Source organism: Watersipora subatra, chromosome 9 (assembly GCF_963576615.1).
Source record: "Watersipora subatra chromosome 9, tzWatSuba1.1, whole genome shotgun sequence".
NCBI classification, from domain to species: domain Eukaryota; kingdom Metazoa; phylum Bryozoa; class Gymnolaemata; order Cheilostomatida; family Watersiporidae; genus Watersipora; species Watersipora subatra.
Window position 1 is genome coordinate 45,860,227 of NC_088716.1, and position 72,089 is coordinate 45,932,315.

General features: G+C 34.4%; 3 protein-coding genes across 3 annotated transcripts; all 3 read right to left on the reverse strand.

Annotated features, from left to right (window-relative positions):
- Positions 1–16,300: 16,300 nt before the first annotated feature.
- Positions 16,301–25,230, reverse strand: LOC137405517 (sulfotransferase 1C2-like). Its single transcript, XM_068091816.1, has 8 exons — positions 25,093–25,230; positions 23,457–23,653; positions 23,132–23,332; positions 21,209–21,264; positions 19,524–19,703; positions 18,348–18,497; positions 17,626–17,701; positions 16,301–16,766 (listed from the first exon to the last, which is right to left on the reverse strand). The coding sequence occupies exons 2-8, from the start codon at positions 23,641–23,643 to the stop codon at positions 16,660–16,662; spliced, it is 957 nt and encodes a 318-aa protein (XP_067947917.1). The 5' UTR covers positions 23,644–23,653; positions 25,093–25,230; the 3' UTR covers positions 16,301–16,659.
- A 2,510-nt stretch (positions 25,231–27,740) lies between these two features.
- On the reverse strand, positions 27,741–42,271 carry LOC137405128 (angiopoietin-related protein 2-like). Its single transcript, XM_068091353.1, has 5 exons — positions 42,163–42,271; positions 37,565–37,783; positions 32,453–32,586; positions 29,006–29,111; positions 27,741–27,907 (listed from the first exon to the last, which is right to left on the reverse strand). The coding sequence occupies exons 1-5, from the start codon at positions 42,269–42,271 to the stop codon at positions 27,741–27,743; spliced, it is 735 nt and encodes a 244-aa protein (XP_067947454.1).
- A 4,142-nt stretch (positions 42,272–46,413) lies between these two features.
- On the reverse strand, positions 46,414–58,330 carry LOC137404709 (sulfotransferase 1C2-like). Its single transcript, XM_068090944.1, has 7 exons — positions 58,138–58,330; positions 50,426–50,626; positions 49,326–49,390; positions 48,596–48,763; positions 47,873–48,022; positions 47,298–47,373; positions 46,414–46,808 (listed from the first exon to the last, which is right to left on the reverse strand). The coding sequence occupies exons 1-7, from the start codon at positions 58,322–58,324 to the stop codon at positions 46,702–46,704; spliced, it is 954 nt and encodes a 317-aa protein (XP_067947045.1). The 5' UTR covers positions 58,325–58,330; the 3' UTR covers positions 46,414–46,701.
- Between the last annotated feature and the right edge of the window lie 13,759 nt (positions 58,331–72,089).

Sequence of the window (72,089 nt, forward strand, 5' to 3'; positions counted from 1 at the left end):
AAGTGTTGATCATTACCAACCTGCGGATATAACATAATGAGAGCTACTTATCTTAGGACCAAAGATGAAGAGAAATATCCAGATACGATACATGCAGAGTTTGAGTTTACTGCAGAAGAGTAATCTGTCCTATTATTTGAGCTGAAACTATGTGTGGTGCCACGACTTGGATAGATGTTTTTAATGAAAACTTTTTGCCGAGATGGAAATTGTTTGGTTTGTAAAAATTATATAATAAAATAATAATGTTGAAGATAATGCAAAAAAAGATTTTTAGAACATATTGAATACATCATAGCCCCATTGCCACCTGTTGCCACCTGTTGCCACCTGTTGCCACCTGTTGCCACCTGTTGCCACCTGTTGCCACCGGTTGCCACCTGTTGCCACCTGTTGCCACCTGTTGCCACCTGTTGCCACCTGTTGCCACCTGTTGCCACCTGTTGCCACCTGTGCTAAAACTTGTCTGATAGATGGGTTTATGAAATGTAATCAGAGCTGTATTGACAGGTACCTGTGCATAGCCCGACTCAATTCTATCGGACTAAATATTAAGAGTTACTCAAACAGTTTTCTGCTTCACACTACTAAGTAAAAACTGGTGAGTTCACACCACAAACCGCCAACCAGGAACAAGAATAGCTTTTTTAACCCTCTGCCAAAATCGGTGGGTTGATTGATTTCAAAAAAATTGACATTGTTTTGCGTTCACTATTTTGGTCAACTCAAAAAACCATTTGCTTCGCACTTGAATCAACTAATCGAATGTGACCAGTAAATTTTTTTCTACAAATTGCTGCTAATAATGAATAGATATCGTTAATTATACAGGACTTTTTTAGGGATGCAGATGGTTTCGCCATATATTTGAACATATTCTTTTCAAAGATGCCGCTTGCTTATTTTATTTAGTAACTAGTTTCCAGGGTGGGTTGCAACTGAGAACTTCGCTGATACAAAGGCCATGATGAAATAAATTGACTCAACAACCTAGTTACCGTAGACTAGCAGAATCGTAGTCAGTACTCAAATGTTCGCACAGCATTTAGAGGGAGTTAATATGAAAAATTTATAATTACCCTTATTTGAGGCGTTCGAAACACCTATAATAATTTATCTGTAGCTAGATTTAAAATTTTATTCTCGCAATCATGAGTAAATACAAAATAAAATCTATGCCAATAGAGTCGTGTAGGACTAGACTTTTATCGCAATAGCCGATGTGAATACGAAAGATAGAGACAGGCTATCTCACTATATACATCATTTTGGGCAAGTCTTGACACATCTTTTTTGCAGAGCATTTTAACAGCGGTAAAATCTTTTTGATTTTAATCTTGAAACATCTTAGCAATCAGGCCACCTCAAACATCAAAAACTATAGCAACTGATAGAATAATACTTATGCTTTCTGAGTGAATCAACTAAAATTTGGTGCAACTACGTCTTTAAGGTAGAACTTCAGGTGGTCCCATATTATTGCGTAGACTTTTTCAGAATGGCCAGCTGTTTGATCCTGGTGTAAAAAGACTGATCTAGTACAATGATCATAATTTATTGCAATGAAATTCAGAAAAAAATACATAGATAACTAGAATTTCCCCTGTCATACACCCACGACCAAAGTGAGATTGAAAAAAAGAAAGGGTACTGATGGTTGAGAAATGCAATATTAGCAGTCAAATGGCACTGCAGTGCAATAGGATAACTGCAATGGTAGCTGTAATGTACTGGGTGCTATTATGTATAAGAAACAGCAATAATGAAAGGAAAAGATTATATGTTTATATCTTCCCCCTGCAATAGGAGAAATGCAATATTAGAAGTAAAATGCACTGACATTATTAGAATAACCAATATTATTAATATAGTAATACAGTAATAATAAAAAACCAATGCACAATTTTGTTTACATTTCAAAGCGTCATAGCAACCAATATCAAGAAATTGTGAGATTTATTTAGATTTTTAGAAAATCTATTTAACAAAATTTTTTAGAAAAATTAATAACAGTAACATATTGCCCAACATCGGTCACTATATACTTCGATCTTGTAAATTCGAATGACTAGTCTTATAATTAAATCTTATATAATCGAATAATTATTCTTATAATTAAACATCGTAATAATCCTATAAGATTCGTTGGAAAAATATCATCGTCATTCCCTTTACTTTCACTGCTTTGGACGTCAGTTGGAATACCAAAGTATTCATTATAAGTGTCCAAAATGTCAGTTACTTTGAAATCGGCAAAAAAGAAACGTTTTCTTTTCAGTACTTCTACGTTTGTTACAGAAACCTTCGGCAATTGGACAATGCCATAGACTGATGAAAAGTGCACGTTTTTCTTGTAAAATGCGCACGACTTAATGATTCTACTCTTTGTTGCACGGCCTTATTGGCGTTTCGTTGGCCGGTCTTAATTTCGATAAAAATAAGGCTTGTCAAGTTTTAATAACAATTTTAGGCCAAATTAATCTGTCTATTTATGTATAATCCGATCAGATGGATAAGGTTTAGGATATTGTCTACAGATTTCAAAGACTTGGTAACATATTTAACTAGGTTTATATGTGTTTTGTATCGTTATTATACTTGAATGGCTTCATTGAAAAATGGTTAAATTTGTTGATGAGATTTCGGTACAAGGGTTTGCGACGGCCGTTGATGAATAATTTTCGTGAGTTGTGTGCACATGTGCATTTATCATAAAGCTCCCAAACAATCGTTTCACTCATTTTTGGTCGTGAGAAAATATGGATTTTATATGGATTTACAGTTACCGGTATATAGTAATATAGTATAAAATAAAAAGAGCACTTAGCTGTTAGTTAACAATGACAAATTTTCAAGCAGATATAGATTTTATACTTTATGAAACCAGTGTTTCATAAAGTATTAAATTTTATTAATGGTAATAAATGATAATAGACATATAATATATATAATATGTAATATATAAATGTAATATACATGTATATGATGATATAATGAAATATATAAAACAATAATAATATATATACACGCAAGCACACACCTATACTCGCTTATAATGATAGACAAAAACTTTTCTCCCCACACGCATTTGAACTGTTTTGAAGGAGTAATAAAACCCAGCAGGTCTGTAAGTTCCTTTATACCATACTCCATTCAAAGTAGACTGGTGACAGTTCTGGTACCACCATGCACCTGAAGTGATATCACACCCTATGTTTAATGACAATCAGAAGAGATGGTAGAAATGATCAAGTTTATAATGTACATGTATACCTTGACATCTTTCGTAACCTTGGTGATGAAAACATGTCAATATGTACAAATGAAAGTCAAGAGTTATATAATACCTGCCTTGGTTATTACATTATTGACATGAAATAATTATTTATGGAAGACTTCTGTTAAATACTTTGGAAACTAAGGCTAAATAAACTTTTAGGGCTTTTAAACCTGTTGTTAACCCGTGTTGAGCTATACAATACAAACAAAAAGTAAGTATAGACTTAAATGCCCTCCTTAAATGGTTTAAAAATTTTACTTGGGATTTTGTTAGGGGCAGCAGTGCTGACCTGCTGCTCTTATTTGCAAACCTTATTTGGGAGAATAAACTAAAAAATCAGGTATTTTAAACCATCCATATGACACGTCTATCAATTTTAGTGTGTATTTGCATTTATAAGTTATTTAAATCAAGAACACAGTTAGCGTATATACATGACATCGCTTCATATTGTGACACAATGTCAATATATTCTCTAGACCACTGCAATTCGCAAAACTGAAGAGCTGGCAGCATAAAAACTCATCAGAATAAAATAACGAGTATTGTAGACTGTCATGTTAGACATTCTTTATCATCAACTAATTTGCATATGTAGCCTTTTACTTTGATTTTATCAACAAATAGCATTAAGCTCAGCATTGCCTGAGATTTAATTCATTTTAGATAGCTCGCAGCAAGTACAGTCAAACATGGATAACTCGAACTTCACGGGACCGAGCAAAAGTGTTCGAATTATCAGAGCGTTCAAGTTATCAGAGCACTGCCACAAGTCCATGTATTTACTTATTTATTAGTAGATACATGTACATATACAAACTATAATATAAATCAAAAGCACAAATGGCTTGTTTCAAATTAAATGCTTCTAATGTAAAGTTTAAAACGTTTTTATCAAAAAGTATAGAGACTTTTCTATCACTTGAGATTGGTTTGTTGTTTGAGGTGATGTTATTGCCAGGACGTTTTTTTAGATTGACATTGGCAAAACTTGATCGTTGTTGAAATGCTCAAAAGAAAAGACATCTTTTTCTTTTGAGCGTTTTACCCACGATCAATTTTGCCGATTTTTCTTGAAGTGCAAAGATTACCTTTCATGCAAAGATTACCTTACTTTACCTGGCATTCGTTAAGAGCAACACTCCGAGGCAGTTCAATTAAAAGTTTTACGAGGTTTTACGGTACATTGTATATCACTCACGCTTTTTGAATGGATACTTATTGAATGTACACACGTATTCTGTGTTTAGGTCAAACGATGAATAGTTTTTTTAGCTAAGACAACGTATACGTTTAATTACAATTTTTAAGACGTTTTAAACATTCAACATTCCGACGTTGATTCAACACGGAATCAACGTCGGAAAACTATTCATCACGGGCTAGCCGGGTCACGCACTCAAAGATTTTTGCCACGCACATACAAAACAAAAACAACATGCTGTTTTCGTTTTGTATGTGCGTGGCGAAAATCCTTGAGCGCGTGACCCGGCTAGCCCATGCTATTCATCGTATAGCAGTATAAATCAAATTTAACCAAACCTTTAGAAAAGTCGTTGACAAAAATATTTTGCGATGTTGGTAATAACGACGCTTATGAATTACGAAAATATGAGGTTTACCTCTATGGCTTTGAATAAAGTGATTTTCTAAAGCGATAACAACCGTTTCGGTAGCCGTTGGGCAAAAAACAGTTCGAATTAACAGTGTTGAGTTCGAATTATCTATAGCAATTTATCATTACGTGGGAACGGACCAAAGAAACCGTTCGAATTAACCATGTGTTCGAGCTATCCGTGGGCGAGTTATCCATGTTTGACTGTATGTACATTTTCAACACAAATTGCTACACAGGTTTCACAACAACAATCCAAGAACAAGTTCATTGAAGGCAATTGTCCTTAATGCATGCGATTTCACATTCTTGATTCTAATCAAATTGGCGATTGAGAGGCTGGTTGCTAGGAGCAAGACAAGGTTTTGAAACTAAATATGTTTTGGAGACCTGGCAGAAAACACGAAACGCATGCATGAAAAGTTTGAAAGAAATTGGATATAAAAATATTTGCATATACAATGCTACCTTGATATCTTTCTGCACATCAGTTATGGTCATTGTCATACGTAGAGAAGTCTGCCCCTTTTTGATGTGTTAAAGAATACACCAGCATCCCCTGTGTAGCCAGTGACCTATAAATCCAAGGGTAAGTGTTGTAAAAAGGATATGGTTGACCTCGTAAATAAACTCCAGAATGAACAATAGCCATGCTAATAAACTGCCTGCAGCATCCTAAATCTTACAGTTTCTCTCAGTTGTCTAAATCTGTGGCAACACATTTGTATTAAATGTGAGGTTAAACTATTTTTATAGCTGTACAGGGATTTTAATGTTGTGATATACAGACTCTACCATAATCACTCTTTTACAACTGCATTATCAGAATGCATACGTTTTCCTAACGTTAACTTTTGGTCAGGCGTAGTAAAAATGATAGTACCTTTTCAGTGTTCTAATTATCAATTTATGGTCACGTAATATAAACATATCTTTTAATATTAGCATATGTCACACCGGAGTTATATGATCAGTGTAGATGTAGTTATGTTTAAAACTAGTTATTGATCAAGCTAGAACGAATGACAGTTTCACAATAAATACATCCTGCCCAAGACATCGCACTGACATAATATGTCATAACCTGCTTTATTCGTAGATAGACTAGTTTGGCTAACATATTATGTTAGCCAAACTAGTCTATCTACGAATAAAGCAGGTTTCAAATGCCTGGCCACTTTGGAGGGCCAGAAATGTTGATATTAATAAGTCCCACTTTGTCATTGTGTGTGTCTGTTAAGGTACGGCCAAGCATGCCAATTTTTTTCGTTGATTTCGACCGAAATGAACGAAAAACACAAAATTGTTTGGCCGAAATTCACAGAATTGTCAGAGCTGTGCATACATACCGAAATCATTGACGAAACGCTTCTAGTTGGCTAAACAAATTATTGGCGGGTGTGATTTTAGTAGCTTTCACGATTGGTATAGTCTAAGACATAGTCTAAGACTATTGTGTTACGACACACAATAAAAGTACCATTGCAATTCAACATAGTACATACGATGCAACTGCCTAGATTGCGCTATTGTTATTTCTTTATCGTTCGAACACCATGGCTACAAATCGTCTTTTTTTTAATAATAACAATTTCTTTCTAGCATCAAAAGTTTCGTTGTAGAAAAAGTTGCCATCTTTAGCGCAATCAAGTCAATCGCATCATATTTACTAAGGCAAATCGCGTTAGTATTTTTCTTGCGTGTTGCGTTATGTGCCTCGGACTATATAAATTGCAAAAGCTGCTAGAATCACGTTCACTAATAATTTGTTCAACCAATTAAAAGCGTTTTTTCGACGATTTCGGTGTGTATGCACAGCCCTGATAATTCTGTGAATTTCGGCCGAATAAGTCTGTGTTTTTGTTCGTTTCGTTATTTCGGTCAGAATCAATGAAAAAATTGGCACACGTGGCCTTACCTTTAAATCTGCGTAAACCTCACATTCATATGTTTCGTGCCTTCCACCAGGTAGGCAAAAATATTTGGTTTCAAAACTCTGTTTTGTTCCAGAAAACCAGCTTATTAAACCCCCATCTGATTAGAAACCCAAGAATTAAGAACATTTACCCTCAATGAATTCATGAATTGTCGTCAGGTCTTGTCGCCAAATTGTTACCACATTCACCTTGTACTACAAGAAATAGATCGATACTATATACAAGTATTCATGTCTGAAAACTAGATTCTCTATTAGTATTGATTGTGGCAAGATCCGATTGTTAACTAATAATTGGGTGACTATAATAATTATTGTCTGTATCATCTGTCTGTGTGAGTATCATCGATTTTCACCTTTATGGTCTATCTGCAGTGGGTTAATTATGTATTTAATTGAATCGGCCGCTTTCATGTTTAAATTAAAGCAGATGTTGATAGTTGTGAGAGTTAAGAAATATTTTCTTTCTTAGATTGGAGTAATTGCGGCAACTGTATAGGTGATGGTCTACTGTTTCGTCCTCATCCAGGCATGTGTGTGTTGGTGTAAATGTTAAATTGAGTTTGTATAGGTGTTATTGTAAGTTTGTGTGGCCTGTGAAGAGCTCGATTGAAATTGATATTTATCTCTTTGGTAATATAGGTGGAGTAGGTTTTTTCTCCAAATGTTTTGTTTCTAGGTCCTTTTAATAAACCAGTAGAGCAGTGCCCTGTTATCAGATGAGTTCTCCATTATTATCAGACTATATTAGATAATCGCAATGATGTTATCAATTAATATGCTACAAGCCTGTACATTTACAAGTTATGAAACTGTAATCTATCAATTCTACGAATCTATATTCAAAAACGGGACATAAATGAACCATACTTATAAGACATGCACAAACAAAAGTTAGCATTTTGAAACAAAAATATTTTCATCGTTTGCTGGAGCTGTTGTGTTTTGATTGTTGCTTTCGTTTGAAATCATTTCAATTTAGTTTGGCTTTTTAATACCTCCCACAGTGTCTGCTGACCTCAAATTTTCTTCTGCACTGCTGACGTAGTTGATATTAACATTTAAACAACTTTTAAGCAGAGCAAAACTTTTACGCCTTGCTATTTGGAAACTTTTTTGGTGAAAATAATAATAAACTTTTGGCAGCATGCGCGCTAGGAGCAGTTTTAATGCCTAAAAATAGTTTTACAGATTACATCGTAGTTGTTAATAATTTTTCATATACGTTGAAGTATCAAGACCGCGTTAAACGAGGACTACTAATAGTCTGATACAGTTACTAATTATTTCTATAGCACTGGTTTCAAAGTTTAAAAAATGTAAGCTTTTTAGTTGAAAAATGGACTTCAATCCAAACAGCGACCATGAAAGAATTAATTGTTAAATGATGTAACCGAGCAATTATTAGTGCATCTTTGTGGACACTTTTCTACTGATTTCTCGCTATTATGGGTTCATAAAGATCAAAGAATGTCAAAGTGACAGTCGATTAAAGGGTGGCGCCCTATTTCTCAGTCCTTTTCCTATAGTGGCAGTTAAATAAAGGTGCCGTTCAAATAAAGATAGCGTTCAAATAGAGGTGGTACAGTATGTGTGAGTAATCTCTCTAAGACCGAGTATGATGTTTGCTTAGCCTACTGCAAGCAGAGGCTGTGTGTGTTTTTCAAGAACATCGTTGCGCAAACAATGGCTCTGCCCTCTTAGCTGAACTTTCCTCAGTCTAGTGGCAAGGGAACCTAGATGACTGGAGACATGCAAGTTTCAGAGAGAGCAATTTATGATTGGGTTTCATTCCTGTCACAGCAAGCGCCCTTTTTTGAGAATTGAACCACAACTTGTTGTGTGCAGATCAGGTCTTTTAGACCACTAGGTCACGGCTGTATAAACTATACCAATTTTCCACAGCTTGAAAGAGTTTGAAATGTAGAAAGATTTCGTTAGGGTTAGAGCTTACTTGTTATATAGTTATACTTGAGCATGGTATCTGCATGATGTTAGCCAAGTCATTGACTGATGAGTAGCCAATCCTAATTACAGGTCAGAAAACTACTTTTAGGTGAGTGACATATGTCACTCACCTAAAAGTAGTTTTCGTGGCATTCACATATGTGAATGCCACGCCTACCTGGTTATAAGATTTGCTGGTTAGTAGAAAACAAGTTTGTACATCAGCAAGAGGCAGGAGACATAACAATAAGTATTCTTTCCATAGTATAAGGCTGCTCGCTACGAATACTGCAATATATCCAGGTAGCTTATGCCTCATCCATCATTACATAACACAATTCTAACTTGTCACGGGACCATAACTTCACTAGTGTAGCCTCTCTTGGGCTTTATCATCACTTCAGGAGCTGTCTACAAAGATTGATGTTACATTGATGTCATTCAGGTTCATTCAACTTATTCAGGGTCTACTCCAAGTCTTTCAGACTTTGAGTATAATCTGATAATGAGTGACTAGTGGATCCAAACTGTGATCTAGGATCTAAACTTTAAGGTCTAGATAAATCTAGACACACTCATGAAGTTTTGCACATATGGTTTGACTTGTTACTAGAAAGTCAAAAACATTGGAAGGTGCACCGGGAGAGTTTTTTTACTAATGATGACCAGACAGTTAAAGTTCCTGCTCTTTTGAGAAGACCAGAACTGTTTCCCAGAGTCTAAGCTGAGCTGGCAACTTAAAAATGTAATGATTCTGACTTTCTTTTAGCGACTTTTCCTAAAACAGGTAAGTATAAAGATACGCTTACCTTAGAATGTGTAGTGCGTGCGTACCTTAGTAGCGTGTGCGTGCGTGCGTGTGTGTGCGTGTGTGCGTGTGCGTGCGTGTGCGTGTGTGTGTGTGTGCGTGTGAGCACTCTCTCGAAGATCGAATATGATGTCCGCTCATCTTACTGCAAGCAGAGACTGTATGTGTTTTCAAAAGCATTTGTTGCACAAACAATGTCTCTGTGATTTTGGCTGAACATGTCTGAGTCCACTAGCATTGGAACCTCGAAAACTGGAAACATGTCCAATTGCAAAAAGCATTATAAGGTTTGGTGTAATTCCTGTCACCACTAGTAGCCTTTTTTGGTAATTGGACCTCAACTTGTTGTTTGTAGGTCAGGCGTTCTAGACCACTAGGCCTACTTAGAATATGTAATTAAGAAGTCAATACACAGGATCTCAATTAATTGTATAAGTTTTAGTTTAGGGCATGTAAACATTCATCTGTTGAACAGCTGGAACAACTTCCTACTTCTTTGAAGACTCGTAGGAAGAAACTCGCCGCTCAATACGGACCTCTAGTGAATGCTAGTTACTAAATTTTTTTATCCATTAACATCTCTTTGAAAGGACAGCTATAACACACTTTATAAAACAGTCATTCACAATAATTAACAGTATGTTGCTATCCTATTCAATTCTATCATGTCTTCCACGCAAAGCTCACCAAGTATATAACTACATGTATTTATATTATTTTAGTAAGTCTAGTGTAGTTTGTTTGCTCTCACACTGTTTAGGTACGCATTTCATATGGGAGATTATGACAATGCTACTCAATGGCTCTCCAGATTACTTCAAAACTTCAAAACTGGCTGTAATGATTGACTAAATTCCTATCAGTGACGGCTTGAAGGTTTTCCCTTCACCAAGAGTCCTAAACTCCCACTATCGAACTGATGTTCTTCCTCCAAAGTTTAAGAAAGGCAAAACTGTAGTGGGTAGGTTATCCATTGTGATTGTATGTGCTATCCTAGTTTGTATAAAATAAAATACAGTGCAAAGTGTTTTACCTAATGAAATATAATGTGATAATAACATGTCCCTTTTGATTTAATTTTAATTTTTTTTAATGTTTCAAAAAATGGTTTTACAAAATTTATAGTTTAGTTTTTAGCTAGCTAAACTTGGTCAAAGTGAACAAATCTGCTCAGGATTATTCTAATATGACTCTGAGGACTGTTGAGAAGATAATTTCATATAGCACAACTTTATTTTCGTCTTTTACTCGCAAGAAATCTTAAAATACTTGTGTCTCCCTCTATCACTTCATGCAAGGATCGATAAGCGCTTCTCTTAGTCATTCAACACCATTTATTTATGTTGCTAAAACTAGATTTGGGTGGTCCACTTTTGGTTGTGCAATGATAGGATTACCTTGTTACCTAAACTTCCAACTTTTTGTTGAACAACCAAATTGCTCGAATACCGAACCAATTTTCTGCTTTTAAATGGACCTCAATAATCTATTCTTAGACATTATACAATGTATATACTTCTGAAAAATGTGAAGAATTGACACAGCACTCAAAAGAAAATATAAATTACCAACAGTAAACTATAGAAATAAAGCTGCGAGGCTCATGCCATTTTTAAACTTCGCTATGTGTGTGCATGCGTGCGCGTGTGCATGTGCGTGTGTGCGTGCGTGTGTGTGTGTGTGTGCGTGCGTGTGTGCGTGCGTGCGTGTGTGCGTGCATGTGTGTTCGTGTGTGTGTGGGCGTGTGTACGTGTGTGGGTGTGTGTGCATTTGTGTGCGTGTGTGTGTGCGTGTGCGTGTGCGTGTGTGTGTGTTTATTTCATCAACAAGCAAACAAAAAATATACACAGATTCAAGAGATAATAATAAAGAGCAGAAAACATGTAGTCAGGTGTGTAAAAAGAGATAACCCAAAGAGATGATGATGGGGCCCATAGCGAAATGGCAAAGCCAGCAGTACGCGAGCCCGAGTCAGCAGCACAAGGCAAGATAACAACAATCACCCGATAGAGTGAAGATAGAGCCTCAGCTCCACCTTAAATTTTTTAGGGATTTTGTTTGTCTTAAAACAGTCGGCAGCGTATTCCACAGCGCAGGTGTAGCAAAATTATAGGATCCTTGACCAGCAGATGTTAGATGTTTGAGAACAGGAAGTGATAGCAATTGATGGCGAGTATGGTAATGTGATAGTGATAGAGAGCTGTCCCCAGTTTGTCTTCATTTTAATTCAAGCGTGGTTCTGATAGTCTTCCTTTTCATCTACTTATCACTGTATATTTTCTTTGGAACCAGGATTAATCAAGATCAATCATGAAAAACGTGAAATAAACTTTGTGTACAATGCACAAATTGTATACACAAGGCCTAAGTCTATCCTTGTTTGCTGAATTGAACTGGTGTGACCAATTTGCACATGCTTAGCTGTTCTCACGCCAAATATATGCACAAATTCAATAGCAGTCTATTCTCAGATTTTTCATTTGAGTTGCAAATTTTTTGAGTTCAAAGTTTTCTGAGTATCGAGGTTTTGCTTTAGTTGTAGTAGCCTAAAATATTACACTTATGTTCACAGACAAGCTTTATTTGCAGAAAGACCCTAAATATAAAGACATGAAATTAAAAGAGTTCGTACAGAGATTTCTTCATGACCAAGATCAGGCGTATGGAACGTACTTCAGCTACATGAAGTACATGTGGTCTGGGAGAGATGATGTCATTGTGCCGGCAGTCTTTTACAAAGACTTCATATTGGTAATAAGTGTGATAAGCCGAAATTACAAACTTGAAATTATACTTTTTTGCAACCCACATTAGTCCGTTCAAAGAAAACTGTTTCCTAATGAATATACTCATGATTAAGTGACGTTGCTTACAGATTTCTATACAGTCGGGTACAGACAAGGCATTCTAATCATGTATATCTTGCAATTCTAGGAGAAATATAATAGTTTTTGCCTCAATTGGGGTACAATATGATATGCAATAACTGATATGATATAACAATGACAGTGTAGAAGTATGTAGTGTTGATGCATTGCACAACACCTTGCTCTGAGATCTTTTTTAATATTTTACTGTTCAAGGCTAACCAAGTTGATAACTGATAACTGTTGATAACCATAATGTATGCTTGTTTTATGACAAACGCATTTGTTTTATGCTAAAACTATTTTTTGGCTTGTTCATAGGATGTTGAGAAAATAATTACGATGTCAATCGCATATCGCTGAGAGCGGCATGTCGAAAATAACTTCTTAATAAATATTTTTGGCGTGTTGTCACGCATACCCTAAAAGTGAATCCTAACTCAACTTTATTAGGCGATATTACAAATGCTTATAAATGATTGCTATGTTACAATAGTTGATGGTGTGAGAGCTTATAGGTGACTCTGTCATATTACAGTATCCTCTGGAAAGGAATCAAAGCTGAATGAGTTTATGGGTACAGACAGATCTCCTAAGTTTGTACAACAGATTGCTGATGCCACCAGCTTTGACACGATGAAAAAGGCAAAAACTTCAGCTGAAACTTCTGAAGAGATGATGGCTTTGGTATGTTTATAATTGAAGTATTCACAAAATGAGCACAACTGTTCGCAAGATTGGCCTTTGTAAAAACCATTTTCTCAGTTTGACCTCAAGTTACTCATTGTAGTTCCTGCATATTGTCATAAACATCTCTTAGTGGTAACATGTTTCTTATCACCATAATTGGACATGTGTTTTTCAAGTAATTTTTTTATTGTGTCTTTCAAGCTATCGGTTTTCTATATGTTAAGGGTTTTATATGTTATAACATATGTTATGTTAACATATAACATAACATATGTTATATGTTATGTTATATGTTAACCATAATATAGAAATAACATATAACATAACATATGTTATATGTTATTTCTATATTATGGTTATACTTCACATATGGCCATGCCTTTTAAAAATGACATTTACATTTAGAGGAGCACGCAAAGAGAGCACGTATCATTGCACTGATCTGTATATGTTCTGTTGCACAAAAAATATTGGAAAAGTGCACAATGAAGTAAAGATTCACACAGTAGTTGAAAACAGGGATAATTCAACTCCCAATTGTTAAATCAACGTAATTTTATTAAATTTTTTTGTCTGACATAATCTAGTATGGCAACTAGCAATTAATTTTATATTTAAAATATTTTGGGGTCATACAAACATTTGTAATTTGTTAATTCAGCTAAAAGATCAGAAACGAAAAGAAGTGACGGTTAGACTCAAGCATGTTGTTCAGAGGATATACAGGAAAGGTAACGTTTTAGACAGTTAAACACTGTATCTATAATCATTTGTAGTACAAAATATACTTTAATCTCCATATTCTTATGTTTTTTGCTGATCATGGTTGTTAATGTACCGCGTGCATTTTGTGGTTGATGCATGTTTCTTTGCATTTTCTCTATATAGTCTGAGAAAAGTCTCATGAAATCTTAGGAAGTACCCAGAAATGTGATGATTATGAGTTGCTTACTGACTTTTTTTAAGTGGAATTGGAGGATACAAGAACCACTTCACTGTAGCTGACAATGAGTTGTTTGATAAATTCTTGACTAACTGGGAATATGGGAATGGTATTGCTTTCAGATACTAATGCTCCTATGTATAACAGATCCAGCATTGACTTTTATTCGATGGTTTTTTGCAGCCTGTATGCAGGCTTTTGTAGTATAATTATGGCTGCTTGTTATGGCACTAGTTCAAAAATCAGCAAATTCAAGTATTTCTAGTTTAGTTTGAAAAAATTTACAACTTGGTTTGCTGCATTTAGACTTTTTATTAACTTTACATGTCTTGAAATGGCAATGTAATCATGTTATGCGAGTCATCGCCTTTCCAGGTTTTGCGTTAAATTTAGAGTAATCAACAAAGTCAAGTTTTATTATATAAAAGCTCAAATACAGATTTAGAAAAGCATTAAGGGTATCTGTGCTGCTATTTTCCTTTTTGTGAATACTGAATTTAACTCAGTTGGCTTTCGGGTTTTACAGTTAATGTGTTATCTGGTGAAATTCCTACTGCAGATAACCAGCCTGATTTAATCATCCGTTTTAATGTTGCAACATTTAGTTGACCACTTGTGAACTGGTCAACTAACCTACACAACCTACAAAAGTGGTTCTATGTTACCATAGACTGCACTACAGTCTGCACGGCTCTGCACTGCAGAGCCATGTTTCAGGTTGATACCGACAAAATAATTGCGCATCTTTATGTACAATAATAAATACTGCACATTACGCATTTCTTGGCTTTCTAATGGTTTGTTTATGTGTTTAAATGCACATTTCGGTTTGAAAAGTTTCCATAGAGATTATGTTATCTTGACTACAGCCATGATGTCAAATCGTATATGAATACCGGTTACTTAGTGAATAGCTGTTGGTAGGGTGGTGGAACTAAAAATGTCCTATGGGTCTAGTCTAGGTGCAAAGCATAAGGAGAAAAAAGAATACAGGAGATAAGAAAAGACGATCAGCTTAACAATAGGAACTAAGCTTCATTTTTTGTTCAACCTAATCAATATTATTACTATATCTTTATTTTGGCTTAATGTTATATTTCTTCTAATTGATGAAATAAAATACACACGCACGCACACACGCACACACGCACACACGCACACGCACACATGTTGTACAGACTATGCAGTTTTTTTCTTTCTCAGGAGCTGTTGCAATGTTTTATAACTTGAAAAAAATCAAATTCCATTTTGTACAAAAAAGTATATAAGTTGACTTGAAGCTCTTTAAACTTTGTACTATAAAACAAACAGCAGCGACTGACCTCTCTTTCTGACATACAAGTCGACAGTATTTTTGCACATAAACACAATAATAAAAAAAGCACTGTAAGACAAAACTGTAGGCCTGTCAAATTCTTCTACCCACTTTCTGCATACGTTTTTATTATCGACAATCTCATCATTATCGTGCAGAGATATTTTCAGTGGCACCATTAAATGCAAATAATAGTTTTCCATAAAAAGATATTTGGTTAGCATTCGCTCCATGATTCCAGCTATACATCTCTTCATTTCCATATTCACTCTCTTAGTTTCATGCATAAGACAGTTAGTAGCCAAGATTTTGGATGAAGCCTTAATCTGTTTCAATCCTTGTTCCGAGTTTTGTATTTTTTGGTTGATGTTAGTCAAACATTTTAAAGTTAATTATTTTTGCTCTGCTCTTTTCTGTACTTCAGAAAGCAAAGAGTTCAACTCGATTCAAACTTTGTTCAGCTTAATGAACTAAGGAGTAAAACCAAAGCTAAATTCTATAATTAACCGCCTATGGTTTTATTTTTGAATTCAGCAAAATTAAAGAAGGTATACTTAGTCCATTTTATTTAGTTAAAAACTGTTGACAAGCACTGAAATATATTGAAATTAAAGAATCAATTAATAAAGAACTGTGTATTTCATGAAATTTCAAAATAATCATGGTCATATGGCTTTTATCTGTTACAGTTCATTTAACCCCTAAGGTTATGATATAACAAAAACATGTTGTGTGGTTCTCGCTGTATGTCTTGCTGATAAGAGAACAGGATGTTTCACATAATATGTGAAACATCCTGTTATTATTACAGGACGGTAATTATTAGACATCATGCATTATTATCAAGTTCCTACAGAAGTGTAAAACTAGAAAATGGGGAGCCATGAAGCGAGTTGAAGTGGGGTTTTAAGCAAAATAAGTTTTATATTACTCGTGAACAAATGGAATATAAGGACTATTAAGAATGTTTGGGTTGAGAGTCATGTCCCCATGTATGCGATTTGGAGAAAAAAGATAACTGTAAAAACCTTTCATTACTGTCATTCTTTTGATGTAGACAATGGTAAATCTGTTATAAAATGCATCAAATAGTATTTACTCATTTAAACACTGAAATACACTAACATAGTTATATTAAAAATGTATACTGTGAGGTAATTCGTTAGATTATGCATGAGGTATAAGTATAAAAGAACAGAGTTAAAAACCTTATAAACCTGGTATGAAAGTATCTGAATAACTAAAATGCAAGCATCAGTTAATACTTGAATGGTATATCTCTGCCACCTTCCCAATTAGCCAAGAAATGGTCAAACATCTCGTTGTCAGCCACGGTGAAGTGGTTTTTCCAATCTCCGATTCCTCCTACAAATTGATATATGAATTATATACAGTTTATATATTATATATATAGTTTTTCAACATATGTACGTGTAGTAATTAAAAATAGTTTAACAACGAGATTCATTACAATTATAGTGTTCAAACAAATTGTAAAACCGCTATGATGGATTTAATTACTTGCAAACTATTAATTGGTTGATTCTGACCAGCTACTGTCGATTTATTAAAACGAACTCGATAAATGTATACCCAAATATTTTTAGGCTTTAAACACCAGCATTTGTATGACTATTTACTATAATAAGAGTCATGCCGATCCGTTCGTAGCCAGGGTTGAAGGTTGGGAAAAATCATTTACCGGACGGGATTTCAACCCACGACAATGAATGTTGCTACCTACATGTAGCATGTAATCACCTGCGCCAATCAATCATCATCTGTGTTCAAAACTTGTTTGTTCACATACTTATTCTTTGTGTTTTATTGGCACACCTTATGATTTCTCACAGCACCCCGAACTAGTAATAGTAATCTGTTCGTCTTTCTGAAGCCATGGTTGGATTGAGAAAAAAATATTACATAATACGAGAGTTGAACTTGTAATAATAATAGATAACCTTGAATTTTTGCTCAAAACTCATTATTTGTACATCATCAACAAGGCTTACTGCGATAAGATGAATCAGAAAAAATCTATTACTTAAAGGAAATCCATGCTGCACAGCCCAGGAAATTTTAGCTGTGAACTCATGACAAGCAGGTTTTCATTATTTTTATAAATTTCTACAAAAGTAATTACATGTATATAATGAGTAGGTTTTAAACCTGATATCAATCCTTTGATCAGGCTTGACAATAACAAGAGTGCAGGTAGGCTTACCTTTTCGGTATATCTGGGTATTTGTTTTGTTCATTCTCTCCACAATTTCTTTCTCATCCAAATTTTGTGCTTTTATCTGCGTAAAATAATCAAAGGATGTGTTATAACAACTGGCTAACAACTTTTGTGGAAAGAAAACTTAAATTAGGAGTTGTCTTATTATGTCTAGCTTTGTCTTTTCAAAGATCAAGCTCTGACTTTTAACAGCAATTTATGTGAAGAATAAATATAAAAGTTAAAATAACAGTAAAATTGAGCTGTGTAAACGCAATGCTAGCATATGGGTAGATCTTCCATTAGTGATGAGTAACATGTTTTAGATTTCTGTAAAACTTTGCTCCCTCCCAAATATAAACAGTTGTTTGTGTAAAGTCCATGTTGTCATTGGTACTTGAAAGCCAAAATTGCATGTGACTAGCTTGCTTTGAAAATTAATAGAATAGAATCAAGATCGTTAAAATTAACTTATCCAGCCAATTAAAGGCGCGCCGATTTTAATTCAATGGATATAATCGTTCAACATGTTTGTTTCAAAACAACACCTCAAAAATGCATTGTCAGCACACTTGCATGTAAAAAACATATTTTTCATTAGTGTGTAGCCAGGCCTTTACTAAAGCAGTTGTCATAGCGACTAGTAATTTTCAATCCTTTAAAATATTTATTGGTTTATGATAATTGAGGAAACACAGAGGAAAGGAGCCATCCTAAAGCAAACTCACCATTTTCACCATCTCTTCCGCAGCTGGACCGCCAGTTTTACCTTTCTTCATTTTACTAAAGTTGGTAGCATCAGCTATCTGTTGAACAAGCTCCGGAGATCTGTCTGTACCCATAAACTCATTTACCTTCTGGATGATTCCTACGGGGTCCTACACAACACCAAATTACACCTTTTCTATGTTTTCACACGCAAAATAGCATCAACAAATCTTCCAGTCTTTCAACATAGATGTCAATATCCACAAGCATTTTTGCATAAAAGCAGATACTAATAGCCTAGAAAACTGCAGTTATCTTCCAATACCGTCTAAAGACTCGATGATTTGGTCAAATAGCTTTTATTGCTGTTTGTGAGTCTCTGAGCAACATGAACTACATACAAGTATTTTGTAATGCCTTTTTTTATAATTTTGAGATTTTAGATATTTTAAAATTACCATATGCGTAAAATACATTTTTGTTTAAATGTACATGTAAGTATTAACATGGATGTATATTATAAAAGCAAAATATTTGCTATAACAAGAGTTGTGTCCGTCTTTGTCTTTATCTGATTCAAACATGCGACTTTCAGTATGATAGATCAATACCCCACCAGCTGCACCAATCGACCGCCTTGCCATGTTTTGGAATATTTGTGCAGTTAGTTATTACCCATGACGATCTGTCACTGCACACAGGACTATCAGAGTGCTAGTTTTCAGAACAATTTTATTCAACCTAAAATTGGCTACATGCCAAGCACTATTTGACTCATCAATATAAACAGTGACTGAGTTTGGAATTATCGACAAGCAGTACTCAGGGATTTACTAAAAATCCTTACAGGTGAATGTTTATTTTTGTTAGCATTGGTTGTTTGCCTCACTGATATAACCTCATGCAGTATAACAAGAAACTGATTTATAAAAAAATTCTATCTATCTATGTATATCTATCATAAAAGAAAAAAATATATATATGTATATATATATGTGTGTGTATGTATATATATATATATATATATATATATATATATATATATATATATATATATATATATATATATATATATATATATATATATATATATATATATATATATATATATATATATATATATATATATATATATATATATGTATATATATTATATAATATATTATATATGTATATATATAATTATATAAACTTACCAGTTTCAAGTCTTCATAGAAAATGAGAAGTACATTAGGCTCATCTCTGAGGGACCACATGTACTCAATATATTCAAAGTATCTTCCGTATGGCACATCTTTATCATCAAGAAACATGCCAAGAAACTGCTGGAAACTCATCTTTCCTATTTCTGGTTGTGCTGAACTCATTCTTCCTACCTATTCAAACAGTGAATTTTGTTATAAAACAACCATATCAACAAAGCTAATGTGTACATCGATCTTTCACCTATCATAGTTGAAGACTGGTTTACACTTCGTCACATTTTCGGGTTGTACTCCAGGTTACTATTTATTAACTATGCCACCTTAGACTAATGGCGGTGCTGAAGCAACACAGATATGTAGGAGAACATTGTGTCTGTCAAACCTTCCCATATATATCTCTGTGCATCCATGACAGTGTGTGTAATGTAGTGCTGGGCACGGGTAATAAAACTCATTGATTCGCGGGTTTATCTTCTCTTAAGTCCCAGGTAATAAAAATCTTGAGCATTTTGATCTTGCGGGTTCGGATTTCGACTTGCGAGTTTGGGCTTTAGTATACACGAATCGGTCAAGTAGAGTGGACAAAAACTCGGTCTATTGCACCCTGCGCTCTAAGCACTGTTTTACAATCCGCCTGTTAATGCTGCAAGCACAAATATCAGTCAATAGAAAATAGTAAAAAGTAACAAATAAATTAAATAGAATGATACAATGTAATTACATTGTAAATTTTAAGATGTCTGATGTTTGGAAATTTTAGACAAAACCAGTATCAACAAACCAAATACTCGAAAAACTCGAACGGAAGGGGGCAAGTCTAAATTCGTTGGCCAAGAAGTACTCCTGCCCAACACTATTGTAATGTGCACTATTTTGGCGATTTTCGGATTGCTCGATCTTAAAATGTGAAGTATAATTCGTTCCACTGCTTAAGAACTGATGATAAATTTTTTTTAAATATTTTAACTAAAATCTTGCATTATAGAAATTGCATTAGATAGGAGTATGCAGAAAGTTGAATGTATAAAATAAATTACTGTGTTTATTCGAGTATAATCAATATTAAATGTTTTAATAAATTTTATTATAAAATACTTTTTGGTTTTTCTCAGCTCAGACGCAAGATAGAAAGTAACAACTACTGCTGAAAACATGCGATTATTACCAAAAACTTATTTGCTTATTTTGGTACATCGGTAAAAGAAACTGGCAGTATAAGCACGACAGCTGACATAACTTGTCTTCTTATGATAGTCTTTTTGGTTGGTCACACACCAACTGAAACAGTTCCTGGCGCCGGAAGCTGTGACTAGCCTAATTAACTGGAGCATAAAGGTTTAAAACTGGAACAGCTACGGTCTTGTTCAGTATCGTTTGACCAAGCGCAACTAAAGCTTCCGTTTGATTGGACAATATGTCATAAGCGAACGCGATATTTGGTTTATTTCAGGGTAGCAAGCTAATTGCAAGTAACAAGTTTTTGTAGTAAGTGTACCATTATTCATGCTCAGCGTTCGCAAAGATGAATCTTGTGATGATGGAACAAGACTTAGTTATATCACCATATCATATCACGTCATATCATATTGCCATAGCACCCTAGCTTTAGTACCTTTCAATTTTTTACTGCCGCTGGGTAAAGATAGGTTATTAGTTATAAGATATCTCGTACTTACGATGTTCTTTACATGGTAGTAGTATGAAACGCATGTATCTTTTGGGTTCCTCATAACTGCAAGCACAAAGCAGAAATGGTAAAAAAGCGTGATATCGTTCAACGTCAGGCTACCCAGACTTACTATCAACTTCAAAGAAAAATTTGTTATTTGGTTGATAAGTAACCTCAATGATACATGGCCGATCTATTGTTGAGCTAATAAAGTTTGTAGGGAATAAGTAAACAATATGCCAGAGGCGGATCTAAAAGAAAGTATGGGGTGCAAAATTTGTGTAATATATCTAGGGAGGGAGGGGTGCGCAGGGCCACCCCCTTGCCTGGCCCCGCACTAGCGGAACTTTTTTAAATTTAGGCGATTCAGAATGAAAGAGAGGTGTTTTTGAGCCCAAAAAAGTGTAATCATTTGTTTGCAGCAAACAACAATTTTAGAGGTAAAAATTGACATTAAATATGATTAATTAAATTGGGGTTTTATGATGTTTATTATACTATGTATATCAAGATTACATGTAAACAGAAAGTTAATAAGCAATTGTGCAATAAAATAAAGTCAAGCTAAAATCAATCACAAAACCTCAACAGCCATTTGGTTTGGCTTTGCAGAAATAAGCCATTATTTCTGCAAACTACCATGAAAAATGTTTTGCAGTATGGTGCTCTACATTTAGTATGATGCTGCACAATGATGCTCTTATAAAACAGACATAATAGGGCATACTTTTTGGAATTGTTTTGTTGTTGAAAGAAATTATCCAAAGTTCGTTTTTAGCATTTCTTCCAAGACGTTTTGCTTTTAAAGTTGCTTGTAGTTGCTTACTCCTACTTCTTTTTAAAAAGTTGTGGTTCAATCGGAGATGTCTATTGGGACCACCTTTATTTGTTTATAAGCTAACCAAATTCAGGTCAAGGTTATTAAAACTTGATCGTTATAACAAGCCTTACTAGGCTATTTTGGTTCATTTCTTTCCAAAGCAAGTTTTCAGTGAGGTGAAATGTAATTCACTTAATTCTTGATGAATTTTAAATCTTTATTTTATTTTTTTGCCGTTTTTAGGGTAGTACATTTGTACTATATGCACCAGAGTAGACCCGCCTCGGTATGCCGTCATAATAATTCAAGTTTAAATTAAACGTATTCCTTTTTCTAATTAATATAGGAGTTGGCTGGGTCAGTCGACAGTGGATAAGAATAAGCGTTACAATGCTTCATCAAAAGTAGTAGCACAGGATCTTTATATATATGTTAGTATTTTTCAGTTACAATAACACTTGTCTTATAAAAAATATGTGTAAAATGCTAAACAATTTTATTGGCTCTGGTAGCGGAGCTTTAAGAGAGTCATTGTCGTTGGCAGCAACATTTAGGAGATAACACCATGGACGTTTATGGATACGTATATAGGATCAGGTTAATGCCTATCGTGTACCCTCAGGGTTGTGAGTAAAGAATTTGAATGCAGCCCAAGTGGGAAGAACAAACATATACTATATTGTGGATGGATAGTTGAAAACTCTGCCCTCATCACACTTGGTCATTGTCCTGATGAGGGTAGGCTAGTTTGACACCAGCCACTGAGCGCGCCATCTGAGAAGAACACTTTTTAGCGAGCCCTCCTTTCGGCTCATCCCCAAGAGGGCAGAATGCAAATAGACCAATCTTATTATGAAAAGAAAAAGTGTTTTTTATAGCAGTTTTGTCAGCCAACACATGATCTGCAGAATAGATTATTGGTAGCCATGAAACTAATAAAAAGCAATGCTTTTTGATACAAACGAATTCAAGCCAAGGGGTATAGACAAAAAATTTACAATCAAAGCATTTCTAAATCATTCACATGGTTTGAGTCTGAGCTTTTCTAAGCAAGCAACAGCAAATGAGACCTCAAAGTTTTTTGTTGAAAAAGAAAGAAATAACACTTACCTACTACAGTTTTAGCTTTTCTAAACTCAGCTGGAAGTACATCAGTTCTGTAGTGAGTGTTGAGAACTCTAGGGGAAGGAAATACTTTTGCACTTTCTTTAACAGGAAAGGCATCAATCATTAGCTCCTTTTTCGATGCGCCAATATAGTCTGCTGAGCCATTAATCAGCATTGTCATCACCTCCCATACAAAGTGAGTGCCTATAAATCAACTTTTAATATATTTGCATTCCCACATAAGCGTAAACACTTTGGCTCGTACTAACATCTTTGTGCCTTTTTAGTACAAATGCCAGTTAATTTTCAAATAGTCTGAGTTCCTTACCATTTTTAGGGTAAGTTGCAATGAGAAAGTCTGTCTCATTCCATTTGTATGAAGCCAGATCAGAGCAAACGTTCTTAAACACTTCTGGCATAAAAAAAATAGCAGGCACCTTTACTGTACCATCGTCATTGGCAAAGTACTGTCCTGTAATGGAGCCTGCCATGGGGTGCGTCAGGGTTTCTTCCATATTGGTTATTCTACAAACAAGTCCTCAAGGTGAGAGGCTATCAGGTCTGAAAGTTTCCAGCAATCCTAATCAAATAATCACCTATATAATAAGAACTCGATAACAAGGAACTTGTGAATGTACAGAGGCCTGCTGTTATTGTTCTTCATACAAACAAATATGTTGCCGATCATTTACATTAGAAATAGCAGAGAGATCAGTGAACTGTGAGACCGTTAACCTTATGATTATGTCTACACATTATCAACAGCATTTGCAAACATTATACATAGTCTTAGATGAAATCTGAAGAACAAGATTATTCTAAGTTATTCCAGAATCTAGACTATTTTAGGTTTTCATATCATACATTGTTTTATCCTTGAGCTAAGATTATAGGTTGTTATTTTAAAGGCTAATGTTTCACTAATATAAGCAGTGAAATGTTCAATATGAGCTTCTAATAGTGTTCCCAGTAGGTCTAACACTTCTGTAAAAGACTCTATGCTATTCTGGCTAATTCTGATAAATTTATTAAACACAATTAGGCTTCTGGATAGTATTTTATGCCTTTTAAAAATAGTAAATAGTTGTTAAAAAATGACCTTGAATATGTAATGACTATGAGCAATATACAACAAGATATTGTTAGCAAATAGTGAGATAGGTTGGTTAGTGTAGCCATCCAAAGCCATGCTATGTATATTTTGCATGTATAATAACAGTAAATCCTTAGCCTGCATTGAGTTGATAAACATAATATACTTGACTATAAACATTCATACATGTACATGTTGTACATGATAAGCCACTATAACAGATTACCAGTTCAAAGCCACATGGAATGCATTAATGTCAGCAGAAATCAAATGGAAGATTTGACAAGTGTTCTATTGCTGTGTGAGTTCTTTGAGCTCACACCAAGTTTTAAAAATGAGATAAAAAAATTCTGTTTTTATGCTAATGCAAAATTATGAAACACTGTTAGTTAATAGTATCTTGCTGTAGAAAGGTCACTCGTGCCATGATCTTCTTCAATTTCATAGATTAGACATTCAGGAGGTTTCTTAGGAGGCTACTGAGGTGGTTTCCCTTTGCCTGACTTAGGTATTATCTGAGAGTTGTCCCTCTTTGTACAGGAGAATTTTAGGAGTACATGCCTTTACTGATATCTTTTAGCAGGGCTCAAACCTCTCACCCGTTATTTAGCAATTCTCACTCCTACTCACAACACAACATTTGCGCTACGTAAATTTGTAAATGACCAGTTTCAACCTAGTTTCTACAGAGATCTTCAGGCTAAAATCTTCAATAGAGCACCTGCTAAGCATGTCAGCATTTCGGCATGTCCTTTTCAGCATGTCAGCTAAACATGTCTTTATCAGGACCTTTTAGAGAGATGTTCAAGCTGAAGCCTTTAACAGAGCACCTGCTAAACACGTCAGCATTTGTTTCGTTATCAGTGCTTACCTCTAGTTGTCTGGCACTCTGAATAATGAATAAGTCCTTTCTTACTATGCCCTACTCTCAAGAGTTGTGACTAGTCCACTCTAGTTACTATCAGTAGGGCACTAACGATCATTGCAGCTGTTATAAGTGAAGATCCATTATTGATATGGTTTGTTTGTGAAGTCTTCAACCAATCGGAAAGCTCGGATTATGACCTATTCAGTCACATGCATTCTTGAAAACCACTGTAATTTAGATGATAAACACCAGTGTTTCTACTTTGTTATGATGAATGCATTATGCAGTAGACAAGGCAATACAGCGCGTCACTAAAAGTCTATTTGGAATTTAAAGCCATTAAGTGGGCTACATAATTAGTATTACTTCATTGCTATTACGTTGTTATTAGACTTATGACGGAATTTACTAAAGCAAATAGTTGGACTACAGGTTTGAGTCACAGCAGTTCAAAAACAGGGACACTCTGCAAGCCACAATTAATGAGCCAAGACAGTCCTTACATAGACACTATATGGTGTTTACACCTTATCATGGACAACGTTTGCGCTCAAACCTAATGATTCACAGCATGGTAAACTTTGAGAAGATATTCAAACATAGATCATGTTTTCACTTTAGGGTAGAAACAGCTCGCTTGAAAATCTTCCATGCAATATTCATCTTAAGTGAAGTGGCATCCACTTTCCTTTTGACCTTCCCAAGCATCTGGAAGGTTATGTCGGTCGCCATTTAGCAAACTTGCTGCCATTCAAACTACTAAGCATTGAATATAATGAAGTATAAACACACATTTTGCGCATAACAAGTTACCTTGGCCTGTAAGGTAGTAGAGCTAGAACTGTGTGTATTCATAAGGGACTAAATGCTTTATATCAATAATTCTGGCTCCACAAAATGTCATGTTCTTTGAGCTAATAAGTACTAAAACCAAAACCAAAAGCATAAGCATAAGAGTAAAAAGCAGGTTTTTACTCTTATGCTTATGTTTACTCTTACCTCTTATGCTTAGGTTTTTACTCTTATTACTTATCAAAAACCAAGTTTTTGATAAGGCCGAGAGAAATAGTTTAATTTTTTATGAGCATTTTTATAAATTTAAGCAATTATTTTTGTTGCTGAAATTATATCGATAGCTTGAATATCGGTCAGAATTTGGGATGTATTCATTTCAGTATCTACTACAACATTTTTATCTTCTCTTTTAATAAAGAGCCATAGAATTCTTTCCCTGCTCATAAGCCAAGGATGGAGAAATAGTAACCCGTATTCAATGTTTAATAAGATAGCCTCAATTATGTAGGTTAGCTTCATTTGCGTCAAAGGAAATGCCCGTTTGACTGTTAGTGTCAAATATTTCCAACATATTGACCCTTCATTGGTAGCTTGAGTACACGAGAAATATACTTGGCACTTCTACGACTCCAGACTGGTCGTTTGCTGCATCATTTGATGCATAAAATCACCAAAAAACTTTTAAATTTTTCCCAAATAATGGCTCATTTTTCAAAGTATGTCTTTTTACCAGGAACATTTGGTGATACAATACAGAAACATAAAAATCTCTGAAGACTTTGAGCTACTTCGAGTTGTTGATAGTTTGAACCCTGGTGGTAAATTTACTTCAATATAATTTCCCTTTAACAAAACAAAACAATTGTTATTACTTTTGAAAAAAAACAAGTTTTCATTGACATGTATCTACATGTACATTGATAGTGATAAGCAGCTGCTATAGGTTAACTGCTACGTTCAGCGGTTTGTTGGATGTGACCTTAATTTGGCTTTGGCACGGCCCTCAACAAAGATTTCAAAACTTTGGCCGCATGCAATCTTTTCTGACCGCTTGGAAATCTGTATATAGTTAGGTTTTTAAAGGAAATATCAACTCCTGCGAAGGATGGTTCAGTAAATAAACCACTAAGCTACAGCCTTGGTTCGGACTTGAAAGTATTATTACTCGGTACCATATATTTATGAAAATTTCAGAAATTGCTCAACTACTCGATTTATTTGCAGTCTCTATTTTTCAATTTAAGTAGTTTTGTAAGCTCAAATTTAGGTAGGGCTTCAGGTCGTCCCATATTATTTGCATAGACTTTTTCAGAATTACCAGCTATGTTTGATCCTTGTGCGGAAAGGCATTGGGTGAGTACAATGATCATCATTTATTACATGGAAATTCAGAAGAAAATATAAATATAGCCTATATATATGGGGATTTTATATGAATTTATAGTATAGTACAAAAGTATACAATTTATGTATAGTACAATACAAAAATAAAGAGCATTTAGCTGTTAGTCAATAACTACAAATTTTCAAGCAAAAATAGATTTTATTCTTTATGAAACCAGTGTTTCCAATGTTAGCATATATTATTTCTATAATATATATTATATCTAGAATATATATATTTTAGGTATTACTATGTATATATTATAATTATATTACATATATAATATTATTATATATAATAATATATTATATATGATATTATATATATTATATAATTCGTAATATATATGCACATATAATATACATATAATGTATTATATATATATATATATACATGTATATATATATACATGTATATATATATATACATGTATATATATATTGTATATTCACTTATAGTGATAGTCAAAGAATTAGGGAGTTGGTTCTCTCCCTACACGCATCTCAACTGTTTTGAAAGAGTAATAAAAGCCTTTCCATGCATGCCACACAATTCCCTGGCCATGAGCAGGATTGTAGTTTCCTTCATACCATACTCCATTCAAATTAGACTGGTGACAGTTCTGGTACCACCATGCGCCTGAAGTGATATCAAAAACCTATGTTTAATGACAATCAGAAGAGATGGTAGAAATGATCAATTTTATATATAATGCACATGTATACCTTGACATCTTTTGTAACCGTGGTGATGAAAACATGTCAATATGTACAAATGAAAGACAAGAGCAATATAATATCTGCTTTGCTTATTACATTATTCCCTGAAATAATTTTTTATCAAAAAATTTTGTAAAATACTTTAGAAACCAAAGGTAAATAAACTTTTAGCGCTTTTAAACTTGTTGTAAACCTGTGTTGATTTATACAATACAAACCAAAAATATGTCTGGACTAAACTGCCCTTTTTGAATGGTTTAAAAACTTTAATTGTGCTCTTGTTAGGGGTAACAGTGCTAACCTGCTGATCTTATCGGAGGACTATTGACTGGATAAACCAATAAATCAGTTATTTTAAGCCATCCATATGACACGTCTATCAATTTTAATGTGCATTTGCATAAGTTATTTAAATCAAGAACACAGTTAGTGTATATACATGACACCGCTCCATATTTTGACACATTGTCAAAATATTCTCTAGATGACCGCAATTTACAAAAATGAAGAACTGGCAGCACACAAAGTCATCAGAATAAAATAACGAACATTGTAGGTTGTCATGTTAGACATTCTTTATCATCAGCTGATTTGCATATGCAGCCTTTTACTTTGAATTTATCAACAAATAGCATTAAGTCCAGCATCGTTTGGAAGTTCTTCTATTTTCAATCAGATGGCTCGCAGGACGTGTGCAAATTTATAACACAAACTGTTACATAATTCTGACGATAACAATCCATAAACACTTTTATTGAGGGCAGCTGCATGCGGTTGCATATTTTTTAGTTTCTAATCAGATTGGTGCTTAAGAGGTTAGTTCTTAAAAACAAAACAAACTTTGAAACTAAATATGTTTTAGGGACCTGACAGAAAACAGGAAGCGCATGCATGTAAAGTTTGAATGAAATTGGATAAAAAATGTGGAAGTGAATAGTGTTTACGCACACTAACAGACAGACACATGCAACAACAAAGTGGGATTTATTATCAAAAATATTGTCTTATACAATGCTACCTTGATATCTTTTTGAACATAGGTTATGATCATTGTCATATGTAGAGAAGTCTGCTCCAACGTGATGTGTTAAAGAATCACCAGCATCCCCTGTGTAGCCAGTGACCTATAAATACAAGGGTAAGTGTTGTAAAAAGGATATGATTTACCTCGTAAATAAACTCCGGCATGAACAATGGCCCAGCTAATCAACTGCCTGCAGCATCCTAAATCTTAAAGTTTCTTTCAGTTGTCTAAACCTGTTGTAACACATTTTTATGAAATGTGAGGTTAAACAGTTTTTATAGCTGTACAGAGATTGTAATGTTGTGCTATGCAGACTCTACCATAATCACTCTTTCACAACTGCATTATCGGAACTGCATACGTTTACCTAACGTTAACTTTTGGTCAGGTGTGGTAAGAGTAATAGTACCTTTTCACTGTTCTAATTATCAATTTATTGTCAGGTAATATGAAAATATCTTTCAATAATAGCGTATCTTACGCGGGAGTTATATGATCAGAGTATAATAGTTTTTCGTCACCTAATTATTGATCATGCTAAAACGAATGACAGTTTTACAATAAATACATCTTGTCCAACACATCACATCTGATCTACACACATCTGATCTACACACATCTGATCTACACACATCCGGTCTACACACATATGGTCTACACTCATCTGATCTATATACATCTAATCTACACACATATGGTTTACACCCATCTGATCTACGCACATCTGATTTAGACAAATCTACACCCATCTGATCTACACACATCTGATTTACACAAATCTACACCCATCTGATCTACACACATCTGATCTACACACATCTACATGGTATCTGATTGAAAATGAACACAAATCCGGGCAATGCTAGGCATACTGCTGGCAATGCTAGGCATACTGCTGGCAATGCTTGGCATACTGCTAGTATCTGATACACAAGTAGCCTTTATTACTCCTGCAATACTTTGACTACATTTACATTTTTGCAGCCTCAGCGTAAATGATCGTGCAGAAAGACTGTGAAAATAAGTCTGTATTGTCTTAGTGTACATGTGCAGATGACTCCTTTGTTGCTAGTATAAAGAATACAATGAAGTTGTTTTAGTACTCCGCGATCCTCTCCTCAAATGTTCAGGATTTAACACTTATAATTTCCAAGTTGTTCTCCCATGTTGTTCCATCCTTTGCTGGTTGTACCAACACTGCCAGAGATAACAAGTAGCCGTACTGGTCACGACCAGTCTTAGGAACTTTGTATTTCATGGTCAACTGGGTAGAGATGCTTCAAAACTAACTGTTATGTTTTACTGATTTGATACTTTTACCAGATATGTTGTAATGGTAAGCCATCGGCAATAAGAAAACCTGGCAAGTCTAAATTGAGTTGAATAGCTCAACAGTTCAGAAATACCATTAAAGTATATAAATCTCAGTGTTAGTTTGTTAGTGCAGTTATAGCAATAAAGTATTAATAATGAAAAGTCTGTTGTGCACTGGATTTGAACTTGAAACAACCAGTTCTGCAGGACAGGCATTTATCCAATATACTACATTGTCCAACTGGCTATACTATGGAATAAATTGTGCACATATGTATTACACATTCCATCCTTTCATGACTTCATAATAAACATTTCAGCTAGCATTAGGCTAGAACTGTTGGCCAGAAGAAAAGTGCTTAAACTCACATGGGCAGCATAACTATTGCAATCAGTATAGAGCTGTAGTAGGCACTGCAACCAATACAGTATGAATTACATAGAAATAAACAACCACCTTCGTTTTAAAGTTAGAATGGTAGAGGTTGTATATGTTGATTAAAAGTATATTTTCTGTGCAAAAACTTTTTTATGCAATGTCATACATTCAGTAGTAATTTATTAAGAATTGAATATGATTACTAGTGAACTATTCAGTGGGAGTATGAATTCTGATAAACTACAAAGATGTTCTGTAAAGATGTTCTCAACTATAAAGATGTTTTCACTATTATTGAGTGCACAGCAATTAATATGTTATTTGTAACTAGTACCGTGACAGTCTAGTGTGTCGTGAGAGATCGTCAGGCGCAATAACTAATAGCACAACCATTCTTAATAGCAGCAAGATGGTTAATTGGCACAGTTGGCAGAGTGTTGGTTTACCAAGCTTAAAGTCATGAGTTCGAATTCCTTTGAAATCACTAAGTGTCTTACCTCTCAATTTGGCTTGACTCAGATGGATAGGTAGACACCGCTATTATTATACTGTAGTAGAAAATCAGACGCTCCAATCTGTTATTATTAAATTTCTGCCGTATTTTGATGAGTTCAGTTGATTTGTAACATTTTAACTTGTATAATAAAATGATCATTCCATTTTAGAAAATAGCTTTTTCTTAAAATTGGATATCCAAGCATAAACATAAGAAAATTGAATGAACAAACTCCAGAAAAGGAGTTGTCTGTCTCCTGCTTATAAAAGCACTCAACAGAAATATGTACAAGCATTATAGGTTAGTAGACCAAGACTAACACTAGTTTATCAATATAAATTCAACCTGCAATGTTTGTTCATTTGCTACTCTTACCACTTATACGGAGATATCGGAGAGTTTATGTGCACTTATAAAGCATATTATTTAAAAGCTAATCGCATGAGTAAATTACTCTGAATTACCACAGAGTTGTCCGCCCAACATTTTTTTGAAAATGTGTGACAGAACTGGCCACATTTTGTCATGTAAAATATGTACAAGCATTAATGGCGGGTAGAGCAGTAGTAAACTTTACTAAGACTAGTTCATCAATATAAATTTACCTGACAACTAAACTCTCATTGGAGACATGGATTTAGTGCTTGTTCATTATGGTACTCTTATTTTAGTTTGGTTTTTAAGCTTGAAAAGTGTTGTACCCTCACAGTCTAGTGCACTGAGAGATATTGTCAGGTATGCCAATATAGTACAGAGAACAAGTGTTTGTCCAATTAGCTTTATAAAATCACTAGGTAGTTGATTGGCACAGTTGTCAGAATGGTGCGGGTGTCAGATTGGGGCAGGTGTCAGATTGGCGTGGGTGTCAGATTGGCTCTAGTGTCAGATAGGTGCAGGTGTCAAGTAGGCACGGGTGTCAGAGTGGTGTGGGTGTCAGAGTGGTGTGGGTGTCAGATTGGTGTGGGTGTCAAATTGACTCTGGTGTCAGATTGGTGCAGGTGTCAGATGGTCGGTTTACCAAGGTGAACGCCATGAGTTCAAGTATTGTCGAATGCAATATTTTATCTTAACTTCCAACCGTGGCTTTGGACAGACAGACAGACACTGCTCTTACTATAGTAAAGATTTGAGTTCTGTTTATGTACAAGCGGCAACTTTTAATAAAACTATTTCTATTTTTCAGTTTTTAAAGAAATTAATCAGAGTAGTTGTATAATTTATCAGCTATCTCCACATTATAAATACTTCTTACATTCAATGTGTAGCCAGGTCCATTTTCTATAGAAAACATAGAGTAGTTGGCAGTTCTTGATTCGTTATCATGATCTTCCAAATATATACTTAGTTTCCTGTTTTGCTGAGTCAGATAGTAGATACCATCCAAACCTAAAACAGTCCAGAACCAAACAGAGAATATGTATAAGACCAAAAAGAATTGAAGTTGTTGTCTCCTTACCAATGTCATCTAGTAATCAGTTTAGTAGTCACATCTCAAAGTCTGTTTAGCCTAAATTTTTGCAGCTACATAAATTTAACTATTAGATCTCAATGTGAGTGGAATAACTTTATTTAGGGAGGAGCTGTCAAAGGTTTAGAAAATTTCAGCCAAATCATAAATTTGAGTTAGCACTTATTTTATTTATCATATTCCTGAAGTAGTGCTCATCAAGAATACCACAAGATTGGCTCAGCCTTTTTTCGTCCCTCACAAGTTTCAACAAAGCTGTGTTAAGCAATTGCAGACTTTGTGGAGTTGTACGACCCTGAGCAAAGTTTTACTGTAATTTGGTAATTGCAATATTGGTAATTACCAATACCAGTTTGCAAATAATTACCAATTACATTAATTTTTTTAAGTAATTGGTAATTTCAATCATTTTTGCAGAGCTAATATACTTTACTCACAAAATTCTTTGACATGCACTATTATTATTATTATTACTAGTACTTTGACAGTCCTGGAGACCATGAGAGGTTGTCATGAGTTATCAGTATGTGCATATTTATTCCATGAAGTGGTAAGGCGGAGGAGTAGTGTAATGGTTAGTGCACTGGTCTGTAAAATGAAAGGTCAGAGTTTAATTCATGTGGGAAGCAACCTTTTTTGCTAATGCTGTTGCCGTGGCTTCGGATCACCGAACCCAGATCATATTATAGTAAAGACTAGATGAATGCCCCGCATTGCGCTGGTATTAAAAACAGCGTCTAAACATTTGCAAGTAATGTAGTTACCTGCCACTTGCCATTAGCCTGGCACATTTCCAATGGCTAATTTGAGTAAGCTAGTATTGCTAAACTTACTAATAAGAGCCGTGAGAGCAAGCATAAAATGACGTTGTCCTATAACGCAGAACGGTATGAGTATTTTTACCCTCATAGTGACATATATCCCCCAAACCAATCTCGCATAGCTCAATGGTTCAGCATATTGTCTGAGGAATGGGAGATTCTGAGATCACATCTTCTGCGATACGGATTTTTCATTCCAAAATTTTAATAGCTATGGCTGGACAGACAGACATCTGAACAGACAGAAGACGACAAACTTTGAGATTTATATACATGCATATAGATTATTATTATGGGCAATTTAGCCCATTAAGGCCTTGCATTTACTGTGCCACCAAAGTTTGCTAGCATCCTCATATTTCCTTCGTATGTATGCTGTGATTGTTTGATAACACCTTCTTCACTATACTCTCACTCTCTGCTTATACAGTTTTCAGCATTTCTTTCCATTTCATATATTACTATTAACATTACATCCACTTTATCACAGCTTAAGCTGGTATTATTTCCTGTCATCAACCTAGTTCCCCTAAGCTGGAATGGACCTTCCCAAGAATATTAGCCAATCCTAACAGGGCTGTCTGTTGCACCAACAGGTATTTCTTCATATTTCAGTTATTCCTTTCAATGGGTATTATTATTATCATTATTATTACTATTGATTTTATTATAGTTTAACCTAATGTTGTTTTCTGTCATTGACCCAGTTCTACTAGGTTGGGATGGACAGAACCTTCCTAAGGATGTTAGCTGATCCTAACGAGGCTTTATGTTGTAACAAAGGGTACTTCTACACATCAACTTTCTGTAGAGCCATCCAATCAGCTACCCGAGGTTTGGCACCGAGAGCTCCTACTATGATGGGAATAACTCTGCTGTTTTTTTCATATCCGGGTTACCTTCAATGCTAGGTTTCTATCTTTTATGACTCATCTTTCACTCGGAAACTATTATTATTGTACAAACAAGGAAATAGTGGTCAAACTTCAGCATAAGTAATTAATTACTTCAGTATAAAACTTTGTTGTTTAGTTTTGAAAAAAATTTCAGAAATGATGCTACGCAATACTATCAGGCAATAAGTTTTACAAGAAAATCTAAAAAAAACTTAAAGACTAAACAAACAAAATCTTCAACAAACTTCATAACTGATCAGTTTTCTTAACAAATTGGAACTAAACCTAAATATTTTGAGAAAATAAAATGGCAAAACATTTCCTCCTTAACCTATTTTAGTATCTGACAACAATTCACTTCTTACTACACCAGCTTTACTTCTTACGGTTTCTGTGAATGAGGTAACTGTTGAAATACTTAGCTGGCAGCAAGCATATTAACCTATGTGCAGAACACACACTAAAACTAGCTACAATTACCACTTTTTCGCGGCTGCACAAGCCTTAATTACTACTTCAAATTTCTACTAGCATGAATTTAAAGGGGAGGCCTTAAACGGGAAGCAATAACTAAAATGGACCCATAATAATAAGAAGGTATAAAGTTATGCGAGGCACTTCATACAATAAATTGTGTCAAGATTGTTTTTATTGACATAAGACCTATCAGGATTCTTAGCAAACTATTGTGACATGTGTAAAAAAATCCACAAGCTCATTCATTGTTTGAAGCTTGAAACTGTCATTAATTTAGATGAATAATTAAACAGAATCGATGGAAACTTACTTTAGTTGTAAGAAATCAATTGTGACATGCTTGAATTTAGCAATAAGTAAACATTTCTAAAATCTAAAGCAAATAACTCATGGGCTTCGGTGAGCTTTGACATGTTATGAAAGGTAGATTTAGTTCCATACTTTGAAGATGCTATCTTCAAGAGCTGCAATTCCTTTAAATGTTCGTAGTCGTGAGGATATTTCTGTGAGATCGAAAAATTCCCGTGTAACAAAGATTATTTTACTTGTACATAATCAATACACCCAAAGCACATCGCATTTATTTTTTGTTGCCTACCAATCAGCTTGTTTGTTGCTAAAGATTTACAACACTAAAAACAAATTTTTGATCCATGTTTAGCAGTTTAGTAGTGACCACTTTTGATTACAAAATTAAAACTACATTCAATTAATCTTATTCCATTTCTCTGCTATGAATGGAACAGATAGCATTCATAAAATATGTTTTATGTGCCAGCTGGAGTATTCCTCATTCCAGTTAATTGCAGGATTAATTTAAAAAAAAGATATGCTGTAAGCAACAACTGGTTTGGGTTTTACAATTGTCAAAACCTTTTTTGCAAAAGTTGGTTATTCAGAAAAAGTACTCAACCTGCTCCCAGAAGATTTGAAATAAACTACTTTTATGCTATACCATTCCAACTCAATATAATCTATACCTCTACAACATAGCTTAGTAAAAATTATTTAAATCAAGGAATCAAAATGCAAAACTTTTCAATGGGCTGTACCTAAAGTATACCAGTGCAAAAGCCTGGCAGACCTCTAACTCTGCATGTCCTTGACAAAAGCCTTAGAAGGAAAAGCACTAAAAAGCAGAAGAGGAGAATGAAAGGAAAATAAGTAAGAGATTTTTAAGTAGAGTGAACAGTATTAGTATGTGCTTGATGTTAAAACTGTGAAGCAAATATTATCAGATTCTAAAAGGCCAGATAAAACGGGAAACAAGTACGTATGCATCTTTTGAAAAACCTATTGAAATATGAGGCACATTTATATGAGCACTTGAAATGCATACTAGGTAGGTCGCTGCCGTTTATTGAGCAGATGATCTCATAACGGTAATATTACTGCAAAGACCCGGAAGCCTGAAGATTTTAAAACTCACACAGTTCTCAGGACAGATTTGAAAACATGGTTTTTAAATTTTCACTATCTAGTTAATAGGCCTAAAAGAATTTTAATATGACATGCTTCCAAAAATAGAGCTTGATAGAGACATAAGTTTTCTGAGTTTATCCGCTTGAACTTTAAAGGTCACCAAGTGTCTCAATGCTATTCTCCTAAGTCAAGGTTTTCCGATTAGGCGTGTGAGCTGTTGTTCATTTGGGTGCAAGAATCAAATGTGAAGACAAAGAAATTGCATCTGTCATCACAACAACTCGCCCATGCAAATCCAGATTTTCATGTCTCCCATATATCAAAAATGAATAACACAATGCCAGCAATCCAGAAAATGATCTTTGCATTTTGCTTATTCACAAGCATAAGAAAACATGTTTCAATCAGATAATAGGAGAAAAAAAAAGTTGGATCATACAGCGAGTTGTTTTTTCTTTGTATTGCTGTTGTTGAGAGTAGAAATGTAAAACTTGGTAAAATGTACGTAATTCCAATAACATATTGTTTTCGTGGTCTCCAAATATGTCTGTTTTCCATTACGTTTTGAACTTTTTTTTATTACATTTAAACCAAGGGGTGTAAGGTTGCTCTCAATTGTCAAAAAGGATTAGGCGATGAAAATTAATAAGGCAGCGCTGTCCTAAATGATACATTGAACATTAACTAAAGTCACTAGTCTATTTATAGTTTGCTACAAAAGGCCTTTGAGGCTCTCCAACAATCTTGGTCATATAAAATTATTGTGACTTGATGTACTACATTTAATCAGGTTGTAGAACTCAGTTTAACAATTACATTAAAAAAACAGTATTTTTATAGTTCATCAGCTAGAAAACCTCAACTACCTTGGAGTTCTGAAGGTGGGAGAACATAACTACTAAAGCAATAAAACTACTATCAGCTATTTGTTAAACTGTCAGAGCAGTTGTGAGACTCTTATTCGAGGTTGATTTAGATGAGATTAAAAAATAATTTTCAAATTTGCATTTTGTAATGTTTTCTGTTCAACTGGGTGTTGATTCGTCTAAATTAAAGATGTCAGTTTGTGGTTAGATCCACGAATAAACGTTTCGATATTAGACTTGTGACAACCACCGAACTTGCAAGTCACTCTTTTCTCATTCTATTTCAACAGGTTTTATTAGAAACACCATCCATTATTACATATATCTTTTATTAATTGCCGAACAAGAGGGTATTGTTGCAAGATCTTTTTCTAAATCAACAGCTCTGCAAAATATGGTAATAGTAAGTCTCACCTAACCAATACTCATCACTGAGGTAACCAAAGCCATCAACATAGTCATCCCATCCTCTGTAGAAGTCGACACTACCATCAAGTCTTCTCTGTATGAGAGTCCAGCCAGACTCATGGTCAAACTGGCAGACAGCCTTAATCAGTCTCCAGTTTGGTTCTGGCTGGAGGATATAAAGTGCCCCAGATGTTCTTTCTCCTTTTTCAAATGCATCCTGACAATCTATAAATATTTGATATGTAATGCGCATACAAAAATATTTTATTACTCAGGTTAACCCAACTATGGTGGTATGTTTACTCAGGCTCAGGTCTCCTGCTAAACCTGAGAGTTCGATCACTCTCTTAAAGATCTAGGTGTTCCCAATAGTGAACCTTTTTGCAGCTCTCTTGTCTAAGCTCATTTGATGTGTAGGTGTTGCTACACCCAATGCTTCAATGACTATGGAAATTACAGTTATTCTTACATGCCAGCACCTTTCAATCTTCTCTCTGAGTAGAAGATGTTTCTCCACTGTTTCCTTTTTCTTGCTGGCTATGTTGTAGCCACAGGGTACTGTCATATTCATTTCATAGCCATTTTGGTTTCCTTGTTCACCACCACAATATCTAGCTGGTTTGCCAAGATGTGTTAGTTTGTTCAGATGTAGAGGTTTCAGAGGAGCTTAGCACAGTTGCTCACATTGGCCATATCCAGAACATCCTAGCAGTGTTGTGGCTTACTGGAGCCATACTTATTTAGCTAGCTGAAATCCACTCGATTGCTGAGACAATGAAACCGTACACTGATAATGAGAAATCTGACTGGCACACCAAACCTCTCTATGATGCCTACTGCTGGCAAGTATCTGCAATTGGCAACTGCCACCAAATATAGATGAGGCTGAACAAAGGTGCTCTAATGGCAAAAAAGGAGTCACTAATCATGGCAGTGCAAATGCTCCCAATCAGGTAACTCAAAGCGCAGATCTATTATACTGGAAATGATCTTAGATGCAGACTGTGCTAGGATGCACCAGAGATGGTTCAAAATATCGTCAGTGGATGCAATTAGCTAGCAGACAATGCCTACACAGAGGGGCGTAATAATGTCGCAGGTGTTGCGTACAGAAGCATATGCAATCAGCATGGCCTCTACAAGCCTCAACACTGATAGGAAGCTCTGGCTAAGGTTAATGAGAACAACTGTACTAAGCTTCTTTAGGATGTGCTTGTCTGTCCGCATCTGGACAGACAAGCACATCTTGGCAAACTAGCCAGATACCATGTTGGTGGACAATGAGAGCAAATCGAATGCTGAAATAGATATAACAGCACCTAATGGCTACAAATAGCCAGCAAACAAAAGGAAAAAGGAGTGAGAGAGTGAGGAGAGTGAGAAAGAGGAGAGTGCAAAGTACTGGCATATATGAACAACCATTATTCCAGTATATATAAATTACTGTTTTTTGATAATCAATGGAGCATTGGATGCAATGACACTTGTATATCTAATTAACTTGCCCAAATACAAGTACCTGTAATAAATAACACAAATGAGTTGCAGAAACGCTCGCCATTGGAAATGACTATCATTGAGCTTGAACTTCCTGGCTTCTGTTAGGAAACAAGAACCTGTGTAAAAACATTACCAGTCACTTGGGTTAACAACTGTTAAGAAGAATAAAGAAATAATTCTTAAAAATCAAATTTTGATGTTTTATCTATTGTTATATATATACCTTGATAGATGAAATTGGAGTCAATGCAAGAGGTAGATACTTCCAAGTTACAGCAGTTCTAAAAAATATATTGCAAGTTGACTAGCGAGCATATATATATTAAGCAGTGTTGGCATTGTATGTGTAAGTGTTTGTATGGCATGATGTCTGTGTTACTAAGGCCTATGTAGGTGTAGGTAGTATTACCACATAAATGAATGAATAGATATTATTAATACACAAGGAAGATGCAGGTATTATTGTTTAAAACACTTACCGGCGTCCAGGAGCAGTTCACATCTTCAACATAGATTAGGTCTGTATTGAACTTGTTAGATTCAAAGTATAGAGTTGAGGAGAAAAGGTCACATTGACCAGACTTGTCATTCCACAAAGCTGACAGGCATGTAGTTTTGGTTGTACATAGGTTAACACAGTGGGAGAGAAAGAACATAGCTGTCAATATAAGACATGAAAAATCATATGTATGATTAGAAAAAGTGACTTCTAATGAGAACTTTGGTAGCGCTTGTTTGGAGAAGCAACTCTGATATACGAGATACGATTAACCTCATACAATTAACCTCGCTTCTTCGTAATTCACTTCCCTAGACTTTTAATTGTGCGGACCGTCTAGGGCCAAAATGGTTGTCTGATGCAGCCGTGTCTGTCCAAAAAAGACAACTTTGACTAATAGGTGACAGTGGCGACATATGATTTTTCATATGGGTTTTTCGCTTCTACAACTTTAACGCTCTAAATGGAAATACGATAAACAAACCGGCAAACACTTAGGTCCATATAAATCTATATAGATCTATATAGATTTATATAGATCTGTATAGATCTATATAGATCTATATGATCTGTATAGATCTGTATAGATCTGTATAGATCTGTATAGATCTGTATAGGTCTGTATAGATCTGTATAGGTCTGTATAGATCTGTATAGATCTGTATAGATCTGTATAGATCTGTATAGATCTGTATAGATTTTTATAGATCTGTATAGATCTGTATAGATCTGTATAGACCTGTATAGATATGTATAGATCTGTATAGATCTGTATAGATCTGTATAGATCTGTATAGATATGTATAGATATGTATAGATCTGTATAGATCTGTATAGATCTGTATAGATATGTATAGATATGTATAGATCTGTATAGATCTGTATAGATCTATATAGATCTATATAGGTTTTATGGTAACTGCAATCAAGTTTTGCTGATTTTAATCTTGAAGCATCCTCGCAGTCAGATCACCTCAAACATCAAAAACAGTTGCAAATGTTATAAAAGTACATATACTTATAATAAAATTTACTAAAGTTGTGTGCAAGTTCATCTTTAAGGACATGATCAGATGTTCACTAAATTGTCTGATAATCTAGAATAACGGTCCGAATGAATTTTTATTCTTACTGTTTTTACAGATTGCAAACATAACACTACTTTAACATTGACTGCCTACCAATTGCTGCCTTGTTTTTATTCCATCAGCACACATTTTTGCTATCTAAACATGCAGCTAACCCATTGCACTAACAGATTGTGCTAAAATTTCTACAGTTTTTAACAAAGGTCTACAAACAATGGCTGGTCTCATGCAATTGGGTCTCATCGTCCGATGGGATCATCATGTAGTTGTAGAAGTCGCATCTCACAAATGTGTTGTTTGTAATAGAAGTAGTCATAGTTTAACATAAAATCGTGCTTGCTGGTAAAAAACTTTATTAGTTTAGTGTTCCTGGAGTTCATGCCGAGTCAGGGCGGCCTAATCCGTGCTAACCAATGATAGTTGCCGCGTTGAGCCATTAGCTGAAGTTGTGCGTTACATTTAGCGTTACGTCATAAAGTCATTACGTCATAAAGTCATAGCGTTACTTTTCACTAGTTTCTGTAGAAAGCAGCCAGATTTGAATTACGGCTGTCAGTTATCAAGTTGTCAATTACCATGGGATTATTACGTAAGGATTACAAGTCAGTTGCCAATGCTGTTTTATTTTATTAATTATAATAATATTCTATTATGACATTTCTCTAACTTCTGTAGAAGGCAGCAAGATTTGAATTACTACTCTTAATTATTGAGTTGTCAATTGCCATGAAATTATTTATAAGTTTATAATTTATTTATTTATATTTTAGAGATTACAGGTCAGTCGCATATGCTGCTTTATTTTATTTTACCATGTTATATTGTTTCTTGTCACATTTGGGTTGATGTTCAATACTTTTACTGGCTATCATACTGTAATTTTCTTATTTTATTTCATATTTTACCGCGTCACTTAGCGAAGCACTTGAAACAGTCCTTATCTAGTGCATAGACCTACCTACCTCAGTGAAGATATGTATGCACTATATCACTTAGTTCCTACTTCATGGTACAGTTGGGCTTTTTAGTCTAGAACTATAAACATATGATTCTTAATGAAACCTGGTTCAGTCTCACGTTAAACCTTTAGCAGAGATACAGATAATGACAACTAAGCTGTATTTAAACAAAACTGCAACAGTTAGAAGTAAAAATACTCTTTTAGCATGTGCTTCTAATATTTAGTAGATGACTCTGTGTACCGTATATAATTCAACACGAATATGACTAAGAGTTTTGGTCATGATTAGGTGACACACTCTTCGTTGGGATGTTGATTTAAGATGATCTAAAATACTGAATACTGATTAGTAAAAATATTGTATACTATATTGTATAAATTATACAAAATACTATAATTATATCTAATATAATGATCGTACTATATATCTATACTGATCGTGAGTACATAAGAAGAACCAATTACTTAAAAATTCATATTATTTTTGTTACTAATATGTTTACGGCTTTATATTTTATATAATATATTATATTGATGGCCTAATATTTGTACTTACCTTTTTTGTTGTACTCAGAGTACCGCGAAGCACTACTTTGTGTAACATTTCGCTTTACTTTATAAAGTTGTGTATTGTCACCATTTACCAAAACAAATCTTGATGCCATATTTATAAAGCATATGACCAACAAAAGTTCACCCATCCTGTTAGAGAGGAAGTGCATAGCTCAATCCAAAGTGTTTCAATGATGCTAGATCGTCATGGCATGACGTTAGATATCTGTAAATATTGATTTGTGAAATAGAGCTGCAAGCGTTTAGCAAATAAATACTAGCTTAAGGCCAAGTTTTCAGATATATATAAGTGCTTCGTCAACAAGAAGACATGAACATGAATCCTTTGATATTTAATTTAATTAACATCCTTTAATCATCTTGTTTGTGAAATTTTATCAACTGAGTTTGAGAAAGACATGTTAGAGTACTACATTATGCTAGATTTTATAACGTCATCAATCATTATTAGTGTGTACGTGTGCGTGTGTGCATACGTTGCATGCATGCGAGTATGAGTGCATATCTGGATTCACGCAAGCTTTAGGCTGTATAGTCTTACAAGCAGCTATGCAGAATCGTAGAAATACAGAACTTTGAAAGTTGCCTATTGTTATTTTTCACAATGCACTTTATTTTTACCTAATCAAAATATAAAGTTGCGTATATATGTAATCAAAATTGAACTAAAAATATTCTATAAGTCTTTTCTTAAAATTTAATCTCAATTCTGCCATTGATAACACTTTCTTTCAATTACTGGATTACTATTTTAGAATCTTACAAATTCATCTAGCAACGAATTCAATCAATGCTATTGGCTATTCAAAGCTCTGTTGGATTTAAAATATGCACAACTCTTTGTGAAATTTAGTTAATTCTGTGAAATTTATTAGCCAAAGCATTTATTGCTTTTACTGTAAGTTTGACCATTTTTCATCAAAAGTCACAGTTTCCGTTTTGTGGTTTACAACTCTTTCACATGTCATATAAACAACTATTTCACATGTCATATTAACAATTCTTTCACATGTCATATGAACAACTCTTTTACATGTCATATAAACAACTCTTTCACGTGTCATATAAACAAATCTTTCACATGTCCCATAAATAACTCTTTCACATGTCATATAAATTTACTCATGAGAATTTGAGTTACTCGTTGAGAATGTTCCACTAAATTTTCTAATTAGTGCTAAATGAAATGAAAGACAACTTGAGGTAATTTTCTCAGCCATTGCAGGATAGGCCTTAATGAACTGTTTTGTTATAAACAGCATTCTACGCTTGAATGGTACTGTTATTATCAATTTGTTACCAAGAGGTTTTGTGGTTGCCATTACTATTGATTACCATTACTTTTGTTAGGTTTTTGTCGTGTGAACTTTGTTAAACAGAAACTCAACAAAAAATTTGGTTTGTGTCTATAATCACAATTTTTGACCATTGTTGGTTTGATGTTTTATACAAACCTACAAGTCAACTTCAGATCATAACAAGCCGAATGCCCAGGGTTGCCCAGGTATTAAAAGTCAGCTTATAAACAGTGGCAGGTAATGTAGTTGCCACTGGCTAACTTGAGTAAGCTAGTATCCGTATTGCTAAACTTACTAATAACAGTTGTGAGAGCAAGCTTTAGTGATGTTGTGTAATGCAGAGTTTTATGCCTACTTTAATGAAAATAACGGTTCATATCTCCTAAAAAATTCATTGCATCATGTGTAGGTTAGGTTATCACCTAGTGAACGTGAGGTGCCGAGATCAAATCCAGCACAAAGCGAATCGTTCATTCTTAGATTTTAATAGCTATAGCTGGACACACCAAACAACAGACTTCAAGATTTATATAATATATAAGTATCAAAGTACATTCATACCTGTAAATTATATAGGTATGAGTACTGCAATTAGGCTGAGCACATGTGGCATATTCATATGTATACTATAAAATAGAGTTATGCGTAGATAAATTCTAACTGAGAACGAGGTAGAGGGGAAAACTGTTACACAAAATTAATCTTAGCATTGCCATTTATGATAGTTATACTTAATACTTACTAAATGAAGAAAGTTAGCATCATTTATATGGACTTTAATACAATTGAACGAGCATTTGGCCATGCCACCAAAAAGGAGCACTCTATGTGACATAAGCGATTATTAAACTTGAAGCTAATCATGTGAATGACCGAGTTACTCTTACCGTAGACGTGCAACCTACACAGTCTACCACATGATACACTCATTACTAAATTTTGACAAGATATTAGGGTTGGGCAACAGAATCAAGAGTTTCGACGTTTGACTGCAGCACTTTAAACCTGTGAGGTGTAAAAATGGTTGGAAACGGCAGTCGTGTAGGTTTAATAAACCAGAATATTATCACTAGATGTTATACGCTCCATGCCTAAACTCAGAGTCTTACACCCAAATTTTGGCCTTGACAGGGCACATTCAGTGGTATATGCAAACCTTGGTTTACTAGCTAATGTTTTTGAAGCACTTATAGCATCTCACCTGTTACGTTGTGTCACTGCTCCATAGGTGCTCTATTTAGATTCTGATTCTTATATAAATGGACTTTCAAAAGACAAACTTAACTGGGTGCACAGTCCAATTCATTCACGTTATTTTGCATGCACGCCACTCAGCTCTCTACTCCACTCCTAATTTCACACTGCATCCCACACATGATCAGGTCTGCTATAATTTTGTCTTTAGTCTACCGCTAGAGTCTTCCCACGTGTAACTGTTCAAGGTTCTGAAGCTATATTATTAGTCAGGCTGTTGAGATAACAAGTGCTAGTATAGTAGGCACTAAACTAGAGATAGTAGATGTATTATAACTCAAGTTGTGGTAGCTAATAAGTAGCTGTATTCTTTTTAATTTGAGCTGTAGTAGTTGAAATAATAGTTGTATTCGAGCTTGTGTTCAGATAAGTACTAAGGAGTTGTCTCCTGCTTAACTTTAGCTGTGTCAGTTGTAGAATAGATGTATTTGAGCTTGAGTTTTGAGGAGCAGCAAAGGTTTGTCTTTTTTTCAATTTGGGGTGTATTAGTTGTATTAGAACTTGATTTTCCATAGGTAATAAGGAGTTGTCTCAGTAGTTATTCAAATCAACTAAATCAATCTGATCAACTAAATCATCTTTAGTTGATCAGTTGTATTAATAGTTATAGGCACTTGAGTTCTATTAGATAACAAGGAGCTGTCTTCTTTCTAACTTGAATTGCAGTATTTGTATTAGCAGTTGTATTAGCATGTGTGATCTGATATGTAATAAGGAGTTGTCTCCTTTCTAACTTGGCAATGGCTTTTCAAGTTTATTTTTAGCTAAAATGAGAGTTGTGCTATGTACTTTGGTGGTAAGATTTGGAGTTGTTTTCTGACTAGTTGAACAGGAAAACGTGATACATAGGTTGGCTAGTCCAGTAGAAATAAGTTTTGATGACATGTATTTGTTACTGAGCTATTCTTTAGTAAAGGCTGGTTCACACTAGATCGCCGTACCTCGGCGTTGAGGCTACAATACTTCGGTGATTTTCAGTGATAACATTGTTCACACTATCACAAGCCTATCCGCGTTTGCATTAGCAAATACGCCTGGAGGTAATGTTTCGTTTTAAGTTTTCGCAAAACAACCTCTTAGTTCTCGCGTGCTCGAATCAAATACTAGGCCTGCAGCAACTACCATAAAAGGAAATAAATAAATCATGCTATCTGCAACCGTGAATTACTATCGCCAAAATGGTTCATATTATAAAGGCTGTCGTCAATGCTCGGCGAAATATTGGGAAACATTGACGGCTGCTAACTTTTCCGACATACTTGAATTGCTTCGTAAATGCTATCAGCCTCAGATTCACATAGTTGACGATGAACGCCGAAAGGAAAACACCGACACACAGTGATATAGCGTGAACCAGCCATAAGTACCTTTATTGTAATGGCCTTTCTGTTAGCTTACTCTAAAAGGCATCAGCTATTAATGCACATACATTTTCCGCACAAGTTTGGAGCTGGTATTTTTTGGTCATAATCGCTCAACCTCTACATCAGTAAAGTTTCCGATCAATTAGACACCATAGTGCTTTATCTAATGAGCTTGAGATAATTTGATAGATGGTGCAGCTTGTACGCATAACAGTGTTTGAAGCCTGTGGAACTGAACAAACTATCGACACCAAAGTTTAAGAGAGTTGACTTATAACATTACACAACAATTTGGAAGAAAAGTTAACTTGTATATATTACACAGTTATATATAAATACAAGCATTACACAGTCTTTTAGAATAAAAGGTAACTTGTATATAAAACACACCTATATATAAATACAAACATGTATATCTATATTTATGCATATATCTATATGCATAAAGCTGAGCAGAGGTTAATTAATATTACCACGCTGTTTTTTACAGTGATCTAGAACATAGTTCTTTGCCTTGTATAAATGTATAACATAAATGTCCAATTTAAACAATTCAAAAGGCTTTTTCCATATTGAAGCAGCCTTTATTTGAATCATTAAATAAGGTCAGTATTTAAATGGTATACTCTTTCCGCCTTCCCACTGCCTCAGGAAGTCATCAAATTTCTTATTGGCGGCTACTGTAAAATGATTCTTCCAGTCTCCTATTCCACCTACAACGTGGATGGAACTTTCCATTCTTTAGAATGTCATTTGCACTTAAAATAACGAGCATTGTGGTTTACAAGAGCTTTATTTCTAACATTTTACATGGTTGAGCTACCGCAACCAATACTTTTATAATGCTTCCAGTTTGATCTAAATATCTGGAATGCATGGCAATCATGCAGGCACTTTTAAAAGTAATGTGCCGTGAAAGGCAATTTTACCTCAGCTCACGATTTATTCTTCAGATACCCTACCTATCGCTTCAGAATAAAATGTTTCAACTAAAACTGTTTAATTTTCATAGATAGAAAAACACTTTTTGTAACATAACCTAATGAACTTGGTTTGAAAATATCCACTTTATGCACTTGGTATGTAAATAGCGATACATCCTTGTTTCTGCTCAATTTTAACCTCATGAAGCAGAAATCAAGTTGCGTCTTCGTATTCATTCACATAAAAGTACTTAAAAGTTTACTCATAGTAATTTATACCTTTTCTGTAGATGTGTCCCATCCGTGTTTTCAGCTGCTTAAGCAAGCTATGTCCCTTCTCATTGTCAGCGTGCTCCTTTAAGTAACAAGAATAACATTTAGTATGAACCAACTATCAACCTCTCATTATGTTAAGAATAAGTGTACTATTTTATTTGTTGGCTGCGTGTTTGTGTTAGTTGTACTCTTTTGAATATGTGAAATTGTTTTGCATTGCTATTCAAGTTGCAGCAAAGCCAATACATGATGTTGGCTGGTCTTGCTTTGTGCACAGTGTTACTTCCTTACTACAAACAAGGATGCAACATTGTGTGCAAAGTAAAGTGCCTTGACACAACTGCCTTGCTGCTGTGATGCCTTGACACAACTGCCTTGCTGCTGTGATGCCTTGACACAACTGCTTAGCTACGTTTAAGTACATGTAGTTTTGGTTAAGGTTAGTTAAGACTATACTTCCACGAATATCAAATTAAATCTAATTGAATCCAGAAACCTACTTGTAGGTAACTTGACATAAAATGAGAGGTGGGAGTAAAACTGCTCAACAGAGCCTCTGGTTATAATAGCAAACTCACCAATTTTATAAGATCTTTCGATAATGAAAGCAATAGTTTTCCTTCCTTCATTTTATCAAAACTGGTAGCCTCAGCAATCTGTTGTATAAGATCTATCGACCTGTTTGTCTCCATGAACTCATTCAATTTCTGAATGGTTGCCAAAGGATCCTGGAACGAGATTAGATCATAAGGAAAAAACTCTTAATACTTTTAGGAGGTGATCCTGCAACCGCAGTGTACTTGGCAGCTAGGCAACTTCCCATCTTTTCTAATTAGATCGTAACAAAATGTTGAATTGAAGGTTGGTTCACACTTTACTGCCCACCATATGTTAGTGTTGTTCACTTGACGATTATTCATCGAATTTGTGTCCGTAAACCAATAGCATCATAGAGGCAACGTCGACAAAAATTGCAGCTTTCAAACTTTACCAATAGTTCGGCGATCATCCACGACACATGCACCACCTCAGCTGTCACGAATAGCTTGATCTATACTTTTTTCATGGCAATTGCTGTGGAACTAGTATTCCGTTGTTTCCACGAGTGCATTATATAATGAGAGTGTCATACCACGGACTATATGCTAACGTAAATGCGGGTGGGTTTTTGATAGTGTAAGCATTGTTATCACAGTCTACCGCCGAAGTATTGTGGGAATTATGTCAGAAGTGCAAGTTCATTAGGTCGAACTCGGTTTACTGTAACAATAACTAGCATAACCAAGGATTCCGACACTTACCAACTTCAAGTCTTCATAAAACACAATGAGTATGTTAGAATTGTTTCTGAGAGACCACATGTACTCGACGAAATCGAAGTACGTTCCATAGGGAGCATCTTTGTCATGTAGGAATCTGGGTAGATATTGACTGAAGTTCATATCTTCAAATAAGTGTGACTGTGAATTGTCTTTACCAAAGAGCTTCTCCTGCAACCATTACGTATGTGTGTTAATAATGTTAATGTTAATGATGTTAATTTGATTGACTACCTATACTAAGTTTTTATACAGTGATAGTGACACACCCCAATAGGGTGGTGCAATGCTATCATGGAAACAGCAGTATCACTCTCATTCAGCCGTGATTCAGAGTCGCTATTTTGAAGAGAAACAACCATTTGAAGCGCCATCTTTTTATTATGAAAATTGCCTTAGCGATTATCGTTTCACTCGTGCGTGTGCATAAGTTAAAGATATAGCCTTGACATAAAGCTTGGCACAAGCATCGCTCTACTGCAGTGCCCTATGAAAACATGACCTTCACAAAATGGTCCTTCGGTGCTGGTGCATCCAAGTGTTGCTACACTATCATTGTATGGAAACTTACTACGGTAGTAGTGTAGAGGTCATGAGAAAAAATGCATGGTCTTTATTTATAGTCTTTAAAAAGATCAATTAAAAAGAAAATAATGTATACAGTAAGTACTTGAAGAGGTCAAGTAGAGAGAAGAAAGTACACTGTATATATAATACTTGCCAAGTTCTTCATATCGTAGTACCAAGACACGCACACATCTTTAGGATTTCTGAGTACTACAAACATTGATTAAACAAAACTGATTCACAGCAAAAATAGGTGTAAATCATTACAGATTGATTATGCTATATATAACTTAAACTACCATATAGAGTTATCTTAAAGTTGTATATAAAATAAATTTTTATAAAGTCACTTTGGAGCTGTTTGATATATAGGGTAAATATAAAGAAGTCTGACAATGGGAAATAGCTGCCATACTGATGTTTTACCACAGTGACACGGCTCTCTCTCTAAGTACTGAGGCTATATTGTTAAAGATTAACTTGGACCAAAATTTACTAGATTTTGTCAATAAGAATCAATATTTTTCCGTCATTTGTGATTATTTTGAAGTTTGAAGTGATCTGACTGTCATGATGTTTCAAGATTAAAATTGACGAAACTTGATCGCTGTTGAAACATTCAGAAGAAAACTATGTGCCGAGATGATGTCACCAGTCAAGCGGCTGCCTGTCTCTTTCGTTATTAATAGCGGCTATTGCATTGAAGTTGCAGCATTACGTGTCTCTATTCTGTCAGTCTCTTTGCTGAAGTGCAACTAAAGGCATTATAATCGCACTTTCGCTTGAAACTGAGCGTTTTGACTGCAATCAAATTTTGTTGATTTTAATCTTGAAACATCCTATTAGTCAGACGACTTTAAACTTAAAAAAGACAAATGGTAGAAAAATGCCAATATTTTTAGATAAAATCTACTAAAATTTTGTGTACATTTATATTTAAATATTTAGTTAAAAATTATAAATACTAGAAACAGACAAATTTGAAAGGCTGCTTTAACTATTGCTTTCTTCATAAGTACCTCGACAGGGTTAAATAAACTGGCAAAAATTTTTTTTTAATTATTTTTGAAAAAAAACTCAAATGTTTGTTATATACAGTACCTCTGACACATTAGCTACAAATAACTAAAGTTAGTATTGTTATGCAAGTAGTTATTGTTTAACCTATTCATGTACCACAACTACGTTTACTATTCAAGGTTGTAAATCTATCTATGCAATACCAGTGATATATATCTGACTTACTTGCCACAGTTTTTCCTTTTCTAAACTCTTGTGGAAGAACATCAGTTCTGTAGTGGGTATTGAGTACCCTTGGAGAAGGGAATAATTGTGAACTTTCTCCTATTGGAAATATATCTATCATAAGAGCTCCCTTGACGATGTTGGCATAATTCGCTGATCCCTTCACTAGCATCGTCATTATCTCCCATATAAAGTTGGTTCCTAAAATATATGTACATGTATATATAAACACAATTTAGAAGTTTTTGTAACCATAAAAATTTCATTAATGAAAATGAAATCAGTTGTGTCTTCATGAGCTGCTCGAAACAGAACAAGACTGCCGCCGCTAAGTGAGACATTCGAGAAACAATTTCTTCCAGAATTTTCCGGAAACTTTCTAATTGGAATAGCTGTATTGCTAGTGAACCCTCCAAAAATATACTCATCCTCATTGCCTTTTAGTTTATAGCACAGTTTTTTATCTATGACCACATGCTAGATGTTTTGGTAACCGAAAACAAAAAGCCAAATATATGGCAGTCAATAATATGCAAATAACTACATGTATACTATAACATTAAACTATAAGATAAAGATTGTCAAATTTTATAATAAGAATATTTCTATGTCATTCACAAAGATTATTTAGAATTTGCCTATGGTTCACTCTATGGAAGATTTTCTTTGTTAGTTACATAGGCAAAGGTCTGTTAGCTACCAGGGTTTACTAAAGTGATAAAATAGCCTGCCACTCCGCAACAAAACCAACAAGTTTGTTGTCAACAAATAGATGGTAATATCTACAATTTAAATTGGCGAGCACATTGTCTGCAGAAGTTTTCTCTCAGCTTATGTACGGCTAGACTTTTATTTATTCTGTAAGATAAGTGCAATTTTGTTAAACTATAAAATTGTAAAAAATAATTAACTTCAACGATACTAACCTAGCAGTAAATTTTAAAGAAAATCTGCTACCCTACCTATGATAAATGATGACAGAACAAGATATTCCTATGTCTAATAATACTGTTATGATAGGTGGTAGGCTAGCCAATTTCAATGGCTGAGAATACAGGAAAGAAATAGGCTCTGCAATATCATCATCTACGCAGTTCCGCAGTTTCACTACTTCTGTTCCTCAAGATCTGTGAAAGCCTATTATAAAAGGCGGTTGGCCAGCCTTTCCACTGACCATAAAACAAGCTGGCCTGCCACCTTTTGCAATAAACAGGTTATATAGCTTCCTATTGTTCAAAGAAAAGAACTATAATGTTATCAAATTGACTAAAGGTTTATAAGAAAGTCGCTCATCTCGGCAGTCTCGTGTTTGATAAACACTAAAACTTTACTGAGAAATAAAGATCTCTTTAGCTCTTTTAAAACCTTAATATACTGTAGTTTATTAACATCTTATTTGGCGTTCCCATGGTGGGTGAGGTTGTAAGCTTCATGTTAGAGGACAGGTAAAGAAATTGGGTTATACGTAGATAGCATCTCACCTATTGATAATGTTTTTGAGAATAGGGAGTCGATTGACGAGTTTTTATATCTATTGTAATATTCTATTATCGTATTATTGTTAGCATTATTCATATTTGATTCGCTCGAATGACCCTGTTCAACCTGCATCTCTTTTTAATACAATCGGTGTACTCTTTCATCTATTTGAGAGGTCACATCACAACAAAAACGCTCACCACCTGACACTTAACTTTCACACATTGCTAACAAGTTGAAGCCTGCCTTATGTCTATCTATACATGCGCTACTGTATTGCTACTGCTGTATTGCTATTGCTACTGCTACTGCGATAGCTCAACCATCACATTGGTTTATTAATAGCTGAATCTATCGCTTTTATCAAACTTGTTTAAATATTTCACAAATAGAATATATAAAGTTTATTATTTTGGATACGCTCACAATAAAAAAATATTCAAATGGTTTAATACTTCGCTACATATCTTCAAACAAAGTATTGCTTAGTGATTAGCATTCGAATAGCCATCATACATAGAACAGAGGAGACAAATCTAGAATTGGTTTTTTGGCATAAATTCAATAATAGAAAAGTTATTATTCTACAAAGTTGTTGCAATTCTCATGTTACATCTGTTGTTGGTTAATTTTAGTTGCTGGCTGGGAGCAAAATCTAGGCATATGACTCATCTTTCCAGAAGCCTCTAGTTTCATTAACAGTTGCCATGGTCAAAATTGAGTGACTTGCTTAGATAAGCATGACAGATCTGATTAACACCTCATGCCAAAATGCGATGATGTGGGCTCATGTTCATGTTAATTAAGGTGATGGAAGGTGTGTAATTGAGCAGAAACAAGTCGAACATTAAAGAGGTGAATCGATCAGAGAGCAGCCCTTGCCCAGTGGTTGAACAACTCTGACACGCTAACAACAGGTTGGGATTCAGTTTTCGAAAAGGGTCACTGGTGGTAACAGGAAAGACATCCAACCTTAAGTTGCTCTCTGTAGCTGGCATGTTTCCAATTTTTGAAGTTACCTTGCCACTTGACTCCATACAAGATCACAGAGCCATTGTTTGTGCAACGACTGTTTGTGAAAACAACCTCTGCCTGCAGTATAGCTACGCAGACATCATACTCAATCTTAGAGGGATTGCACACAGCAGTAAAAAAGCAGTAAAAAAGCAGTAAAAAAGTTTACATAGCTATTAAACACCTATTTTCTAGCAGTAATAAACTGTGTTGTTTTATATAGGCTGCCATGTTCACAAAGGAGGGCTTGTAGAAAACTTGTAAAAACTTTTCGTTTATTCCCCAACAACCATAAATCAAAACTTTTTGTAAAATTTTGTAAATTGGTTTTGCATAATAACCTGAGTATACCATGAACACGGCACACTGGAACATTAGGGTTAAAGCAAAAATAGGGCAGATTTTTATATACTAAATGCTGTTTCAACATTGAATAATCAGATAACTTACTGAATGGGATACAACTCCCAATTTTGAAAGCGCTGAACTTCTGGTAGAATATTTAGAATCTCTAGTAGGCTACTATCAGAAACATAGGAAACATTGTTTAACACTGTATAAGTGCCACGCGTAAGGTTTGATTTTAAATTGTTAGTTTTTCATGAACACGCTTTTATAGTGCCTCTTCAGTTTTTCGACTACTAATTGTTCAGTCTTTTAATTGTCTGCTTCAGTTCTACCTCTTTTTATGGGGAGATTGCCAACTGTAATAGCTATGTGCACAATTATTCAGAAACCTGGAAGATGGTTTATTGGTGCAGGTACATGAAGTTGAACGTTGAAGAAAATTTTTTAAATCTCCAAATGTGGCTTTGGGTGGGCGAACACAGTTCTTTTTATAATAAAAATTATAGTAAAAATTAGAAATGGTCAACAGGTTTGAGTATCCCATGCATAGTAGATAGTCAGCTACAACTAGAATTTGCAACAGTAACAAATATGTGTTTTTAAAAAATAATAGGTTAAAATGTCAACATTTCTTTGTTTGACTAATTCTGTAAATTTATACCTATATGTTTCCATGCATTAGGCTTAAAACCATGTCATATAGGTATTTAGTCATATACATGTATATAACTTGAAGTAAGCAATAACAGTGTATGTGGCGTGATCATTCTGTACAGATTGTTATCTTCAACCCTTAAAAAGTGCAATGTTCAGAATTTAGCCTACATAATCAGTCAACAACGTAATTTTATAGCGATTTTGTTTAAATATTTGGCATTAGAGAAATTGAGCAAACATTTAATGTAATTTATGGCGATTGACTGAACTCACGATGTGTGACCGTGTTGTATATGAGAATTTTCGTTTTTCAGCAATGGGGTCAAATTAAATTTGCACACCACTTGTATATAGCGGTGTGCTTAGAATATAGGCAATAAGTCTAGAACCATGTTCATCCTTACTGTTTTTAAAAAGTTAATTTATGTTCCCTGTTCTAAGTACAGACAATCGCCTGAAACTTTTGCTCTGTTGAAACAAGAATTGACCTAAACATCATGGAACCAAGTGAAATGTCAGACAGTTTTCATAAACACTTTTGATTATGGAACTCTTTACATGGTAGTCTATATAGATGCATATAGTAAGTGTACGATTTTCTCTTAGCATAATATAACTTCTGCTATTTCCTGATCTTATGTCATTTATATTATTTTGTCAACCATAAATAATAATACATAATGCATAACCATAATACAACCATAAATAACAAAAGCTTAGTGCGTGTAGTTAGTCTACGAGATCATCAAGTGTAATCAATATACATACAATTATTTCATTACATCATTCAGAATCTGCTTGGTGCAATTGTTAAAAAGCTGGTATATCGTGATGAAAGTTGTGTGTTCAAAACCCTTGTGATGCACTCTTTTTTCGGAACCCTTACAATAGTGAAGAATAGGCGCTGGCCAATGGTTCTCAACATCATGCATAAGATGCGATAGATTTGCTATTTCAGATGCATTTCATGACTAGCATTTCACACTTGTATAGCTAGTAAATGTAATTTGTAACTAAATGTTCACTAGGATTTATTAGCAACTCAAGTATTTACAGTTTTAATGTTTATCGATCAGGTTAAGCACTTTCCAACTCACAGGACCAGCGTGAGGATGTTATGTCGGGTTTAGACGCTTGCCGCTGTTCTTTAACTTGCTCAAGGTCAACCAAATTGGCGAAAACCTCAAAGTAATCAGTGAGAAACAAGGTTTATTTGGAATGTTTCTGGAGTGGAGCACTATGCTGCTTGCTCCTGAACAGGTGTATCACTAGTGGCTCACTCTATGGGGGGCAAGTAATGCAAGCTGCTCGTTAGTTTGTAAGGTAGTTTTGTCCACCTGCAGATGGTATTTCCATTTGTAATCAAGATTTACATTTGATTTACTGGTTGGTTTCAAAATAACCATTATGTAATCAACCAGGGATCTGTCAGTTTGGTTAGATTAAGGATCTCTCCACAAAATGGTAATTCCCTATGCTAATTAGACATACTGAGGCCAGGTTCCCCCATTCTTCTGTGGCTTTGACCATGTACTTTCTCCTTCTCCACGATTTTTTCACGAGTCCTTTTTCTTCTCTCCACGATTCCTTTACATAAAGCTGCTAGCACTAACAGTGTTAGTGAATTTCTATTTTGTTTTGTAAGACTTCCTCCCATGATCATCCGAGTATTTATCCAATATGTGCACTCAGTGCTCAAGTATCAAATTCACATTCAATAATTGAAAACATCATTGTGACTTTAGAGAGCCAAACAAATCTATTGCCACTTGATCCTTTGATGATAGACCAGCTGGTAAACAACAAGCATCACATTGTTTACCATGGTACCCGGTATCAGTAACTAAACAGCTATTAATATGACCCTAAAAGTTGCAAACAAAAACTCATGTAGCTGGGAAATGTTTTAAAGATAATCTTACACAGAGTTTAAATAGATTTTATCAGAAAATATCGATATTTTTCTATCATTTGCGATTGTTTTTTATATCTGAGGTGATCTGACTGTCAGGATGTTTATAGATTAAAATCTACAAAACTTGATCACGATTAAAGTGCTCCTGAGAAAACTTCGTTCCATATGACGTCATTAGATGATATCGTTGTTCCATATGACGTCATTAGATGATATCGTTGCTATAGTTGAAGTCGGTTATTGAATTCAAGTTGTAGCATTACGTGTCTCGATTCTGTCGATCTCTTTGCAACTATAGACGTCATAATCACACTTTCGCTTGATCGAAACGTTTTAACTGAGATCAAGTTTTGTCAACTTCAATCTTGAAACATTTTGGTAGCCCGATCACCTCAAACATCAAAAACACTTGCAAGCAATAAAAAATACCGATACTTTCAGATAAAATCAACTAACATTTTGTGTATGTTCACATTTAGGCTAGCCATTGCAAAAACAAACTGTACAAAGTATTTTTTTCTATTGGTAGTGAGCCAATAGAACTTCATAAACATGTATGGGACCAGAGAAAATGTCACTACATGGCCTTATTGCTTAGGGAAAACATGCGTCAAAAGGTCAACAAAATTTGAATCTCAAAATCTGTTAATCTATTGTTCTTAGTCATCCAGCTGCAGTCGAACAACAAAACACGTTCTTGGTTATTTTACATGTAGATTTAAAAGTGTGTGAATGACTATCCCTGCTGTTGTCTATGATCTGAAACATATAGTATGTATAGTCTCATTTTTATGAATTTGTGGTTCTAAGGTTTTCAGTTTTAATCATATGCGTAATACTTTATTGGCAATAATTTCATTCTTAACAAATATGTTTCCCAAATTGTGCCATACATGAATCATAAAACAAAATATACGAAAAAAAGGCATCAGGTAGCCACTAAAATCAAAAAGATAGTTTGGCATATAGCCTTTAAAATACCTTTTTCTGCTATGAGTACGGATATTAGGTAGGAGATTGTTAAAGCAGCTAACAATGACATCTTCAAAATAATTGTTAGATGTTGTATGCAATTTTTTCATATCATGTAAGTTTTTCATACCATATAAAAGTGGAATAACAGACACCTCTTCGAGGTATATTTTCATTTTCAGTTTTATTCAATATTTTTAATTACAATAGTATTAATATTGTAAATATTATTCAATAAAAATTAATTTTGTTAATGTAGGGCACCAACATACTACATCCACTATCGTATATTTCAGTTTATGAACTTTCGGTTGCTACAACCTTCAATTTACTATCCTGACTCCTTTACAATACCATTATATTACCAACTTTGAACACACCCTTTTTCAACTTATCAAATAATTCCTGATTTATGTCTTTATTTTTGCTTTGTAACGAAAAACATCATTTTGTTGATGATTACTAATGCCCAAGAAAAGTTTTACATACATACGTACGTACATACGCACATACATATGTACATACGTACATACGTACATACGTACATACATACGTACGTGTGTACATACATACATATGTATGTATGTTCGTACATAAGTATGTATGTACATATGTTCGTGCGTATGTACATATGTATGTACATACGTATGTACATACATATGTACATACGTATGTATGTACGTACATATGTACGTACGTATGTACATACGTACATATGTACATATGTATGTACATACGTACATATGTATGTACGTATGCACATACGTACATATGTACATACGTACATACATACAATAGCTAAATTAAAAATAGGAAAGACTCGAAATCTGACCTCTGTTCTACATACTACTATATCTTCAAGTTCATGTGAACAGTTTTTCCTAAATAAGATATTAACCCACCTACAAACCTACAATCTATATTCCCTTAAGACTCCCTTAGCTTCTAGCAAACTCTACCTTACAAGCTCGCTTGCCTTCCTTTTTACCAGCTCTCTATGTAAATATCCATCTATGTACTCTAATGTACCATCTATGTACTCTAATGTACCATCTATGTACTCTGATGTACCATCTATGTACTCTAATGTACCATCTATGTACTGTAATGTACCATCTACATGTATGTACTCTAATGTACTATCTATGTACTCTGATGTACCATCTATGTACTCTAATGCACCATCTATGTACTCTAATGTACCATCTATGTACTGTAATGTACCATCTATGTACTCTGATGTACGTACCATCTATGTACTCTAATGCACCATCTATGTACTCTAATGTACCTACTAAGTGCTTAATTTCATACACATCAAACTTACCATTTTTTGGGTAGGAAGCTAAAAGAAAATCAGAATCATTCCATGTGTACGCTACCAGATCCTCTCGTACCTTCGGAAACGCAGCAGGGCGTGTCATAAGGGCAGGCACCCTCACAGATCCATCATCGCTCACAAAGTACTCTCCAGTTATAGAGCCTGCCATCGGGTGTCTTTTAGAGTTCTCCATGATAACCTTCAGCTAACAAGGTTCTGAGAAGAGTGATTACCGAGTGTTACTCTAAGGCTGCTATATAACTCATATAAAGCATTATCAACAATCCACTCTATTATTTCTTTGCATCTTTCTATCAGCCAATCAAAATGAAGTTAAGTACCTACATACCAAGTCATTATCCAAGAGATCAATTCCTTCCGAGTAAAAATATTTCCATAGCGAATCACCTCCATTTGTCACGCTAGATTATAGTACCATAGTAACAGCCATTAGAATAAAGATCAGAGATTAAAATATTGCCTACTCACTTCCAACGTACTGATATTTGTTTAGAGCCCTTTACTTCGCTTTCATCTCACTATCTTTCTTAAAGTTGCTGGCAATAATAAGCATACCGGTGCAATAATCTTCTTTTAACAGATAGACATAAAAAATAATTGACAATCATCTTGAAAATTCTATCAGCCAACGCATGACCAGCACAGACTTTATTGAAAATTGGTCCTTTTATACAAATCATCATAACAAAAACCTGGTGACTAATTGTCTAACATCAATGCTCTCAAAATGATGAGTGCTTTTATATACTCATATATTTTAATTGCAAGTAATATGCCTTCATATATTTATATATTTTATTTGCAAGCAACATGTGTTTGTTTAGTCACATATTTCACCAGGCAATTCATGAAGCATGCTTTAGACTTACTCCAATAAAGTAGGCATAGCGGACTGCGTATCAGCAAAATTATGTTTCCAGCCTTCTTCCGACTGACAATTGCTGCATTTCATCTCGAACAGCCGCTGCGAGTTCAGTTTCTTTTAACTCTATTCTGACTTACTGTGTATAAATATAATTCGTTTGTTACAAACTCATACGGTCTCAGAAAACCCTATCCTTGATCAACAAGAAATATACTAGGTGCAATTTTTATCCAAACTGATCGGTGTTTAATAGTAAACGATTAAATTTATCATCTGGAGCATCTGCTTGTCCTTGTCATCATGGATTCACTGGAGAGCTATACATGTACTTTTGAGCTCTGCCACATTGATTAAGAACAATTTTGAAAATGCATGGGTTTTTGTAGCTGATGGCTTTTGTCTAAATGATTAAAAAGAATTCAGAGAATGGAAGAGAATAAAAGTTGACCACCCTGATACAAGCAAAGATAACTAGATTCACCATTGCTTAACTCATTGTTGAAGGCAGTGGGTATGACAATTTGAGTGCAGTTGGTGTGAAAAACAATACAGTGGATATGACAAGTTGAAGGTAGTGGCTGTGAAAAACAATACAGTGGATATGACAAGTTGAAGGTAGTGGGTGTGAAAAACAATACAGTGGATATGACAAGTTGAAGGTAGTGGGTGTGAAAAACAATACAGTGGATATGACAAGTTGAAGGTAGTGGGTGTGAAAAACAATACAGTGGATATGACAAGTTGAAGGTAGTGGGTGTGACAAGTTGAAATAAGTGGGAATGAAAAGTTGAAGGCAGTGGAAATGACAAGTTGAAGGCAGTGGCTATGACTAGGTGAAGGCAGTGAGATAGTCACATGGGCTATGCTAGCAATGATTATGGAGCATTTGCATAAGTGAATCTGATAAGATTTTTATTACGCAAATTTATTTTTGTGAAGAATCTAGTTTTGGATTAATTACTAGTCTACCCTTTGCAAAGAGTATATAAGTTTGGCTGGCATAATAAGATATTAGCATAGTGATACAGAGAACATCCATATTGGGTTTTACATGATTATGTTGTGAGAAGTTAATCACATCTAGTTTTTAAAGAAACTTTTAGAAATCAAATTAAGAGTAATATTACTTTGCTAAGTGTTTTTTAATACAGTTCTGTTTAAATAGAAAAAAAATTTCATACAACTACATTATATGTCATTATTTGTTTCTTAAGTGTAACCTATATACCGGTAGTTGCAGAGTCTTCATTTTCAAATCAAAAGTACATCTTTCTTCTAGCCCATTATTAAAGTTGAAATGTTACTGATGTTGATAATTTCTTAGATTATGAGCACTGTTCTATCTAGTTCATTTGACACATTTCTCTTGTCGACCAAAGAGCTCTTATCATGTTTTCAAGGCTTTGCAGATGTCTATCAATTTCATGCATATCTTCAGTGCTATTACATCATTCTTGTCGATGAGTATTGTCATCACTTAAGAACAAGTAATCCGCTTGCGGAATCTTGTATGAAATTCTCGATGTAATCACTTACCTTCATTCAAATAATTTTGATTGTTCATTTCAATAGGTTGTTCAAATCAACCGCTTTATGTATTTCAGCACCCCATTACCATGGACAAACACTATCTACATATTGAAGGTTACTGCCCAATATTAATGTATTTGTCATTCATCGCAAAAGGTCAATGCTTTGAACTATTGTGTTATTATGCTTTCAAACCACAGGATGTGACTGAGAACAAATACATTTTAAGTAGTGCGACTTATACCGTAAATAAGAGACAATGTTTGCTGGTGAGTGGCTGCGTCTATCGACGGATTTTGTTGATAGCGGCAGCTAACTAACTCATTGGTTCCTTTTTTCTCATTTTTGTCAGGTATAAATTTAGCACGTCTCCTAAGATGATTGTAAAAAGTTTAAATAAAAACCTAAAACAGACAATAATAAAAAAATTGTTTGTTGTTATATGCAGATGCGCAGTGTGGAAACACAAAGGTTTGGCATCCTCTGCACTTCTTGCAAAATCTAGGTTGTTGTCATGCACTTGTAATAATGCAACTTTCCTTCAAAAGCTCTCCAGATAGTTGTGAACATTTAGTTTTATGTAATCTTTTGATTTTGGACCATGTTCATTGATCTGTTGATATGCAAAGAGAGCACAATTCCTAGTGCGGAGTTACTGTGTAATATCTGTGAATTCTTACGGGTAAAGTACATTTCTGAATTGAATTCAAAAAAGTTTGCTTTGATTCAAATACCATAACACTGTGTTGATTTGAATTGCTCTTTTTTAACACATTTAGAATTTGGTAAATGTCATGCTGGCATTAAACTTATGATTCATATACGCCTGGCTTTGCTTTGAAATATCTCCTCGTATAGCGTCAGAAGAAAAATAATACTGATCGATTGCTTATCGTCCCAATGTCTGACATACGGACCACATGAGGTTGTTGTGTCCCATGGTCATGCATTCAAGAATGCATAAACTGTCATCTGCACCTAATTTACTTGTGATGGTCAGTCAAACTCCCACCTCTGTTTGAATGGTTCTGGATGACTGACAATGATAGCCACAACAGAATAATGTAGTCTCAGCTAGCCTAGTTACTATGTGTGGTAAATCATTATACATGTACATGTACTTCGTAAAAATAGTAGGTATACTCAGTGTGTTTTGTTGACTCATTTCTCCACTTACGTCACTCATTTATAAAGCGGATAATCTCACAATTCCTTAACCCTTCTTGGCTAATGTAGAGGATTATGACTTGGTCTTGAGAAAGAGAACTTTTTTGTAAATGTTACATTTTTAGCAAAAGACCCTGACAACAAATGTCTCACACGCAACTTTCAGAGAAGTGTTTCTTAAATAAAAGCATTTGCTATCAAGTGTTTTCTAAACTTACTCTATTTTTAGTTTTTGTCCAATTAGAGAATGTAAGTATTTGGTTAAGACATCACAACATGAACACAGCATGTGTTCGCACGTATCTTTGTCTGACACCCTACCAGCATGTATGACTATTTAATGAGCTGTACGTATTTATCTCGAGACATACGCACACATCAGCTTTATTAGACTAAGATTATGATTAAAAATTCATTCGTGCAGATTCCAGATCCTGTTGCAAAGAAGTGAGACATTACCTTGCATATTCACCGCTCATTGTCATACAGACATGGAAATAACACTCTAGTCTATGACCGGTATTGCGCGTGACAAGGCTAATTTTAAAGTCCCTTACTGAATTTTAAAAGAGAATCATGTAGCAAATACGATCTAGGATGGCATTTGTCACATGAGATGGTGACAGGAGTATTTCTGAGATCTATGAATGTCTGTAAAAATACTGGCCATCTTGTAAACTCTAAAACGCACAAATGTAGCATGCATTTTAGTTATACATACAGATATATTAGGTATACGTAAAGTAACGTATAGGTCTAGATTGCAATCTAAAATTATTATCCTGAAACACACAGGGCGATTTACTTACTAACATATAATATATATATTTAAAAGAAGTGTATACATACATTATAGATGTAGGCTTCTTAGTTGGTATTGAATACAAACTGAATGTAGTTTATGAAGTTTAATATAAAAATTAAAAATATTAAATGAATACGTAGTTCAAAAACCATGCGCTACATATATGTATTTAAATATGTATATGGTTGCACAGGATGCAACACATAGGAGATAACTTTCTAGCAACATAAAGAACAATATGATGATGATGAGGATGAATAAACATGTCACTATATAGACACATCATTGCATATGTCTATATATATATACATATCACTGCATATGTCTATATATAGACATATCACTGCATATGTCTATATATAGACATATCACTGCATATGTCTATGTTCTAAATATTCTGTTTTAATATGTTTATTGATAATTATAGATCTAAATAATTTTCAATAGTTTACAATTTGATATTCTTTGATGAAAGTATTAGAGTTATCAATGATTATAACTCTACAAAGAGTTTTACATGCTCAACTTCTGAGCACATATTAAGATAGTCAGCAAAAATGAATATGAGCAGGTATCTTATGCTTCAGTATGAATGTATTGAATAGAAGCGTATTGAATGAAGTTTATACACTCTTAAGTATGAATGTGTAGAATAGAAGTGTATCGAATGTAGTTTATACACTCTTCAGTATGAATGTGTAGAATAGAAGTGCATTGAATGTAGTTTATCCACTCTTCAGTATGAATGTGTAGAATAGAAGTGCATTGAATGTAGGTTATTCTCTCTTCAGTATGAATGTGTAGGATAGAAGTGTATTGAATGTAGTTTATACACTCTTCAGAATGAATATGTAGAATAGAAGTGTATTGAATGTAGTTTATCCACTCTCCAGTATGAATGTGTAGAATAGAGGTGCATTGAATGTAGTTTATACACTCTTCAGTATGAATGTGTAGAATAGAAGTGCATTGAATGTAGTTTATCCACTCTTCAGTATGAATGTGTAGAATAGAAGTGCATTGAATGTAGGTTATTCTCTCTTCAGTATGAATGTGTAGGATAGAAGTGCATTGAATGTAGTTTATACACTCTTCAGTATGAATGTGTAGAATAGAGGTGCATTGAATGTAGTTTATACACTCTTTAGTATGAATGTGTAGAATAGAAGTGCATTTAATGTAGTTTATACACTCTTCAGTATGAATATGTAGAATAGAGGTGCATTGAATGTAGTTTATCCACTCTTCAGTATGAATGTGTAGAATAGAGGTGCATTTAATGTAGTATATACACTCTTCAGTATGAATGTGTAGAATAGAGGTGCATTGAATGTAGTTTATACACTCTTCAGAATGAATATGTAGAATAGAAGTGTATTGAATGTAGTTTATACACTCTTCAGTATGAATGTGTAGAATAGAGGTGCATTTAATGTAGTATATACACTCTTCAGTATGAATGTGTAGAATAGAGGTGCATTTAATGTAGTATATACACTCTTCAGTATGAATGTGTAGAATAGAGGTGCATTGAATGTAGTTTATACACTCTTCAGAATGAATATGTAGAATAGAAGTGTATTGAATGTAGTTTATCCACTCTCCAGTATGAATGTGTAGAATAGAGGTGCATTGAATGTAGTTTATACACTCTTCAGTATGAATGTGTAGAATAGAGGTGCATTTAATGTAGTATATACACTCTTCAGTATGAATGTGTAGAATAGAGGTGCATTGAATGTAGTTTATACACTCTTCAGAATGAATATGTAGAATAGAAGTGTATTGAATGTAGTTTATCCACTCTCCAGTATGAATGTGTAGAATAGAGGTGCATTGAATGTAGTTTATACACTCTTCAGTATGAATGTGTAGAATAGAGGTGCATTTAATGTAGTTTATACACTCTTCAGTATGAATGTGTAGAATAAAAGTGCATTGAATGTAGTTTATCCACTCTTCAGTATGAATGTGTAGAATAGAGGTGCATTGAATGTAGTTTATACACTCTTCAGTATGAATGTGTAGAATAGAGGTGCATTTAATGTAGTATATACACTCTTCAGTATGAATGTGTAGAATAGAGGTGCATTGAATGTAGTTTATACACTCTTCAGAATGAATATGTAGAATAGAAGTGTATTGAATGTAGTTTATCCACTCTCCAGTATGAATGTGTAGAATAGAGGTGCATTGAATGTAGTTTATACACTCTTCAGTATGAATGTGTAGAATAGAGGTGCATTGAATGTAGTTTATACACTCTTCAGTATGAATGTGTAGAATAAAAGTGCATTGAATGTAGTTTATCCACTCTTCAGTATGAATGTGTAGAATAGAAGTGCATTGAATGTAGTTTATACACTCTTCAGTATGAATGTGTAGAATAGAAGTGTATCGAATGTAATTTATACACTTTTTAGTATGAATGGGTAGGATAAGAGTGTATTGAATGTAGTTTATACACTCTTCAGTATGAATGTATAGAATAGAAATGTATTGAATGTAGTTTATACACTCTTTTGTATGAATGTGTAGAATAGAAGTGCATTGAATGTAGTTTATACACTCTTCAGAATGAATATGTAGAATAGAAATGTATCGAATGTAATTTATACACTTTTTAGTATGAATGGGTAGAATAAAAGTGTATTGAATGTAGTTTATACACTCTTCAGTATGAATGTATAGAATAGAAGTGTATTGAATGTAGTTTATACACTCTTTTGTATGAATGTGTAGAATAGAAGTGCATTGAATGTAGTTTATCCACTCTTCAGTATGAATGTGTAGAATAGAAGTGCATTGAATATAGTTTATACACTCTTCAGAATGAATATGTAGAATAGAAATGTATCGAATGTAGTTTATACACTCTTCAGAATGAATGTGTAGAATAGAAGTGTATTGAATGTAGTTTATCCACTCTTCAGTATGAATGTGTAGAATAGAAGTGTATTGAACGTAGTTTATACACTCTTCAGTATGAATATGTAGAATAGAAGTGCATTGAATGTAGTTTGTACACTCTTTAGTATGAATGTGTAAAATAGAAATGTATTGAATGTAGTTTATACACTCTTCAGAATGAATGTGTAGAATAGAGGTGCATTGAATATAGTTTATACACTCTTCAGAATGAATATGTAGAATAGAAATGTATCATTTGTAGTTTATACACTCTTCAGTATGAATATGTAGAATAGAAGTGCATTGAATGTAGTTTGTACACTCTTTAGTATGAATGTGTAGAATAGAAATGTATTGAATGTAGTTTATACACTCTTCAGAATGAATGTGTAGAATAGAAGTGCATTGAATGTAGTTTATCCACTCTTCAGTATGAATGTGTAGAATAGAAGTGTATTGAACGTAGTTTATACACTCTTCAGTATGAATATGTAGAATAGAAGTGCATTGAATGTAGTTTGTACACTCTTCAGTATGAATGTGTAGAATAGAGGTGCATTGAATGTAGTTTATACACTCTTCAGTATGAATGTGTAGAATAGAGGTGCATTGAATGTAGTTTGTACACTCTTTAGTATGAATGTGTAGAATAGAAATGTATTGAATGTAGTCTATACACTCTTCAGAATGAATGTGTAGAATAGAAGTGCATTGAATGTAGTTTATACACTCTTCAGTATGAATGTGTAGAATAGAAATGTATCGAATGTAGTTTATACACTCTTCAGAATGAATGTGTAGAATAGAAGTGTATTGAACGTAGTTTATACACTCTTCAGTATGAATGTGTAGAATAGAGGTGCATTGAATGTAGTTTATACACTCTTCAGTATGAATGTGTAGAATAGAGGTGCATTGAATGTAGTTTGTACACTCTTTAGTATGAATGTGTAGAATAGAAATGTATTGAATGTAGTTTATACACTCTTCAGAATGAATGTGTAGAATAGAAGTGCATTGAATGTAGTTTATACACTCTTCAGTATGAATGTGTAGAATAGAAATGTATCGAATGTAGTTTATACACTTTTCAGAATGAATGTGTAGAATAGAAGTGTATTGAATGTAGTTTATACACTCTTCAGTATTAATGTGTAGAATAGAAGTGTATTGAATGTAGTTTATACACTCTTCAGTATGAATGTGTAGAATAGAAGTGTATTGAATATAGTTTATACACTCTTCAGTATGAATGTGTAGAATAGAGGTGCATTGAATATAGTTTATACACTCTTCAGTATGAATGTGTAGAATAGAGGTGCATTGAATATAGTTTATACACTCTTCAGTATGAATGTGTAGAATAGAGGTGCATTGAATATAGTTTATACACTCTTCAGTATGAATGTGTAGAATAGAGGTGCATTGAATATAGTTTATACACTCTTCAGTATGAATATGTAGAATAGAAGTGTATTGAACGTAGTTTATACACTCTTCAGTATGAATGTGTAGAATAGGAGTGCATTGAACGTAGTTTATACACTCTTCAGTATGAATATGTAGAATAGAAGTGTATTGAACGTAGTTTATCCACTCTTCAGTATGAATATGTAGAATAGAAGTGCATTGAACGTAGTTTATACACTCTTCAGAATGAATGTGTAGAATAGAGGTGCATTGAACGTAGTTTATACACTCTTCAGAATGAATGTGTAGAATAGAAGTGCATTGAATATAGTTTATACACTCTTCAGTATGAATGTGTAGAATAAAGGTGCATTGAATATAGTTTATACACTCTTCAGTATGAATGTGTAGAATAGAAGTGTATTGAATGTAGTTTATACACTCTTCAGTATTAATGTGTAGAATAGAAATGTATTGAATGTAGTTTATACACTCTTCAGTATGAATGTGTAGAATAGAAGTGTATTGAATATAGTTTATACACTCTTCAGTATGAATGTGTAGAATAGAGGTGCATTGAATATAGTTTATACACTCTTCAGTATAAATGTGTAGAATAGAAGTGCATTGAATATAGTTTATACACTCTTCAGAATGAATATGTAGAATAGAAATGTATCGAATGTAGTTTATACACTCTTCAGAATGAATGTGTAGAATAGAAGTGCATTGAATATAGTTTATACACTCTTCAGAATGAATATGTAGAATAGAAATGTATCGAATGTAGTTTATACACTCTTCAGAATGAATGTGTAGAATAGAAGTGTATTGAATGTAGTTTATCCACTCTTCAGTATGAATGTGTAGAATAGAAGTGTATTGAACGTAGTTTATACACTCTTCAGTATGAATATGTAGAATAGAAGTGCATTGAATGTAGTTTGTACACTCTTTAGTATGAATGTGTAAAATAGAAATGTATTGAATGTAGTTTATACACTCTTCAGAATAAATGTGTAGAATAGAGGTGCATTGAATATAGTTTATACACTCTTCAGAATGAATATGTAGAATAGAAATGTATCGTTTGTAGTTTATACACTCTTCAGTATGAATATGTAGAATAGAAGTGCATTGAATGTAGTTTATACACTCTTCAGTATGAATGTGTAGAATAGAGGTGCATTGAATGTAGTTTGTACACTCTTTAGTATGAATGTGTAGAATAGAAGTGCATTGAATGTAGTTTATACACTCTTCAGAATGAATGTGTAGAATAGAAGTGCATTGAATGTAGTTTATACACTCTTCAGTATGAATGTGTAGGATAGAAATGTATCGAATGTAGTTTATACACTCTTCAGAATGAATGTGTAGAATAGAGGTGCATTTAATGTAGTTTGTACACTCTTTAGTATGAATGTGTAGAATAGAAGTGCATTGAATGTAGTTTATACACTCTCCAGTATGAATGTGTAGAATAGAGGTGCATTGAATATAGTTTGTACACTCTTTAGTATGAATGTGTAGAATAGAAGTGTATTGAATGTAGTTTATACACTCTTCAGTATTAATGTGTAGAATAGAAGTGTATTGAATGTAGTTTATACACTCTTCAGTATGAATGTGTAGAATAGAAGTGTATTGAATATAGTTTATACACTCTTCAGTATGAATGTGTAGAATAGAAGTGCATTGAATATAGTTTATACACTCTTCAGTATGAATGTGTAGAATAGAGGTGCATTGAATATAGTTTATACACTCTTCAGTATGAATGTGTAGAATAGAAGTGCATTGAATGTAGTTTATACACTCTTCAGTATGAATGTGTAGAATAGAAGTGCATTGAATGTAGTTTATCCACTCTTCAGTATGAATGTGTAGAATAGAAGTGTATTGAATGTAGTTTATACACTCTTCAGAATGAATGTGTAGAATAGAAGTGTATTGAATGTAGTTTATACACTCTTCAGTATGAATGTGTAGAATAGAAGTGTATTGAACGTAGTTTATACACTCTTCAGTATGAATGTGTAGAGTAGAAGTGTATTGAATGTAATTTATACACAGCATAAATGGTATATGTATGGGGTCAGACCTTTAACGCAAACTTAAGAACCTATGAGCAGTTTATGTCGAATATATCTGCTTGCTCTACACAAAAACAGTTTGAAATATTTAAGAGCAGTTACTAAATAATATTGTTCAACAAATCGTGATGTTTTAGGCGCGCGACTGCATTTGTTTTGTATTTGTCTAAAACTTTGTGCACAGATAACATTTCACACTCATCAAGCTCGCAGCGAGAATTAAATACATTCTGTTTGAATCCGACACATAAGTGAAATTTTTGTTTTGAAAAAGTCTGTATTATTAAATCTTTTTCATTGTATGAGTCTGTTAGTGGGCGCAAAAGCTATGCATTAACACATTTGGTCCAATTTCGTCCAGACTTCCTATACGCTCTGCACCTTCCACCAGGTCTCTACAACTCTAAACTCTGTCTGGTTCCTCAGAACCAGCCTATTAAACATCTACCAGCTGACTGCACGTGTTTCATGCAGATTATTCTGTGATGTTGAATAATTCTACGGTGGAATGGCTCTCAGCAAATCGCTTTTCGTTTCTGTCCTTCAGACCAAGTAATCTATCAGAATTAAAGGCTACTTAGTTTAGCGCAGCAGTTTCTACTTAAAATGCCTTTACATCACAGTCGCCTTCAATGAACGAGAGTTCATTGGATGTCGTGAAACCAGTTTAGATGTGTAACGTTGAAAACTACACCTGTGTTGCGCGCTATCCAATCGAAAATGAAAGAAATCCTTCCCGATATTGCGTTCACTGCTAATAAGTTTGTTAAACTCTCTTGTCACAGCTGTTTCAAGAGCCTGAAAGCTTTACTGATCTGTGCTTGTGTACGATGCAAGCTCTTTCACTGTGATAAGATATTTGTGGTGGGAAGCATTGAACAAGGGCACTACATGCATAGTGTATTCTTACCAGCGACCTTGAGATCGCTCATTGACAATGACAACTGAGTTATATGAGAGAATAAAATTTGGATGATTTCAGATTACCTACATGTATTCCTTAGTGAGTATATATATATATATATATATATATATATATATATATATATATATATATATATATATATATATATATACTCACTTAAAAATAAAGCTAATAAAAGCATTTTCTAATACTCACTTAACACATGCTGTATAATCAGTTACCATATCCTGAAAGCTTTGACCAGTCACAAAATTAATAACCATGACTTGCAATAATGCATTTAATGACATGTCTACTGATTGTTAATGAGTAAGCATTTTGTAACCAATTTTCATATGAAATCGTATAGTCAAATCATCGCAAAACCATCACAATTTGTGTACAACCGAGAGGATAGTCTGACTAGACCTCAAGCACTGTACATATATCCCACACACACACGCCTAAAAGTCGTATAGAATACAAAAAGGTCAATTATATTTTATTCAATATAGACTTACTAAAATATAGCCTTTTTAAAATTATATTGCAGAGTGGACACAAAAATTTGACTATGTAAAAAAATTACAATAATGTAAAATTTAAAAGAAATCTTTCTCAATAATGTAGCGGACACATCTTTCATGATGAAGTTAGTATTTGAATAGTATACCCTTTCCACCTTCCCACTGCATCAAGAGGTCATCAAATCTTTCATTGTCAGGAACAGTGAAATGGTTCTTCCAGTCTCCTACTATACCTACAATGTAGAAATAACTTGTTTTTTATCAGAATGCAACTGCAACTAAACAAAATCAGGAGAACATTTAAAACTCTGGTTTGGGAAAAATACACATCATTAAGAATGCATTTTCTATCTTGAAGTGTTACTCAAGAGTTATTCTTTTCATATTTTACATAAATATAATACCTTGTCTTAAAAGATAACCTTTTTCATAGATACTCATAACCGACTGTAAGAAAGACCATAATTCCAAAGCAACACCAAATTCACAGCTAAGGTAACTCTATTTTAGTTGTTACTACAATTTGGAAGCTGCATTGCCATAAAAAGTGATTTGTGACCATAATCTGATGTCCTGCTGCAACAGCTGGATATTAACACATATGGGAAAGAGATAGATAGGGGGAGAGAGAGAGGGAAAGAAAGAAAGAGAAAAAGAGAGGAAGAGGGAAAGAGAGGAAGAGGGAAAGAGAGGAAGAGGGAAAGAGAGGAAGAGGGAAAGAGAGAAAGAGGGAACGAGAGGAAGAGGGAAAGAGAGGAAGAGGGAAAGAGAGGAAGAAGGAAAGAGAGGAAGAGGGAAAGAGAGGAAGAGAGAAAGAGAGGAAGAGGGAAAGAGAGGAAGAGGGAAAGAGAGAGGGAGGGGGAAAGAGAGGAAGAGGGAGAGAGAGAGGAAGAGGGAAAGAAAGGAAGAGGGAAAGAGAGGAAGAGCGAAAGAGAGGAAGAGGGAAAGAGAGGAAGAGGGAAAGAGAGGAAGAGGGAAAGAGAGGAAGAGAGAAAGAGAGGAAGAGGGAAAGAGAGAAAGAGGGAACGAGAGGAAGAGGGAAAGAGAGGAAGAGGGAAAGAGAAGAAGGAAAGAGAGGAAGGGGGAAAGAGAGGAAGAGGGAAAGAGAGGAAGAGAGAAAGAGAGGAAGAGAGAAAGAGAGGAAGAGGGAAAGAGAGGAAGAGGGAAAGAGAGGAAGAGGGAAAGAGAGGAAGAGGGAAAGAGAGGAAGAGGGAAAGAGAGGAAGAAGGAAAGAGAGAAAGAGGGAAAAAGAGGAAGAGGGAAAGAGAGGAAGAGGGAAAGAGAGGAAGAGGGAAAGAGAGGAAGAGGGAAAGAGAGAGGGAGGGGGAGAAGGAGAGATAATAATGAACGCTTGCATTCATAGTAACGTCAACATCAATACTAACTTATACTAGTGCAAGTCTGATTGTGGTGACTAGTAACATAATACACATTCCACAATGTTTTGAGACTTTTTGGCTTTTCACTATTGACTTTAAACAGCTGTTCTTTCCTGAAAAGTTTTATATTGGTTTGTTGAGCTTTTACAGAAATATATCAAAAGAGTTCATTGTTGCGTTGCAAAGCTATACAATTTAATTTTATGTAAATTTTTGTTAAATAATTGTGGCTATTTATAGAAGACAGTTGTATTTATGTGATTTCCTTTCTATCAACTACATTTAAAAACCTGCAGGTTCGAGCCTGCTTACAGCATATCACACAGAAAAGGAAAACATCGTTT

Bases quoted from the DNA above. Each gene is read 5' to 3' on its own strand.
- LOC137405517 (XM_068091816.1), bottom strand. From the start codon at position 23,643: ATGGAAGAAACCCTGACGCACCCCATGGCAGGCTCCATTACAGGACAG. The intron at 23,333-23,456 runs GTAAGGAACTCA...GTTGATTTATAG, and splicing joins TGCAACTTACCCTAAAAATG to GCACTCACTTTGTATGGGAG. The intron at 18,498-19,523 runs GTAAGTTTATAT...GGTGTTGTGTAG, and splicing joins TCTATGAAGACTTGAAACTG to GACCCCGTAGGAATCATCCA.
- LOC137404709 (XM_068090944.1), bottom strand. From the start codon at position 58,324: ATGGAGAACTCTAAAAGACACCCGATGGCAGGCTCTATAACTGGAGAG. The intron at 47,374-47,872 runs GTGAGTTTGCTA...TGTTACTTAAAG, and splicing joins CGAAAGATCTTATAAAATTG to GAGCACGCTGACAATGAGAA. The intron at 46,809-47,297 runs GTATAAATTACT...TCCACGTTGTAG, and splicing joins GGGACACATCTACAGAAAAG to GTGGAATAGGAGACTGGAAG.
- LOC137405128 (XM_068091353.1), bottom strand. From the start codon at position 42,271: ATGGCATCAAGATTTGTTTTGGTAAATGGTGACAATACACAACTTTAT. The intron at 32,587-37,564 runs GTGAGACTTACT...GGACTGTTTTAG, and splicing joins CAGTGATGAGTATTGGTTAG to GTTTGGATGGTATCTACTAT. The intron at 29,112-32,452 runs GTAAGAAGTATT...TTGTATTTATAG, and splicing joins GACCTGGCTACACATTGAAT to GTCACTGGCTACACAGGGGA.